Below are 66,997 nucleotides of genomic sequence, written 5' to 3' on the forward strand. Positions count from 1 at the left end.
GATAAAGATCTAATTCTTGTAAAACTGTGGGGCATACCTTCCTCTGTGCTGAGCAAACACAAAGAGGAAGAATACAGCTACACAGCAACCGCTTCTGCAGGTGTAGCTCCTGCGTCATTCTCAAAAGTGGGGCAAAACCTGGAAGCAGGACAGCGATCCAGTGTGACCCGGTTGGCCTGAAAACAGTGCAATGTAGGACACAAAACCCTTCCGAGTTGTGTCTGCTGTGAGCAGCCCTCATTGCCAGCACAGGCTACGTGAACCCACTGCGGCACTGTCAGTGGCACCTGGTGGCGATGCCGGCCACGCTGGAAGCCAGGCACGGAGACACGCAGGGCCTGTCCTCCTCTGTCGCGTACATCTTATTTATTTAATGCAAATGAGTATATGGCATCTGTCACTTTGGGATCCAAAATGAAGCTGTATGTTTCAAACTTAATTTCAGAGCAAAGTCCATCAATGCCTTGCTGTCTACTCCTGCAGCTTGAAAGGAAAAGCCTCTGAAACGCACACGTTTTCCAAAGTTGACATTGGTTTGGAGCATCTCCTGCCCGTGACTTCTGCAGTTATCTCCCTACGGGCGTTGCCGTTACTCTTGCTCTGACAGACCGTTTTGTTGAAACGCGAAGCACAAGGCCACGGCAATGTAAGCGTAAAACCGTTTCAGATCTGTAGCTCAGAGTAAAGGGAGGAATGCATCAGAAAAACCCGCCTGGGCGCACGGGGCGCCTGCAGGCGGTGAGGGGAAGGGGCTCCCTGGCCTTGCGCTGCCGGGAACACAATGGACCGGGCCTCGGGGAAAAGAAAAAAAAACAAAAAGCCAAACCAAAACAAAACAAAAAAACACAAACAAAAAACAAAACAAACCAAAACAAACCACGTTTCCCCGCCGCGGAAGGTGGAGGTTTCCCCGGGAAGCCGCCTGCAGGCCGGCGGGGCGGGGGGCTGCAGCGGGGAGAGGCGCTGAGGGAGAGGAGCTTCGCCGCCGGGCGCCCCCGCCCGGCCCTTCGCCGCCCCCGCGGCCCTCCCGGGCTCTCCATCCACGCAAGCCGTCACCGGGGATGACCGAGCCCGGCCGCCCCCGCTGCCCTCGGGCGCCGCCGCCGCCGCCGCCGCCGCCGGGGACCCCCTCCGCCCGCCGCGGAGCGCCGCTCCCGCCCACCGCCCGCAGCCGCCGGGGCGGGGCCGGGGCGGGGCCAGGCGAAGTGCCCGCCCCCGGGCTTCCCCGTACGGCCTCGGGGTGGGGGGCGCTGGCCCCGCCCCTATCCCCGCCCCTAGCCCCGCCCCGGCAGCCCCGCCGGGGAGCGGGAGGGGGAGCGCGCGCGGCGGGGCCGTTAAAAGCCTTCCCGCCCTGCCACGCGGTCAGTCAGCGCAGCCGCCGCGCCGAGGAGCTGGGGGGGGGCAGCGGCCGGTCGACGCCAGGTAGGCGGCCGGAGCGCAGCGGAGGGCGCTGGGGCTGGGTATCAGCGATGCTGGAGAATGGCTCCCTGAGGAACTGCTGCGACCCGGGCGGGCGAGGCCGCTTCGGCTTGGCGGAGCGGGAGGCGGCGGGTGCCCCGCGGCCCGCCTGGGTGGTGACGGTGCTCTCCAGCGTCCTGATCTTCACCACCGTGGTGGACATCTTGGGCAACCTGCTGGTCATCGTCTCCGTCTTCAAGAACCGCAAGCTCAGGAACGCAGGTAAGGGCTCGAGCCCCGGCACCCGTCCCGGCGGGTGCCCGCCTCTAGCTGCCCCGAGGAGGCCGGCCCGCTTCTGGAGCCCGGGCGGGCCCCCTGCTGAAGGCAGGGGACCGAGGAGTCCCCCTCTGTCGGTGCTTGCCCTTGAATGTGTGCAGGGACCTCCGGACGCTCAGTCCTGTGGCAGTCCTGCCCCTGCGCTCCCCTTAGCCTCTGCTCTGTCCTGCCCGAGCCCTTAAGGGGGGGACGCAGGTCATTAAGTGGCTCTTAATGAGGCATTGTGCAGTCTCTATGGAGCTCCTGATGAGGGGAACTGGTGCCATACGATTAAAATACCGGAGACAAAGAGCGTGCCCAAAACGGTCGGAGGAAGAAAGAAGGAACTTTAAAACTTGCTTACGAGTGCTTCTGAAGATGGGGGTGCCGTGCCTCTGTGGGAAGGCGGCTCAGCCCACGCTCCGCAGGCTTCATCGGAGTTCGCAAAAAGGGTCTTTCACGAAATCGTCTTTCTTCTTGTCTCCTCACCAAACATCCTTCAACCAGAAAGCAACAAATAAAGTGGGGTGTTTTTCTTGAATCGTGTCTTTCTTTTCTTTTCAAACAAAAGTTTTTCTTTGTGTGTGCTAAAATGTGGCCCTGCGTGTTTTATTTGCTAAACTTACTTGCTTTCTCTTCCCGTCTTTGCTGGGCTGGTTACACGTGTCTCCAACTACAAAACTCTGCAGTAGGCACCAACTTCTCGGATTTGCCTCCCTCCGACCAACTCCTTACCTGATCCACGTACGTCCCGCCGCCGGCGGATGCTCTCTGCCCCCACCCTGTTGATGCTGCTGGTTGTTACGATGCGCAGGGCTGGGCTGCTGCTCCCCTACCTGCACCCGGCTGGCTGTTGGGTGTCGGTGCCGCCCCCGAAATAGCGGTGTATCTGCTAAAATCCTCATAGGACCCAGCGCTTCCCCAAACTGCTCGCTGCTTTGGGTCTCGCATGCCGCCGTTTTGCGATGCGCTCGCAGGTCGAGGTAACAAAACTTCGGGGGAGCCGGGCGCGCAGCACCCCCGCGCTCTCGGGGCCACGGGCCCTGCCGCACCGGTCCAGCTGCGCAGCCGGGAGGCAGCGGGGTGCTGCCTCGCCACGGGGAAGGAGGGAGAAGGGCTGGCTTGTTTCTCCCGTGTGGTGTGTGCTTGTTTGCGGGGGTTTTAAGGGTTGTCGCAGCCCGAGCGCTATGTTTCACGTGTAGTGACTAGAGCTCCCGCTAACTGGAAGTAGGCACTCGTTCACCCTAGTTCTAAATGAAATGATGCTTAGGAACAGAAGAGGTTTACAGAGGGACGAGACTTCCCCTCCCCAGTCGTTACACGTCTGACTGCATACGAGGGATGCTGGCGGGTCCCATTTGCGTGGGGCTGAGCGATCGCGCCAAACTTGAGGACGCCTGAAAGTGTGGTTCGGGGGAGCCCCTCGGGGCGCCGGGCGCGGTCCCTCGGCTTGTGCTTGGGCTCTACGTTTACGGGAACCGAGCCGCTACTGAGAGCAGCGGAGCTGTGCCGAGGTCGGTGAAGCCTTAGCCGCTGCCGCGCCGGGGAAGGCGGCACCCCCCGGCAGGCAGCAGTGCCGGGAGCCGGAGCCCCCCCCTTCCCCGAGCCAGGGCCGCGGCCGCCGGGCCGGAGCGGAGCGGCTCCCTCGGGAGCCCCCGTGAGTCACCAGCGCCCTCCCGGCCCCCGCGGCGCCGGGGGGAGGCGGCTTCCCGCGGGGATTCGCGCCTGGGCTCCGGGGAGGCGAGCGCCCGGGGAAGCGGCTCTCGCTGGAGAGCGCGGCCCGCCCCAGGCATCGGATCCCGGCCGAGGGGGGAGCAAGAGAGGGGCTCTCTTCTGAACCATTCCCTTCGTTCAAACGGCAGCAGAAGGGAGGGTTTGCACTGGACGAGAGTGATGCCTGGAAGAATAAGTTTCAAGATACTGATCAAAGTGCTCTGTGGCGTCCTAAGCCTGTTGAAATAAGATGTGGTCTTCTTATCTAATTCAAATACCTACTAATTGATCTCCTTCTAGGATTATCCTTAATGTGATGCCACTGACACTGTCCCAAGGATCTCCATCTTTGATAAGTACCATGAAGAATAGCAGGGAGTTCCTTCTGCATAATCTCCATAAAGTTAAACATATTTCAAATTGCCAGTTCTTACTTTTCCATCAGGGAGAGATGGCTCTTAGGGATGAAGTTGAAAGAGGATAGCCTGGTAAATGTCCACGGAGGTCTTTCCAGAGAAAATTTATTAAGGAGGGAGCAGAGTGGAAGAGGATTGCAAACTGATGTGGGTGGAGTGATGGAGGGAACAGCGAGGTGCTGGACAGCTAAGGCTTGGGAGCCCTTAGCCTCCGACCAGGAAATAAGATGGACAAGCAGGTGGACTTACAGGTTTTCCTTTCTGAGCAAACCAGAAACAACATGTTCATACTCTCAAGGGGAGCAGATGTGGTGGAAAGTGAAATGGTGAGGAAAAATGGCATGAAAGAAGTTAGACTTCTAATAAGGAATGTCAGAGAGAGACAAGATGAAGCTAGTGGAATGGTTGTGACAACAGACAGGGGGTCTGGATGACGGAAGAAAAAAGGAAGAGCTATAGCACCACGAACACTCAATTCTCTTTGAAGAAACTAATGAGAGATTTTCTTGCATAGGGATGAGAGCTGAGGACTTCAAATAAGGCACAGGTGTATGAGGAATAAATTAAGCAGCTCTGCCCACTTCTCTAGTACAAATAGTAATCTTTCCTTCAGAAAGCAAAACAGGGCTTTAGCATATTTCCAGGATTTATCAACACTATCCTGTCCTAGCCTTTACAGAGAAATCTGATAATTGCAAACAAAGTAATTATGCATCACTCTCCTTAAAATTAAAGTGTGATCAAAACCAAATCTATTTTAATGCTATTATATAATACGAGGCACAAGAATGGAGTGAAATAAAATGACCTGTTAGCCTTTGTGTTGATAAGTAGTATGCTCAGGAGGAGAGAAATGGAGAATGGGTAGGATCGGTGCTTTTAGAGATTGATCATTCACTCCTTAAACAGTGGGAATTTCGCCAGCCTTACAACAGAAGGATTGTTTCATAGCATACAGAAGCCTCTTTCCCATGTTTAAATTTGTTTTTAGAGGGGGAGGGGAAAATTTATGAAGGCTCTTCTAAGTAATGCATAGCATAATTGGTATGAATCAACATGCTTGTCTTCTTACATAACTGCGCCCCTTCTTTTTGTGAGAGGCTGAGCAACTTCTGATCTCGAAAAGTGATTTAATTTACAGAAATTAATGCTTTTGTAATTTCTAATTTGCAGGGGGAGTAACTTTGTCCAACACACTACAAAATTAAATAAAACTTTGTATATAGGAATAATAAAATAAATTAGCCTGTCTTTCTATTTGAAATGTCAAATGTGTTCTGAATTTTCAGAAGTGACTATTGATTTTGCGTGTCTTCAATTAAGCATGCCTAGTTGAAGCCAGCTTTTAAAGTGCTAAACTTTTGAAGTGCTATAGTTTACATGTGCTCAACAACCACTGCTGGATGGCCAAGTATCCTGAAGGTGCATCAAGTCAATCAAAACCACTAGATGCTTTTAAGAATTTCAGGACACATTTGTATACCCATAGCTATAACCGTAACATTATGCGCTGGGGTAAGAACCCAGTAGGAAGCACTTCAGTAGGTGGGAACCGGCAAGGCATCTCCCACAGGAGGGAGATAAAGCAAACAATTTGTACTTCATTGGCCTTAAAGCCAGCATAAAATCAGCGAGAGGTGAGAATTAGGCACATTAACTCAATATTATTTCAAAGAGCAGTGAGGACTTGGGACCCTTTGACTTTTGGCAGAAGGCCTAATATTAACCTTGGTGCACTTCCAAAGAATACATTAGCAGAATGTGATATTTCTAGTGCATTGTGTCAACCCTCTCTCCACTATTTTCCTTTCTATATATAACAGCTAACACAGCACAATGAGACCCTGATTTCCATTCGAATGGCAAGGTGCTGTTGCTACACAAATTAAATCAAAAATCATGTTTCTTTTACCTGTAAGAACATGAGTGTATTTGCATGTTTAGTTCTATCTAATGTGTGTGTGGCTGCAGAGATGGATAGTACTTCTCATATGTACATCCACAAAAAAACCACATTCCTGCGTATAGAATTGTAATTTTCGTACTTGCCTGTCTACTAAATAAAAATGTTCAGCGATATAACCAAGTCTTGTACTCTTTTTCCATGCTATTTCCCTTTCCATAGCCTTCACTCCACATCTCTGTAATATAGCTGAGGGTATGTTTTCTCCATTGTTATATTCTGGTTTCAGTTATTATTCATCACTTTGGTCACACCAGTTCTCTTTCTCTCCTTTATTCCTCCCCTATTATTATTCCTGTCCACTGGGATAGAGGACAGTTTTCTCCTGGGGTGGAATTCATCTCTTAGAAGGCAACAGTGGAGATAGATACCTGTTTCTGAACTTCTTCCCTTGGGCTCCCTTTATAATCAATGGAGAAAAATAAGTATTTTTAGGGCATAGTTAATCTCACTTATTTTTGACATCTACATGAGGATGACATGATTCAGCTCATAAAAGTGTTTTATTTCTCTCCACTAAAACCAAAGAGAATCAAGAGGGACGATCTCAGTGTAGTCACCTATATTTAGGTCAGAAGAAATCAACGTATGAAGTCAGAAGTCATCATGTAATAACTCTTCTAGTAACTTGTCAAGTCCCATTTTCAAATTTGCACATTTTCCTCCTCCTCACTGCCTGTCCTCCAAGAGGTCATATTGACCCACCTAAGACTGACATAAAAAATAATAATTAAAAAAAAAAATTATACAACTGAAATGTTCAATATGCTTCCTGGGTCCTGAAACTGCTTGGCAAAATAGTCTTTTAATATCAGCAGTGATGCTGACAAGCATATATTTTGATGAGCAGAGCATGAGATCCCACTTTTTATGGTTTCAGCTAGGACTATGCTTAGCAGCAATTTTGTTCTCTTGACTTCTTCAACCCTGGATCCATGGACGACTTAGCCCTGGGATTGTGTGTATTTGGCCTTCACACCCTCTCTCACGTTCAGGATCTCTAGCCTTGAAGCTGCCCAATACTAACAAATTCATGGGAATATAACTTCAACATTCACAAAGGTTCATTGAACCCAACACTTAAAATATAGCTCTTCTGTCTCTTTGTAATAATACTATGGTTCAAACATTTTTTTTTTATTTTAACTTTGTGCTTATTACTTGCTAATTATAGTGGATATTTTTATTTGTAAAACTATAATTGTCATTTAACTTGGATGGATCCTTTCTCTACCTGGTGAGAGCTCTTGTGCAGTATTAATGGAGAATAAACACATATTTACCTCTCAACCTTTGTTTTTCCATGGTAAACAAGCCAAATGCTTTTAGTTTCCTCTAATTAACCAGGCTCTTAATTTCCCTGATTGTTTTAAGCCTTTCAGTTCACCTACCCCAGCTGAATTAATCTCTCTTGAACAAGAGAAAACTGAACTGTTCACAGTAATGCAGGTGAAGTACCACCAATAACGTCAAAATATTGACATTCGATTCTGTTCTGTCCTTCCCTGGATGGACAAAATGGACCTGATATGCCTTGGAGCCACATTTTCCTTGTATGTGATAGCATCATATAGATGAGTCTTCTTGGTACAGTCACTTGCTAATGCAGCTATTCTTTTTCTTCTGTCTTTTCAGACCACACAATTATTATTCTTTCAGTACCTGACCTCATACCTCATACTATTATACTCTATCCACTTTCTGCTCCTTTAGTCCTCAAAGAAAAAAAGATCTTGACGTTTCCCTGTATCAATGTGGGATCTCAACTTTGTATTATCACAAAATTTCATTAGTTCTCTTTGTGTTTTGTAGCATAATACTTCTGAATCAGACAAATTAGTTCAAGGTAGGTTATCTCCCTCTGGTCCAACAATTTTCTTTCATCACCATGCAGGCAGTGGTAACAACAGACCGTGTGTGGTACCCTAGTATATGTGTGTCCAAGGCTAGATCAGTTTAGAGCAACCTCCGAGGTACAGAAAGTCCAAGTCCAGTTTTTATTAAATAAAGATGATCGGATTAGTTGGTACAGCCACTTTGTATAAGTTCACATTGAATTTTATTCTGTTTGTCTTTACCTGCATCTTTAATTTTCCTTTCCTTCCAAATTTGTTTCTGCAGCCTTGCCTACAATTAAGATGAGATTAAGAAGCCCAAAGATTTCTTGATTCACTCTTCCTTTGCAGTTGATTCCCCACCTTTTTCTGACTTATTGCTAGCACCATTCCTGCAAAAAGAAACAGCAGTTCTGCCAGCACCATAGCAAGGGAGGAGGAAATGGGTACTAAAGTGTGGGAGCACCACAGGTGCAGGCGAGTCATGGCAAAACTGCTCTTCAAGATGTATGTGGGAGCCAAGCTCTGAGCCACAGCCTGAGAGAAATCAGCACTTCCCTACTGGCAGTGAGGACCAGAGAACATATTTGGCCCCTTTTTACAGGTCCCACACATAGCTCTCTGTCCTTTCAGAATCTATAACACCATCTCTGAGATAACAGATGTTAAAAAATTCCTGCTATCAAGTGTATTCAATCTCTCTGACATTTTTGCTTTATTGTAGATATGTTAATTCCTCACCTGCCGGCCTGTCTTGTTCCCAAGCCGACCATTATTGTCCTTACTAAAAACTGTAGCAAAATCTTTCTTCAGACCAGCAGCTCTTTTAAGTTAATTTTCAGATTCCCCTTCCCCCAGTAACTCCTCTTTCCTCTTTCCTTTTGTTAATGTGGTGAAAGGGCATTTTATTCGTTTTAGAAGTCTTTGAAAATTCAGTTAAGTTTAGGTTTTTGCCATTTCCCATTTGATCCATTTTTGCTCTCCCTAGCAGTTTTCTTTGGTGGACGTATCTTTTCCTGTTCCTTCTAGCCTCATTTCTTGCCCCTGGTATCCTTGCTGAGGCAGCTTTTCCTCCAGCTAGATCTGGAACTTTTTCTTATATCTTTTTCCCTCTTTTGGATGCAAGTTCCAGAGAATATTTTTGTATCTTTAATATGAAGAAATGCCAAGCTTCCTCCACATTCAAGTCCCTAAGCTCCTCAATACAGCTGACTTCACTTTCCTAATTAGCTTCTTTTATTTATCAAAATGTGCAAAACCCCTTCTTAGTTATGTCTGTTTTGTTTATTCTTCCATTTAATTTAAACAAAATAATCTCCTCTGCTTTCAATACAACCTTGTTTTCTATGACAGACTCTTCAGGGATGTCTTTGTTCTTTATCAAAACAAAGGCTGGGGTATATTGGCAAATAGACTCTGTATTGAAGAAATCTACTGGGTGTATGTTCAGAATGCAACAGCCATTAGTATGTTTATTATCTTATTTATATGAGGAGCTGCCGTGTCCCATTGTTAAATTGTTTCCATTAGTATTTCCCTACTAAAACAGAGGTGATGTCATCCTACTGCAGATTTCTGTGTCCTTCCCTGGACATTGTCTTTATAACTCTTCCTCAGTGTAATTTTGGCTTTTACCAGGATACCATCCTCCTCTTTTTTTTTTTTTTTTCCTTTTTTTTTCTTTTATGAAGACTATACACCTTTCAGTTAATATTTCTCTTCTCTGATCATTGGTGCAATTCCATTCTAACAAACAGAATTATTTCCATAAAGTTTGATTTTAATTTCTTACTGGTTTCGGATCCTCTGTTTTGTTGCATAGGTTCCTGGCAGTCTTTTACTGACTCTACTGCTTTTCTTATTACCACTCCAGTCGAACTCCTCAGTCTTTGAGCTCCTATTTTCTATGTTTGTTGCCACCACCTTCCTGAAGCCAAAATTCCCCCTGCCCTGGGTGTTAAATGAAGAAACTATATGATTCCTTCTCAGGCTCTCTTCCCATCTCTCAGTTTCAAGTTCTCTTTATTCATTCTGCCAGCTTGGGTTGCAAGCTGGTATCCCATATGCTTAGGTGAAGTCTGTCTACGAAGATATGAAACCTTTTCTCAGAGAATACCTCCAAATGATCAATACTGCAAGTCTTTCTACATCACTTCTAGAATTATTCAGTCATGTGCCCATGACTCATCTCATACTTCTAATTACACTTCTCTTCTTGGAGAGGAAACAGAATAAGTTCATCATCAATTCCATCCTCTTTCCTGTGAGACTTGATTTAAACAGTAACCAGCTGAGAAAATAAATCTTCAAAGTTACTTATAAAATAATACCTTTAAACTTTGTTAAGCTGTTAATTATTCCAAAAGTAGAAGAGCAAAGTGAAAAGCCAGTGTTGTTCATTTGCGAATTAGGAAAATTACTTTAACAAAGGAAGTGTCCTTCAGCGAAGGGAAGTAAACCTTGCAAGTAAATTTGGAAAAAGTGAAAATCAGAGACCTAAGAATGTTCTAGTTAAGAAGAAATCTAAAGTATATAGAATTCTAAAATATTTTGGAAGTAGAAAGTTTGTAAGGAAATTATCTGCCTAAGGGGATTGAAAGAAGCATTTAGGAGTTCAGAAACTTCATAAAGGAGAAAAATAACTTCTGTATCATCAGTCTGCCTCACAGGGAAACCTGAGGAGATAAACAGTTTCTTCAAAAGCAATAGCAGACACCTTTATGTGACACTGTATATAAAATAATGGGTAGCCTCAGAGAAGATGGACTAGAATCATCTTTTTTTCATCATCTAGAGAATCATGACACAAGACCAAGGACATGTTCAGCATAATCTGGAGATGGAGAATACTAAAATGGAAGTCACTTTCTCAAACTCTAACAGTGCAAGTCAGGAATTTGGTAAATTTAAAGAACTACTGGCTGTTCTGTGAATAGTTGGAGTGTTTGAAACCATAATAGTTAATGCTCCCAAAAATTAGAGAAAGTATGGAAAGTGTTGGTGACAGGCGTAAACCAAATTCTAGCAGCTAAGGATTAGGGTAAAATTATAATCTGAGGCAGGTTATTCTACAGCTATAGGGTACTTTGTATCCTCCTTTGAAGCACCTGGCAATACCTTATTGGATGATAGCTCTAAATAATAATTTTCTTTTATCCTGTAGAGGAAGTGAACAATTTATTGATAAGTGAATAGGAAGTATATCGCCTAGATCAGCTCCAACACACTTGTATTTTAGAATAAAATGTTAAGTTGTATTCCAGTTGGTAAATGGAGCTATTGGTGTGCTTATCTTTAGAGGAAATAATAAAATTATAAGCATTTAATTGAACTGGAGAAATATAAGTGTTTTCTTGAACCTGTAACGGAAGAATCTAAGGGTATATTTACATTGTGTATTTCATTTGACACAAGTCCACTCTACCCATGTTCTGAGCAAAAGGAAAACCAAAGGATGATGTTAGTGTGATGCTTTGCCTGCAACACCGTATCCAGGCTCTCCATAGGTCCAAGTCTAACACAGTCACACAGCTTTTTTTTTTTTTCAACTCAGAGTTTCCTTTTGCTCCTTTCATCTTCCTGAAATAATCAATGCAAACATACCCGCAGAGACAGGTAATTCAAAGGACCTCTTGGCAGCTGTAATATGGCAATTCCAATGTGTTTTAGCAGCACTCGCTTTGCTGCCAGCTGTCTCCTGGACTCTGGATTGGTGTTTCTTTTGGAAGACTCACTGACTGCATGAGGCGTGACCTCTCTGCAGTAAAGCTCTATTCGTGGATGGACCAGCAGAAGCAATTCAAGGATTCATGGTGCGCTTTTTGACACAATCAGCCAAAGAGCTAAAAGACCAAATCTACTCACAGAGAGCCAGGACAGCTCATTTTAAAAGACTAATTTTTTCAACTCTTCTTAGCAAATATAAATTCACCACGTGACTTGAACCATTCTATTTAGGATGTTATAGGAGACTACATTCATCTCATTAAATCAATGATAATGTTTTCTTTGCCTCTAGGGGTAAATTTTATTCCTACTCCAATTCAGACCTATTCTGAGTACCAGTATCTTCAGATATGCTCCAGATTTTAGCTTCTTATAAGTTGTCCTTTACAAGCACATGTTGGTACCTTGACACAGACTGTCAAGTACATTGCCTCGTTCCCAAGAATACCTATGAAAACAGCTATGTTATCCTGAGCTGATAAAACAAAACAATTTTTTTCCTTTGCAGAAAGGAAGAAATGCTATGATAATTTCAGCTTCCTAAAAATCAATCTGAGAAGTTGTTCTAATTTTTAAACTCCCACTTTGATATGGCCATGAAACAGATTTCCTGACAGCAAAAGCTAACTGAAATATGTCTAAATCATTGTGAGTGCAACTCCATTGTCCTCGTTAACAACAGTGGCTGCTTTGGAATCTTCTGGTTTACTTTTGGTCTCAATACTGATAAGGACATAGTCAACATTTTCCTGACATTTCAGCTGCATATGGGACAGTCACGTCTTGACATGACAACAGATAACAACAGCCTAAACACATTCACATTCATCAAATGACTAGGATCTTGATTGCTGGGATTCTTCTTTAAATTATTTATTAATTATAGAGATATTTGATTACACTTTAATAAATGCTGCTTACATTATGTCTGAAGAAAAAACATAACCCTTCTCACAAAGTTAGTAATTTTGTTCAGCTGCTTTTTATGGACTTGGCTCATTTTCAATGTTTAAATACCTGTGTGAAGATTGTAATAATATTACATGACACTTCCACAAACATTGTCATCTTTCTGCTATAGAACAACATCTGTTCATCTGTTGGTTTAGATTGCTATATTTGCATAACAAGGGCAACAATTGTTATCAGAAAATACCAATAAAGCCACTAGAGCTAGCAGTCAGACTAACAGGAAAAATATCTGCTTAATACATCAGCCTTGTAAATATAATTATATGTTAACTAATTACAAGTTCAGTGCTAGCATCGAGTTGTAAAATATATCGCTGCAAAAAAGACAGGGACCTATAAAGGACATCCTCATGTCCCGAAGATTTGCTCAAATCCTGCCTGAAATTCTGTGTCCTCTCATACTAAAGCCAGTGCAATTTTTCCAATTACCTCAGTATACACAGCGTTTCATTTGAGTTCAAACAGGGAAAAGGACTTTATGTCAGATGGCTATCGCCTATGAATATGTGCAATCTAATCAGTCTAGGTATTTTTATTTCCTACTTTTCATTCAAGTAAAAATATTCTACTTAGTGAATATTATCTGCATAGTTTTTTAAAAAGTGTGTCTATTCAATCTACTCATGCTGTGCAGATCCTGCCCATGGTGAAGTTCATCAGCATTATAGTCTTCAGGGCTTTTTAAAGATGTTCTTAGAAGCAGACAACTCTACTCAGCTTTCCTACTGACAAGTAAAAGGATGTTATATTAAAACATGCTGCTTCACTTCAAGACAAGTAAAGACATGCAGGTGGCGTAGTCACTACGTGCCAACTGGGAGCTGTCCCATCCCTCCTTGCTGTGAACTACAACTTATGGTTCTTAAGACTCTTGGGAACCTATATTCAAGAGACTGAGCACTCCAGCGAACTCATTTGAAATCAACCCTCACTCACTGGAATGCACAAGGTGTAATCTTTGGATTGTTACAGAAGAAAAGTTTCACACAACACCTTAGCTGGAATTTCCATCTTCACTCAGACAAACTTTCTGGTCTGCAAACTCAAGACAGCATGCAACTTTAACACACCTTTGTACTTTCTTCCATGTTGTCCTTTAAAAACAAAAGTCCATCCTTTTTAGCCTCTCAGGTAGAAGTTAATTCCTCTATTTTCTTATAAGCACCTCAGCAAACCCCTTCTGATGTAGTAAACTACACAGTAACTGCTACTGTACTACTCTGAAGTGAAGCCACTCGTTGCTGAGGGTATTTTAACCTCATTCATTGAGGCTGTTAACAATTCTGAGTTCAGGCTTAAGGACTGCATCCTTCATGTATCCAAGAGCTGCTAAGAATGGTGGGTGTTACCCACTGTACTGAATACAGAGATATGCAGAAAGAGTCAGCGTACCGTTACTTCTACATAAGCATGAAATTGAAATAACAGATTTCCCAAAGTGTTCACAGGCCTAGGAACTTATCGGGCATCAAGCTGTTCAGAAACAGTCCCCACTTTACACCTATGTGCAAAATTGCTTAATTCCATTATCTACAGAGTTAGAATTCACAAAAAGCAGGTGTGAATCACTTTACACAAGGAATACTTGTGTACATTTTGCAGAAAAAAGATTACCTTTCCCGAGGCTTTCCTACAGGAACCAGCTAACTACGCTATTAAAGTGTAGCTAACTACTAGATAAAATTAGTAACTACACTGAAGTACACCAAACTTCACTGGTAGCTACACTAAACCAGGTAACTAACCAGGTAACTAACTGCTAACTACACTAAACCAGCTAACTATACTATTCAAAGCTCCACCAAAGCTGACCATGCATTCTGTTCTGAGTAAAATGCTATACTCTTTCCCCTGTGCTTCATTCATGAAATGTAAATAAAAGTCATCTGCAAAAAGTACTTTGGAAACTATAAGAGATGCAGCTATGTATTCTTTCTTTTACCCCCAAACACTGCCAGTGCCACTGAGGCCAAAATAACTTATTTGAAAAATTGAAATGCCTTCCACAACACTTCCAGAAATTTCATGTATAATTTATTTTCAAGACAGGATTACAGGCCTATGGGTAGCCTCAGCCTATGAGAATATGTGACATGTTTCCAATTAGTGTCTCATTCTCAGCTATTGCTTTTTAGTTTAATTACATCATAACCTAAGCAAAGTCTAACTTAATGAATGGTTGGAAGACAAGCAGTCAATAAAATTGTAGGATGCTATAAGAAGGTACCACTTCTGATTCATTAATACGGTAATGAATAGTTGATGGAGTAACTAATCCTGGAAATCATTTCAAAAAACATGAAGGACAAGAAGGTGATTGGTAGTAATCAGCATGGATTTAAAAATGGAAAATCATGCTTAACCAACCTGATAGCCTTCTACAATGACGTGATTAGCTTGGTGGATGAGGGGAGAGCACTGGATGGTGTCTACCTTGACTTTAGTACAGCTTGTGACACCATTTCCCACAACATCCTCATAGACTAGCTGACAAAGTAGGGGTTAGATAAGTGGACAGTGAGGTAGATTGAAAATGGGCTGACCGACCAGGCCTGAGGGGTTCTGATCAGTGGCACAAAGTCCAGCAGGAAGGCAAGCCACTAGCGGTGTGCGTCAGGGGTCAGTACTGGGACCAATACTGCTTAACTTCTTCATTAATGACCTGGATGATGCAGCAGAGTGTACCCTCAGCAAGTTCACAGATGATACAAAACTGAGAGGAGTGGCCAATAGGCCAGAAGGTCATGCTGCCATTCAGAGGGATGGGGACAGGCTGGAGAAATGGGCTGACAGGAACCTCATGAAGTTCAACAAGAAAAGTGTGAAGTCCTGTACCTGGAGAGAAACAACCCCAGGCACCAATATATGCTGGGGGACACCCAGCTGGAAAGCAGCTTGACAGAAGAGGACCTGGGGTCCTGATGGACAACAAGCTGATCATGAGCTAGCAATGCACCCTTGCAGCAAAGAAGGCTAACAGCCTCCTGGACTGCATGAGAGCGTTTCCAGCAAGACAAGGAAGGTGATCCTTCCCCTCAGCACTGATAAGGCCACACCTGGAGTGCTGTGTCCAGTTCTGGGCTCCCCAGTGCAAGAAAGATATGGACTTACTGGAGTGAAGTCCACTACAGAGCCACTAAGGTGTTAGGGGCTTGGAGCATCTCCCATACGAGGAGAGGCTGAGAGAGCTGTGACAGTTCAGCCTGGAGAAGAGAAAGCTCGGGGGATCTTATCAATGTGCATAAATAGCTAGTGGGAGGGAATGAAGAAGAGGCAACCAGATTCTTCTCAGTAGTGCCCACTGAGAAGACAAGAGCTAATGGGTACAAATTAAAACCCATGAAATTTCATTTGAACACAAAAAAACTTTTTTCACTGTGTGGGTGGTTAAACACGGGAACAGGTTGCCCAGAGAGGTTGTGGAGTCTCCATCTCTGGAGATACTGAAAACCCGACTGGACACAGTCCTGGGCAACCTGTTCTCACTGACCCTGCTTGAGCAGGAGGGGTTGGACTAGATGATCTTAGGAGGTCCATTCCGACCTAAAAGGGTCTGTGATATGGTGATTCTGTAAGGCTCCAGCATGACATCATAATTTGCTGTAAAAAACTTGTATTTTAACCTAAGTACTTGTGGAAAGATTTTCATTTGACATAATTGACAGAACTCTACTAACAGCACTGGCTTACTGACGCATAGGTAGGCTTTGACTCATCCTGACGTCTGAGATCCCTGATTTCTGAAAAGCTTGCTTTTTTTTTTCAGTGCACATATGTTTAAAGGTAGTAAATTTTCTGTGCCTTTAGTGTGGTCTTTCATTGCTTACTGCCACTATTTTTCCACCCTTTATTGCTCCAGTTTGGAAAAGACCAAACAGAAAAAGAAAGTGAATAGAAATATGTTTGCAGTGGTATTAGTGCCTTTGGTTGCATGTCATCTGTTTAGCAAGGCATAGCCTTTTGATAAGTAATAGGAAGAGAATACTTTGTGTTGGCAGAACTCTGTATTTGCAGTATACAGTGATACTGAAAGCAGCTGGGAGGTAAACTCTCATGAATCTTCTGCATCAGTAGGTCCAACAGTTAACTGAAACATAAAAATAATTTTCTAAAAGAGAAAACAAAGCAGCACACCTTCTCGCACTTTTAATTACACCAGCACAGTCACCTGACAGAAAATGCTATATTTAAAGAACTTCTATTAAATAGAAAGGCCTAATTCTTAGATAATGCAACAATTATTAGATTAATAGGGAACTGGTATCCTTATATGCCTTTGTCTTGTTACGTTAGAGGTCATGGTAGAAAGAAAATTTAAAATTCAAAGTCCCCTGCCAAAAGGCAGGTAGTACACTGGCATATTCCAGGTAATTTACTAGCATAAAATATAGTGGTAGAAAGAGACCATTGTGGTGTGGATATATAGAGCAGTTCTACTCAAGAACACAGAGCCTATCTATAAGACCTCTAAAGTGACTGCAAAAATACTTGTTGTGAGATTCAAAGGTGGGGCTAGAGCCCAAGAACAACAGATTGTTTTTGGAATCAGTTTTCACGTTAAGCAAGATGTTCCTTTCTTTTTTTACGCTTTTTTTTGCAGTCATTAGAAGCAAAATGTGTATAAGGTTAATCATATGTTGAAGCAGGCCTTGTAAAAAGATGATTTAACCATAGTGATTTGCCTAGAAAAAAACGATCTACTGGTAAGCAGGTTGAAATAGTTTAAAAGATTTTACCTATGATGATGGTTCCAGGTATGAAACATTAACTACACAATCCAGAGTCTAATTTCAGTGCTCGACATTTGTTGCTTCAAAGTTGAGCAAAAATTAACTAATTTGAGATCCTTTAATTATGCCTTTAATTAGATAATCTCAAAACAATGTAATCGTCTTTAGTCATTCTTATAAAACACCTGGTAGGCTAGGACCATAAAGATTGTAAAACTTGCTATACAGTCAGCTTCCTGGTTAAATATGAAGCAAGAATATCTGGTCTGCTTATGGAGAGCAAACAAAATAGTGAAGTACATGACCTTCAAACACAGCTTACTCATGGAATAAAATTGGGAGGAGCTGTTGACACTCTCGAGGGCAGAGAGGCCCTGCAGAGAGATCTGGACAAATTAGAGAGCTGGGTAATCACCAACTGTATGAAGTTTAACATGGGCAAGTGCCGGATTTTGCACCTGCGACAGGGCAACCCCGGATGTACATACAGACTGGGGAACAAGAGGCTGGAGAGCAGCCCCGCGGAGAGGGATCTGGGGGTTCTGGTCGACGGCAAGTTGAACACATGCCAACAGTGTGCCCTGACAGCCAAGAGGGCCAACCGTGTCCTGGGGTGCATCAAGCACTCCATTGCCAGCTGGTCGAGGGAGGTGATTGTCCCGCTCTACTCTGCACTGGTGCGGCCTCATCTTGAGTGCTGTGTGCAGTTTTGCGCACCACAGTACAAAAAGGATACGAAGCTACTAGAGAGTGTCCAGAGGAGAGCCACAAAGATGGTGAAGGGTTTAGAGGAGAAGCCGTATAACGAGCAGCTGAAGTCACTTGGTTTGTTCAGCCTGGAGAAGAGGAGACTGAAGGGAGACCTCATCGTGGTCTACAGCTTCCTCACAAGGGGAAGAGGAGGGGCAGGCGCTGATCTCTTCTCCTTGATGACCAATGATAGAACCCGAGGGAACGGCAGGAAGATACACCAGGGGAGGTTTAGGCTGGAGATTAGGAAAAGGTTCTTTACCCAGAGGGTGGTGGAGCACTGGAACAGGCTCCCCTGGGAAGGAGTCACAGCACAAAGCCTGACAATATTTAAAAAGCATTTGGACAAAACCCTCAGACATATGGTGTGAATTTTGGGGTTGTCCTATGCAGGGACAGGAGTTGGACTCGATGATCCTTGTGGGTCCCTTCCAACTCAGGACATTCTATGATAATATATACAAAAGCGATTTCCACTTGAGCCTGATTTAGTAAAAATGACATTAGTTTGTCCCAGTTTGCAGGTGTATTCACCCAGTAAAAGAGGTGTGACTCAGTACTTCATGCAGACAGAAGTCACCCACTGCTGTTTCTGGACCACAGGCCACCGGGTCGCTCACTTGGGTTACAGCTAGGATTCCCACAAGGAGTTAGTCTGAATGGCTAGTTGCAGTTCACAGTGCTCAAAGATCATCAAAGTAGCATGTGGAAAAGGACTCTGCAAACCTGGGTAAGCTGAACCTAGTATTTGAGTATCTAGATAAGGAGGGAAATTCTGGCCTTGCTAAAGCCAGAGGGAATTGGTTTCCAAAAATATTTTTGCTAGGATCTGGTGCCTTTTCCCTCTTTCTGTGCAGCTGTCACCACACTCCATGCTCCACCCCCCGGGTCTGTAAACGTTGGTTGGTCCAGATTCTCTGTTCGGCTCAGGCCATTATGTCCAGTCAGAGACTGTCCACATTCTGCTGCCACAAGGAATCTGAAGACACAAGCATAAACAAAAGAAATCCCCACCTGCTCTAATCTGCACTGGGACCTGTTCTTCTGACCAAGCAACTCTAGCTCGCTGTTAATGACCACGTCTTTTGTCTACCTACATAGTAGCAGGTATGATCTTAGATGGCCTCTGCTATTTAGTAGATCAAGTAGAGCCCTCATCTGGTGCAAAATCAACAGCATCTTCCCCCCTGTTCCCTAATGAAAATGGTAAATATCTTGTGTACTCATTCCTTACTAGAACAGGTCACCCAGAGAGCCTGTTGAGTCTCCATGGCTAGAGATAGTCAAAACCTGACTGGACATAGCCCTGAACAACCTGCTGTAGCTGAGCCCTCTTCAAACAGGAGGCTTGGACTAGATGATCTCCAGAGATCCATTCCAACGTAAATGATTCTGTGGTTATATGTCTATGCCTATCACCCTTCATTTAACTATCTCACCAATATCATGACTCACAGGCCCAGCCAGAACAGAGTTTTTGTCTAGTCATTTTGCAAGGCTTTTACTGGCTGTCAGAAAAGACCTTAATTCAGGAAATTATCATTACAGACTTTGCCTGTATTGAGTTGAAACACAAACCAGCCAATGCTTTAGAAGAGAATACACCATCCCTTTCTGTAAATGCATTTTATTTTCTCATCTGTTTACATGCTGTTTACAAACTCATGAGTATCATTATAAGATGAATCATATCAGTGTACTTTGCTTTAAGCCCTTGTTTCCAAAAGAAGCAGATGGCACAGACTGACAACAGCTTCCGAAGACATTCATCTCCCTATGCATGTACAGTGATGAGGCCTTCCAAAAGCTCAGAACAAAAAGGGTAAGACTTCCTCACTGAAAGGTTATAATGGCCATTTTGATCAAGTGTCATCTATTTTCTTCCTTGGCAAAACAGAAAACAAGAGAAGGGAAAAGAAGATCATAATGAAGGGATTCCAGAGAATGTTAGAAGCATTGGCAACTTGTCAGTGTAAGTGTTCTCCATATTAGGTGTTACCATATTTACTGCAGTATATCAGATCCCATTCCATAGAATTCCAGGACTGTCTCAGGATCCCCCACTGTGTCTGGGAGCTGAACATAGGAACCCTTAAAAGTACATAGCAGCAATAAGGGGCTTAGATTTGATTTCTTTTTGCAGCTGTAACTAGTTTGCATGTACATGCTTTGCATGTACTTGTTTCTGGTTGTGTAGCTGTCACATGCTGTGAGTCCTTCATCTGGAGACCTGCAGAGCAGTTGAGTAAATCACTGTGGAAATTATCACATGCATTTCTTAATTTCCATGAGGAGATCCCAACATTTGTACTGGTCAAAATGCTCTGTTCTGTTTAAATGGGTCTACAAGGCAAAGCTCCAAGATGCACCTTATCATAGCTGACCAAATCCTTTGGCTAACTGGTGCTGAGTATGTCCCATAGTCTGCAATAGTCCCAATTTTATTCACTTGGTGTATCTGCAGGATATTTTTATTACCTTCTGTAATATCTTGAGCCTTATATTTCAAAATAGAATTATTTTATGTTCTGGAGTTGGGTTTGTTTTGTTTTAATTCAACTAATTTGCTAGTGAATATTGAAAAACCCGCAAACCAACCAGCTTAACAAAACAAAACATGTTTTTTGTTTGCACAAAATTATTTTCATTCTTCAATTTCCTGCCCTTCTTTCTAAAAGAAGGTGGAAGATAAGTTATTCTACGGATCTGAATGTTGTTTTGTTGCTGTAAGAGAGAAAAAAAACCCAACATAATTTCCTTTGACCCAAATTCAGGCTAAAGACAGTAGCAAAGGTGAAGGTAATAGAAGGTAATAGTGAAGGTAATAGAAGATGAGCTAGCCTTTCACACAATATAAATTAATATCTGCCAGGACACAATAAAGTTTTGTCCAGAGTTTTCAGCAGTGTAATGTCCTTGCTGTGTTTGCTTCCACATTTCAGTCTTTTATAGTTGATCTGAACCAAGTTTTAGGTTTTCTTTTTTTTTTTTTTTAAACAAAATAGCATCCTACAAAATGCTACATATTACACTTTTTTCTGTGGAATGCAATATAGTGTTGGGAGACTGAAAGAAAAATATGTTATTAACAATAATAGGTTGCCTAGCTATTTATAGGATCTGACTAGATTGCACCTATTGTGTTTTACAGCTTTTCATATTAGTACCTTTGTCAGCAGTAAATGAGTTTTCATACTTGCAGTTGTTCATGTAGGTTTCCTATTCTTCCTGGGTTGAAGCAATCAACAGCTGTGATTACTTCAGGTGAAGAAAATTAAGCTGATAGGTTCTGACAGATACAGGAAACACAACTTCTTCCATGAATTAGTGAAAAAACAGTCTGGTTTTGTTGTTATTCAGTGATTGTGCTTAGCAACTGAAGGTTCTGAAGCTGGGCCGTCAGTGGTGCCCACAGGAGTAAGCACTCAGAGTAAATGTCTTGGCTTCATTCCCCGCATGAAAAGCCATAGTACCCTAGATAGAGACATTCTCTCGGCAACAACAAGGGCCTTTCACCATCCTAGACTAGATGGCAAGATCCTGACTTCAGTGTGAGGGCATTGGTATAAGGTGTCTTCACGCCTGAGCCTGCTGCAAAATGTAGACATACAGAACAAGGTTATTGCATCCTCAAATATTTTGTCAACAAAAATGGGCTGGTTGTGTAGAGTGGCTCGCAAAGACCTGAATGAGAATGTCACATCCTATCACTCAGACCAGCACAACAGGAGAGCCCAAGAAGGAGCTCACTGAAACTTACTGTCCTCATCATAAAAGCAGTTGTAACAGTACAGACCAAGGGCATAGCTAGCCGCATGCTCTGTCTTTAATTGTAGACATAAGCAGACACAAGCAGGCACTCAGGAAAAAAAAGAGACCAGAGCAACCCTATGTGATACTTCTGTGTTCTCTCAACTTGTGATTCCTTCCAGCTCAGAGGATTTCCTGAACCTAGTGTATTCTGTCTATTTAGTAACCTTCAACTGATGTCTCTTTCAAGTACTTTTCCAGTCTTCCCTTGAATACAGGTAAAACTTTGCATCTGCAAGATCTGTTAAGGAGTTCCACAAGTTTACTAGCTATTGCAGCAACCACCCCCTTTTGTTTGCTTTGAATCCCATTAGTTTCACTTAATAGGGTCTAGCTCTTCTATTGGCTCCATCCCTCGGTACCAGTATGCCACTACAGTGACATTTTGGAGCAGTGAGCTGGACAAGCACTGGCATTTTTTCCAAGGTGTATCTAATAGAGGTGGTATTATCTAATAGAGAAGAGCAAGGCTCATGAACCTTGAGTATTCTTTCTAATCTGTGTCTTGGGAGAGTCCCTGCACCCATCTATCTCAGTTTCCCACCTGTTCAATCATGAGAAGGATTTTTAATTTTTTTTTTTTTTTCCTGCTTTGAGACAGACTGATGAGGAGCACTTACAGTACAAGTGATAACCTGTGTGTTCTGGTTATAGGGTGAAATTCTTGAACATAACCTAGAAAGAGACAAGCAGGCTAACCCCAGAAGAGCAGCAGGGCTGGTTAGTAGGACACTTGTTTGCAACTATATAGTTGCAATAACAGCAACTATGGGAGACTTAGGCTCGAGTCCTTTTCCGAAGAAAGGCTCTTCTACCATGGAAGTGTCCGAACAACTAGGCAATAAGGAATTCTCTAGAAGAGCCTGTCTGCCTCTTCTGCTTCCCCTTTTCTTTCTGAAAACACCCAGTACCAGGAAAGTTCCTGCAATCTCAGAAAGTATCAGAAGCCCAGAAAAGTATTTATCACGCCATAAATGTAGTATCTGATTAGCGATCAGATTTTTGCTCTGGAAGAGCAAGCCACTTGCTTTTGCCTTCTGCCCTGCCAGAGGGTGCGATGTGTTGTCTCTGTTGTGGCTGGTGCACTAGGTGGCAATAGAGAGTCACCACTGTCCCTACTCGCACCTGAGGAAGCCACAGGCGAGCAAATTTATACACCTAGGGGTTACAAATCTCAAGCCTTTAGTAAGTTTTTAACAGCAGAGCATTAGAAATATTTTTTTCCACCTGCAGTCTATTACGAAACTCATGGCAGCAAACTCACAGCAAGTACTGGTGCTCCCATATTAAACCACAGGGAGAAGAAGCCTGAGTGCACAGAAAAAACGGCAGCTTTGCTGACTGGGTTATATTGATACCTAGCTGCCAAGCATGCCAAAATCATGATCTCAAAAACATATTAATCAAGAGTGCAACTTAGGTGCCTCTTTTCAGCAAGACTATGTTGACACCTGAGAGCTGCAGCTTATAAGCCTAAAATTCAGCTCCTGCAAATGTAGCTTCCAGCATCAACTCATTGTTGCAGTATTAAACAGTAATTAGTCTGGATTTCACTTTTCTGTGAAAACACAGGCATATACCTTTCAGGGTGTCTAGGCCTGGATTTCCTCTGAACAGAAAGCTCTCCCAAAGCCTTTGGGTATCTGCACAGTAAAAGGATAACTGCCACAGTAAATACTCTCCTCCTGCTCTGTGTATAGTACAGTCCTGAAGGGCAAAGGAGTCCAGGAAGGCTGGACATTCTTCAAGAAGGAACTCTTAAAGGTGTGGGAGCAGGCCATCCCCATGTGCCGAAAGACGAGCTGGTGGGCAAGAAGACCGGCCTGGAGGAACAGAGAACTTTGGCTGGAACTCAGGAAAAAAAAGAGAGTTTATGACCTTTGGAAGAAGGGGCAGGCAACTCAGGAGGACTACAAGGATGTTGTGACGTTATGCAGGGAGAAAACTAGAAGGGCCAAAGCCCAACTAGAACTTAATCTGGCTACTGCTGTAAAAGACAACAAAAAATGTTTCTATAAATACATTAGCAACAAAAGGAGGGCTAAGAAGAATCTCCATCCTTTATTGGATGCAGGGGGAAACATAGTGACAAAGGATGAGGAAAAGGATGAGCAGGCAGACCAGTTGCTCTCAGGGTACCCAGCCCCCTGAGCTGGAAGACAGGGAAGGGGAGCAGATTGAAGCCCCCATAATCCAAGGGGAAACGGTTAGCGACCTGCTACACCATGTAGACACGCACAAGTCTATGGGGCTAGATGGGATCCACCCAAAGGTACTGAGGGAGCTGGCGGAGGAGCTCACCAAGCCACTTGCCATCATCTCTCAGCAGTCCTGGCTAACCAGAGAGGTCCCAGTAGACTGGAGGTTAGCAAATGTGACACTCATCTACAAGAAGGGCCGGAAGGAGGATCTGGGGAACTACAGGCCTGTCAGCCTGACCTCGGTGCCAGGGAAGCTTATGGAGTGGATCATCTTGAGTGTCGTCACATGGTACATACAGGACAAACAGACAATCAGGGCCAGTCAGCATGGGTTTATGAAATGCAGGTCCTGCTTGACTAACCTGATCTTCTTCTATGACAAGGTGACCTGCTTAGTGGACGAGGGAAAGGCTGTGGATGTTGTCTACCTATACCTTAGTAAAGCCTTTGACACTGTTTCTCATAGCATTCTCTTGGAGAAACTGGCTGCTCATGGCTTGGACAGGCATACTCTTCACTGGGTGAAAAACTGGCAGGATGGCTGGGCCCAAAGAGTTGTGGTGAATGGAGTCAAATCCAGTTGGCAGCCAGTCACAAGTGGTGTTCCCCAGGGCTCAGTGTTGGGGCCACTTCTGTTTAATAACTTCATCAGTGACCTGGACAAGGGGATCAAGTGCACCCTCAGTAAGTTTGCAGATGACACCAAACTGGGTGGAAGTGTCCATCTGCTGGAGGGTAGGAAGGCCCTGCAGAGGGACCTGGACAGGCTGGATCATTGGGCCGGGGACAACTGTATGAGGTTCAACAAGGCTCAGTGCCGGGTCCTGCACTTGGGTCACAACAACTCCATGCAATGCTACAGGCTGGGGGAAGAGTATGTGGAAAGCTGCCCGGCGGAAAAGGATCCAGGGAGCTGGTTGACAGCCAGCTGAATATGAGCCAGCAGTGTGCCCAGGTGGCCAAGAAGGCCAAGGGCATCCTGGCTCATATAGGAATAGTGTGGCCAGCAGGAGCAGGGAGGTGATAGTGCCCCTGTACTCAGCACTGGTGAGGCTGCACCTCGAGTCCTGTGTTCAGTTTTGGGCCCCTCACTACAAGAAGGACATTGAGGTGCTGGAGCGTGTCCAGAGGAGGGCAATGAAGCTGGGGAAGGGTCTAGAGCACAAGTCTTACGAGGAGCAGCTGATGGAGCTGGGGTTGTTTAGCCTGGAGAAGAGGAGGCTGAGGGGAGTCCTTATTGCTCTCTACAACTACCTGAAAGGAGGCTGTAGTGAGGTGGGGGTCGGTCTCTTCTCCCAAGTAACAAGCGATAGGACAAGAGGAAATGGCTCAAGTTGTGCTAGGGAAGGTTTTGATTGGATATTAGGAAAAATTTCTTCACTGCAAGGGTGGTCAGGCATTGGAACAGGCTGCCCAGGGAAGTGTTTGAGTCCCCATCCCTGGAGGTATTTAAAAGAGGTATAGATGCGGTGCTTGAGGACACGGTTTAGTGGTGGACTTGGCAGTGCTGGGTTAACGGTTGGACTTAATGATCTTAAAGGTCTTTTCCAGTCTAAATGATTCTATGATTCTACTCCCAGTGATGGTAGAGAATTTTCCTTATACAGACCATACGATAATTATACTCACCAAATATTTTAAACAGTTTCATAGAACATACGTTTCCTAAAAAGAAATAAACTGAACATTCCATAGATCAAAGACCAGCCTTGATTCATTGTCTATGTTGTATTTTTTGCTAGAGTTTCTAAAATACTGTGGTGCTAGTGAAAATGTATTCCCTGTCCCTCTCCATTACATGAGTCTGTAGCATATCCCACTAATATCGGAAATCATGCAACATAACTACAAAGGAGCGTATCACCACTGTCATATTCAAAGAAAATAAAAACCCATCTGGCACTTGTTTGGAGCATTATGTTAAACCTTCTGTTAGTAATACACTACTGAACATTATACTATATTAATATGTCTTGTTAAATCAAAGATTACCCTAGGTCTTGGCTTGTAGTGTCACAGGGAACTCAAATGTCAGTGTGTGAAAGACTTAATTCTCTGCTCCACCTGCTGCCGTTGTCCACTTCTGGTGGCTTCATTCCTGCTGACATGAATGGAGTTTCATCTGAATTAGGCTAGCAGGTTTTATTTGTTCTGATGGATTGTGAGAAAAAAAAGATTTGACACGGGTGATTTTAAACAGATTCAAAAGTTACCTATTTAAAAAAATCAAGAACTACAAGAGCTTAAATACTGTAAAAAAATACTAATCAAGGAAGTCAAAACTAGAGACAAAAATTAGTAGTGAGGAAGTAAGAAGCATCAGCCTTTCTCCAGGAGCAGCTAACGTCTTCCTGCATGCCATTTGAGCCGTATTTGCTGAGCCACTCTGGAAAGAGAAACAAAACCCTACCCAGTCCTTAGTTCCACCTGCCTACCTGGTGCCAGTTCTTCAGTCCCTCCAGAGTCATGTTTTTCTTTACGCATTAAAGAGCAAACCTTAAGAAGAACCCCCACAACCAAGCCTGAAATGAGCTGCAAGAATTATAGGAATTGAAGCCCAGTGGAAAATATGATAGGTCAGAAAAAGTAGGTGTCCCTAGCAGCATCAAGAACCAGCAATAAGGTGGCCAGGGCTTCCATTTAAAAGCCACCGCTTGAAAGTTTAGCAGAAGTCCTGGGTCAGAAAGCATAACCTGCAATCTTGCTATGCAATTCTTCCATAAAATATGCCAAAACTAACTAAAATTTTGGGAAGATAATCAGTGAATAAGTAGTAAGTATCCATGGACATACATATAATGAAGAAGCTCCAGAAGTGGGACCAGGTACACATCTCCATCACAGTTATCATCTGTTTTGCCAAAATCCAGAACTCTGAGCTGGAAAACCACTCATACCTTGCTAAAGTTTGCACTCAGACTGGCACTTGGAATAATCTGCTGCTTAAGTGGTTTGGCTGAGCAGATTGGTCCTTAGTTTCAGTCTCAGGGCTATTCTTATGCAACCAGGAGCAGAGACATAGATGTCAATTTTATTAGAGGTCAATTTTATACCAGTTTGCTCTTAGTTGAGTATGCTCCTGTTTTATCTAGTCCAGACCTTGAGACTCACTTTAATGAGGATTCAGTAGGGTCTAGAGCCTGGAAATTATATTTAAGCCTGGTTCTCAAAAGGTGACATTGCACAAGAAAGTTCAAAACAATACTTCATCAGAGCTGCATAGTTTCTACTACTAATTAGTTATTAGAGACAAGGGGAGATTAAAGAGGGACAGGCTTCTTGACTGAAGGACTGACTGCTTTCTTCAAGCTGTTATATATGCCTCTTCAATCTTCATGTTGGTCTAGACTCAAACAATAGACCCAATAAGCCACTTGCTGTAGCGAATCACGGCTAACATGCCTTGGGATTAACGCACTGCTATTTCTCTTTGTCTGAAGGTAAGATCTACTCTTTTAAAAGTGGTAGGAACTATGAAAGTGGTTTAGGCTTTGATTTTTGTTCTTTTACATCCAAATATAATTCAAGTATTTCATTTTTTTTCATTTTTGTTGCTTTCAGTATTTCATGTTCTTATTAATAAGACGTCTTTATTTTCTTATATCTGATTAATGTCTCCTTTAAGTCTATGGTAATTCTCCCATTACCTTCAGCAGTCATTAAAGAGGCCTAAAAGGCAGGTAATTTACACTAATATAATATAATATAATATAATATAATATAATATAATATAATATAATATAATATAATATAATATAATATAACATAATATAATATAAGCCAATAACATTAAGATTAAAACTATAAAAATAACATTTTGTTTCCACAAATTGCTGGTAGTCAGAAACAAAAATTATAGGCCACCAGCAAGTTCCATACCAAGCCTAGTATCAGGATTAAGGTTACCTTTATTAGAGAGAGGTGATGTCACAGCTGAGGAAGGATTTTGTATGCAAGCAGCATATCACTTATGAATTATGATCGAGACTGTAAAACTTTTTTTTCCTTTAATGACTTACAGGAAAGAACTAAGAGACTAGACTCACCTTGTGTATTTTGTGAACATTTTAAAAATAGAGCAAAAAATAATTTTGTATGCTTAGTGTTAGGAACTTACAGAATGGATGACACCATGCATCCCTGAAGTGAATATCTTGTGTCTTTGGCTAGAAGACTGTCTACAAACTGAGCCCAGATTCTGTCTTTATACATCAGCCACAACAAGAAAGCTATCGGAAGCCTTCCAGAACTCTCTTTTTTAAGTTTGAGTACAGGGGCTACAGGAGTCTGGCAGAGGAATAAAAAAGGGTGTCAAAGAGTGAGCTAGCACTAGAGAAATGCCTAGTGTCTATGGACAGACAGTCTGTCAGTCTAACTTCTTTTTGACGATATCTATTACTGTGAACTCTGCAGAAGATGATTGGCTTCATTTTATAGAATGATAGGACTCTTATTTACTTCATTGAAGTCAAGATCTTGCTCCTCCTTTAGTACAGGTAAATACCTACAGGTAGTTGTCAGAGTGATATCATAGAAAAACCCTAGTTCTTATCATTCTCAGCCAGTATAAAAGGCTATTTAAATGTAAACAGTACTGATTATTGGAGGGGTTTTTAAACCTTAAGCCCAAACAAAGAGCTTTCCCACTTATATTCCAACTGAAGATATAATGAAGTAAGAAATCTGCAAGAGTAAGGTTAGGATATCGAAATTGAAGAATACAATAACTATCCTGAGTCATCAATCCTTGGTATTTAAAAAAATCTACCAATGCATTATAGTCATTCACTTTCTGCCTTGCCTGTCCCTACTCCTGACATTTGTTGCTACACAGCGACCCAAGTTCGACAGTAGGAGAGGAGGGGCAGAGCGAAATGCAACAGTCTGCACGATAGGCTATGTAGAAACAATTTTCCTGTCTTGAAGCTAGGCCTTTGTATGCTAAAGAAGACAAGAGTAATGGATGCAGAAGAAGAGTACACAAGTATGAACATTACTGTAGCCAGGGGGAAATAGAGCTAAGAGTGTGATGTCTGTATGCAATGTGTAACAACTTGTTAAACAAGTATGTAACAACTAAAACACCATCTGATAAAAAATAAAATGCCATGATATATAATCATTTTAGCCAGATTGAAACCAAAGAAAGAAGCAAAACCTTTAAAAAATCGTTGGTGATTGCAATTGCTTCTGGTTTTGATAGAGACATTAGAACTCAATTGTCTTTTCAGAAGGCAGATGCTTAGCCCTTAGGCATCCTGGCCTCACCAAAAAGTTTGTTGTGTGATTAAATTCCTACAATATCAAGTCATACCAAGGCTGCAAGAAAGTGTGAAAGTTCTCTTTTTTCTGGTAATTGGGGTAACAAAACCAATATGCGAGACTGCTTCATGAAATATCAATCTCATTCCATTGCACCCAAAGTCAACATCAGCTAAACCCAGCTATCAATGTTTAAAACAGTGCAGATGTGTATCTTTTTGAGTCCCTGGCTAGATATTTGGCTTTTAGTAGCTACTGCTTGTAATTAAGGGGTCTTTAGATTCCAGTGAGCAAATGTGTTTCTTATAAATTAGTATAATCTTCTGTCTGATGAAACTGAAATCTAGGAACAAAGTCCATTGGGTAAATTATGGAAATAATGATAATAATTCCAACTAGATGAGCTTCCTGTGGTTTCTATTTTGTTACAGATAGCAAAAAGTTACCTCTTTGGTTATCTTACAAATGTAATTAAAGCCACTCCAGATGCTGTGTCTTAGGTGTATCGAGGAACATTTACTTTCTCCAAGCACTTAAAAGACATCTAAGATCTTTGATTTCTCAAAATGTTGATTATGTATTTTTTATGAATTAGAAAAGTTTCTCTCTACTTTTGTAGATTATTCATTGCAGTAATATAAAACTTCATCCTGCAGTCAGCCAAATAGAAAGAAAAAACATTGGACCTTACTTTTCAGTGCACAGTGTGAACACCCAACCCTGTAAACAGCCATAAAAGTGACAAATCGCTTGAGGTCTTTATAGATATTGCACCATTTTTCTTCTACGTTGTAAAGTGGTATATTATGTTTTTGACAAGTTCATTGCTAACTGTCCTTATTCATTGCAGCTGGAATTTTCAAGAAGTCCTAAATTACACTCAGAATTTTGAAATTCTCCTGACAAATGTACTTTACAGCAAATTTCCAAATATGATTGAAAGAGCTGAATGCCCACTTGATTTTAACTGAACAATTACATTTTGTGTATAAACTGACTCTGGGAGGCCTTACAGATTAGATTAATCTTAACACACACCTTGGCCTAAACTCTGTCTTTCTCCAAAAGGCATTCTAAAGCAGAAAAAAGTATTTTTTTCTTTCTTTCTTCTGACTTTTCTATCTTCTAATGTCAGATACAGTGATGAAAAAATGTAAGAGAAATTCTTGTTGCCATGATGTAAATACATTCTGACAAAGATGCCTCTGCTCCTTTGTTAGTCTTGTCTTTTATCCTACTTATCATATGGCTAGAAAAGGCCTTCAAAGTCATCTCGTCCTTCCTATGCTCAAAACAGGGATCAGCTGTATCTAGGCCAGTATTGATGAATGTTTATTTAACTTTTTTTCAGCTTCCAATGGCAGACTCAAAGCAAGGTGTTCCAGCACTTCCTTCTTCTTGCCATAAAGTGTTTTTCTCAATGTCTAATCTGAAACTTCCTTGTTGTGACTGAAGCTTGTTTGTGTTCGCCACAGTCATGGGAATGGATTATATCCTTCCTGCTTCACTTATTTGAGGTTATCACGTCCCCCTCAATCCTCTCCCTAGTTTGTTCAATCTTTCCTCACAGATCGTAAAACTAGTAGACATTTGCTTTGCTCTAGATTAGCTCTAATTAGGGTTTACTTCTTTCTTGAAGTGCGAAGCCCCAAACTGGAGGCATTTTTCTAATGCCTTAGCAGTCTTCAATATCCCCATAAGTGATCTGGATAATGGGATCAAGTGTAGTCTGATGAAGTTTGCCAATGATACCAAACTAAGTGGGGAAGTAGACACCCTGGAAGGAAGAGACACCCTGCAGGAAGATCTGGATAGGCTGGAAGAGTGGGCTAACAAGAACCTTATGAAGTTCAACAAGGACAAGTGTAAGGTCTTGTACCTGGGAAAACATATTCCAGGAGCGCAGCACAGACTGGGATCTACCCAGCCGGGTAGCAGCTCTGTGGAAAGGGACCTGGCGGTCCTGGTGGACAGGAAGCTCAACATGAGTGAACAGGGTGCTGCTGCGGCCAAGAAGGCCAATAGGATGCTGGGTTGCATCAAAAAGGGCATCACCAGCAGAGATAAAGAAGTCATTATCCCACTCTACTCAGCGCTTGTCAGGTCACACCTGGAATACTGTGTACAGTTCTGGTCCCTGCTATACAAAAAAGATGTGGACAGGCTGGAGAGGGTCCAGAGAAGGGCCACCAAGATGATCAAAGGACTGGGAAGCCTTCCATATGAGGAAAGGCTGAGAGAGCTGGGTTTCTTCAGCCTTGAGAAAAGGAGGCTTAGACATGATCTCATCACCATGTCCCAGTACTTAAAGGGTAGTTACAAAGAAGATGGAGACTCCCTTTTTAGAAGGAGTCACACAGTGAGGGCAAGGGGTAACAGGTACAAGTTACTCTTAAGGAGATTCTGATTGGACATTAGAGGACAATTTTTCACAATGAGAACAGTCAGCCATTGGAATAATCTCCCCAGGGAAGTGGTTGACTCCAATACACTGGACACTTTTAAGACTCAGCTGGACATGGTGCTGGGCCATCTCCTCTAGACTGTGCTCTTGCCTAGAAAGGTTGGACCAGATGATCCTTGAGATCCCTTCCAACCTGGTATTCTATGATTCAATCCTGAGTAAGACAGAAAAATTACTTTATATGTTTTCAAAGAGTTATGGGTATGCATCTGAAAATTATGTTTGCCTTTTCACACCAGCATAACATTACTGAATTGTATTCAGTATAGCACATATAAAGCCAGCAGGAAATGCCTCCTTGTGCAGGTCCAACAATATACTCAAATAGACCCCCTCAACCCTAAAGCAGGGAGTGACTATGACTTGGGAGGACAGAAAAAGCAACAGTGCTATTGGTTTTACATCCTACTTCTGAGACAAATAGCATGGAATTGCTGCAGTGAACTGTAGCTATGATTGATAACACTTGTTTTGGCCTTTGATGCATAAAGAGAGTGTGAGACAGTCTGCTAAATGTATAACAAGAAACTATGTAAAATAAGTTGTACACCACTCTTGAGATGAGCCATATTTCTGTAGCTACAGATGGATCATCCTGCTTTCTAAGTTCACTAGCTGTTGTGCAAATTCCGATGAGCATGGTCTTCCCCTGGGAGAAAGAGTGCTCCCCATTCCTTAATTCAGGTTAAGCAAGCTATAGATACAGAGCAGGTGGAACAGTTTAATCCTACAGGGTTGTTGGTTTTCTGGATCCCAGCTAATGACGTCCTTATCCACAGCATTATTTCTGTGCTTAAAATTAAATGGAGCACGTCTTTCCTAGATAAGGGTTAGAAAGCTCAGAATTTGTAGAATTGAGTATCTATTTGCTCTTTTAAAAAAATAATTAGGTTCTACACACAATTTTAAAAGCTACTTGGGTCTTTTGCACATCTGTTCACTTTGTGAAGGACTTAAAGCAAAAAAGTGAGTATGCAAACCAGAAATGTGTTTTATGCTACGTAAATGCCAAGAATCTAAAGTTAGTACCTCTATTTTCTGTCTCCTGGGGAGTTCCTAGAGAAGGATTTCACATTTTTCTTAAAAAGCAAGGAAGGCACTACTTACCATGGTAAGAATCTCATCTTTTCAGGAATATGGTTTACTATCTCACTATTTTATTAAAGTATCCTTCGATACAATGCCCAGAAATTTCAAACTGATGAAAAGGACACTGTTTAAAGAGAGATGGTAAGTCTTAAACATATCACCAAAACTTCTTTAAACATCATCATCAGAAAAGGATCTAAAGGCTCATCCCATGAATTTCATAGAATCATAGAATCATTTAGCTTGGAAAAGACCTTTAAGATCATCGAGTCCAACTGTTAACGTATCACTGCCAAGTCCACCACTAAACTGTGTCCCTAAGCACCACATCTGCATGTCTTTTAAATATCTCCAGGGATGAGGACTCAACCACTTCCCTGGGCAGCCTGTGCCAGTGCTTGGTAACCCTTTGGGGGAAAATATTTTTCCTAATTTGAATACTTTCTCTTGCATTCATGCATTTTTCCTTTGTAAAATTAAATATGCCTTTCTACAGAGGGTGGTCAAGGCAATTCACTCTTTCTTAGTCAATCCAATGGGAAAATAACTGCAGGATGGGCAGGCCATTCATACAGAAAATATCTGTACTACAGACTACTGTGTAGCAATTTAGCCATAAACTAACACATCCTTCTAATCCTTACAGACCTAGTCCTTGCATATCCCTTCCCTTGATACCTGTCAAGCCTGTTGTATTCCAGTGATAGGTTAGAATGACATAATAGCCTGCCTACCTGGCACAATTTAGACTTTTTTTTTCTTTTTCATCTTATTCAATCCAGCTGTGGAGTTAGCTACACTGAAACAACTCAACACATGCTTATGTAATGGATGGCTGATGATTATGGTTATTAAAGATTAAAATAGAAAGGAGGATATAATCAAGTCACCAACAGATTTGAAACATCATGTTGCTGCAGGTATTTCCATGGTGTTCTAAGTTGAATTGTAAAATAATTTCCCATACAGACCTAGTCATCCTATATACCTGCTGCTTGCTGACATCAACAATAATTTAGCATTGCAGATATCCAAAATGATATATCATATTTTCTTCTTGTTCACAACTATGCTAGCTTTCAGACTTATGTCTATGTATTTTTCTTTTTCCCTAGGTAATGCATTTGTGGTAAGCCTGGCTTTGGCTGATCTGGTGGTGGCCTTGTATCCATACCCACTGGTGCTCTTAGCTATTTTCCACAATGGATGGACTTTGGGTGAAATGCACTGTAAAGTGAGTGGCTTTGTGATGGGACTAAGTGTAATAGGCTCTATTTTCAACATCACTGCAATTGCAATAAACCGATATTGCTATATATGTCATAGTTTTGCCTATGACAAAGTGTACAGCTGTTGGAACACAATGCTGTACGTCTCCTTAGTCTGGGTATTAACAGTAATTGCAACTGTGCCAAATTTTTTTGTTGGCTCTTTAAAGTATGATCCACGCATCTATTCATGCACATTTGTTCAGACTGCAAGCTCCTACTACACGATAGCTGTTGTGGTAATTCACTTCATCGTCCCTATCACCATTGTGAGCTTCTGCTACCTTCGAATTTGGGTTTTAGTGCTTCAAGTTAGAAGACGAGTCAAGTCAGAAACAAAGCCAAGACTGAAGCCAAGTGACTTCAGAAACTTTCTTACCATGTTTGTGGTTTTTGTGATTTTTGCCTTTTGCTGGGCACCTCTAAACTTCATTGGACTGGCTGTAGCCATTGATCCTACAGAAATGGCACCAAAAGTTCCTGAATGGTTATTCATTATAAGCTACTTCATGGCCTATTTCAACAGCTGCCTTAATGCAATAATATACGGACTTCTTAACCAGAATTTTCGGAATGAATACAAACGAATTTTAATGTCGCTGTGGATGCCAAGGCTTTTCTTCCAGGACACATCCAAAGGAGGAACTGATGGTCAGAAGAGCAAGCCTTCTCCTGCTTTAAACAACAATGACCAAATGAAAACTGATACCGTGTAAATGTGTGATAATCAATGCAAGAGTCTGTCATGGAGAACTCCAAGATATAGTTGTAATGTTCTGGTAATTTTTGTTTACTTTTGGGGGCTTTCCATTTGGATGGCACTTTGTGACTGGAATACTGTCTTCTTGATAAAGCACATTGCTCTCAATTCATGATTTATACAAGACATCAATTGAAAATGCATTTCAGAATTAAAGCAGCAGGTGAGTGCAAGCTGGTTTAGTTCTGAGAGCTGAATTCTGCTCCCAAACATATGAATGAGGCATTTTTTTTTACTTCAGTGCGAGTTTTGCATTCTTTATACAAGGTCAGGATTCATTTCTTAGAAGAGGTAGTGATGGTACTTGTCTATGGGCACAGCAGCTCATCAAGGCTGCAGAGTGATATTTTCCTCCCTCCTGTATCTGAACAAAGAGGGTGAAGCAGATGCTCTGTTTTCCACATAAGCACAATCACATTTCTGTGCATGTACTGGTGGCAGTAGTAGTATCTTTGAATCAAACTTGTAAATTGGAGAGAAGAATGCTTGTGTAAAAGCAAATATTAACATTAGAGCCTTTCCTCACAGGTTTTTCATACTTAAATACATTGAGATTAGGAATACAGTGTATTTACTCTGTTCATCTTCTGTGGTCGATTCTATGGTAGATAACATAATACAAATGGTTGATTTCTTACACATTAACTTTACACAACATTCTTCCTTTAGAAGGGATTGAATTTTCATTGTGCTCCATTTATTCACCTAAATATCTACATCCAATAACATTTGATGCACTTTAGCACACCTTACACATTTGCAACAGGCTGGAAATTATGGCATATGACCTGTAGTCGTCTGGAGTGGCAACTGGACACGGGGCAGGATATCCTAGATCATCTCAAATAACGCTAGACCAAAAGAAGCAGCCCTTTTGACTATAATGGTAGCTGAGATACTTGCCTCACATGTCTACATCTAATCTTGAACAAAATCCACTGCTGGTGTCTAATCTAAGACAACCTTCAAGGTTCCCTGTAGTGGAGATATGTTTCCTTCCATCTGATATAAACACGAATCCAAGGATAGGATTAATTGCTTTGTGGAGGTGCTGATCTCCTTTCACTGACTTTAGGAGATTTGATTACTGGTTCAAACATCTCACTTTGAATAGCTAGTCTGGGATTTCTCTTGCCTAATTTGGGATGTCTCCAGTGTAGGTGTTTGCACACGATTTATTTTCTAAATTCTCACTGTAGTCCATGGAGTTTTAGGAAATGATTAATTTTATCTTGAAATAGGCATCTTTATTGGTCAGGGGAACTGACTGACAGAACTCGCTGACTTCATTGACTCTAACGGAGATGAAGCAGCTCATGTAGACACATTTCAGGCAAAGACAGATGATCTATTATGACTATTCAGGTCATCAAGGATGACTTTCCATTTTCTTTTCAAACTCAGCTCAAATTCAAACTAGATTTCTTCTTTTTCAGGTAGCATATTGTAACAGTGACTGTACGGATCAGATTACAATCTGGGTTATACCCCACAGCATCATACTAATTTAAACAATGTGGTTTTCATTATCTCTAAATCAGATCAGGGATCTGTGTGCAAACACACAGTCAATGAAGTTATTTTATCATTAGACCTGAAATGCACATTACTCAGCAGCGCTGTTCAGGGGAGAGGTAAATCCATGTCAGGTGTTGAAATAGGAGAAGGAGGAATTCAGGTTGCTGTTACTTTCCAGTTTGGGTTTCCTGACCTGGCTATTATAAAAAATATTTCTGTAGTAATGTTAATTTGTACAGCCAATATACTGCTCCCAAAGCCATAAAGACGTATTAAACATCACTCTTATGTTGCTATACTTCTAGAAAAACATCAAAGAACCACAGTATTTTAAATTTTTTATTTGCTTGCCAAGTCTGTGTAAAGTACAGCAAAGTAACAAATGTGATGATTCTTCTAGCTTCTTTCATATTCTTCAGATAAATTCTGATAATCTCTGAAGTTCAGTACCCCAGGACTCATAGAGTAGTAGCCTGATGAAAGCTGAAAACTTTGTGAATAGGGGTAAGAAAGAGATGGGACAAATTTAACCTGGTGGTAGATAATAAAAATATTGTAGCTAAAAGTAGCAATTGTCAATATGTAGGTTCTACTTGGAACATAATTTTGTAAGTAAGTCTGACAGTTTTGATACGTATTGTCTTTCCTCATGACTTCCACACCAAGGTACTGAACACTGAACTAATACACATGTATGTCTACATGTGAAACTTCCCCCAGAGTAAATAAGGAGTTTCAAGAGTCTGGGAAACTTGCAGGAAAGGACATCAAGTTTGCTTCATTGACAATCCTGCTTTTTCTGACTTCTATGAGTACTCAAAATTGTGACTTGAAAGTCAAAATTTGTTGCCTGACTTGTAGATGAACTAGTATTAGAAGTAAATTGATTGACTTTGGTTTATTACTTGCTGACATGAGTCAGAATAGAGTCCAGAATTTGGATCAAATTCCCATTATTGTTTTAGCTCCATAAAACAAATCTAAACATTGTTACCACTTGCTTGGCCATAAAAGTGAGCAGCTATTATTCTGCATACTCATGGGAAGAAGATTTGAAATTTTTATGAAGTCATTTTACAAATTATCTCTGCACTTTAAAAATTAAAGATTACTTTTAAAAATCCTTGTGCTGGTACCTCCTCAACTATCCTAAATGAAGCTCACATGAGTAATAGAGTAGAAACGTAGAATCATAGAATGGTTTGGGTTGGAAGGGACCTTAAAAATCATCTAATTCCAACCCCCACTGTCATGGGCAGGGACACCTTCCACTAGACCAGGTTGCGCAAAGTCCCATCCAACCTGGCCTTGAGCACTTCCAGGGATGGGGCATCCACAACTTCTCTGGGCAACCTGTGCCAGTGTATCACCGCCCTCACAGTAACGAATTTCTTCCTAATGTCTAATCTAAATCTACCCTCTTTCAGTTTAAAGCCATTACCCCTTGTTCTGTCACTGCACTCCCTGATAAAGAGTCCCTCCCCATCTTTTCTGTAGGCCCCCTTTAAGTACTGGGAGGCTGCTATAAGGTCTCCCTGGAGCCTTCTCTTCTCCAGGCTGAACAAGCCCAATTCTCTCAACCTGCCCTCATAGAGGAGGTGCTCCATCCCTCTGGTCATCTTTGTAGCCCTCCTCTGGACCTGCTCCAACAGGTCCATGTCTTTCTTATGCTGGGGACCCCAGAGCTGAACACAGTACTTGAACACAGTAGTGCATTGTTCAAAGAAAGAAGTGTTTCAAAATGTGATCCTTCCTCAAAAATGATGGAAAATTTTTGGAACAGTGCTAAATTATTAGGTGTGGATTCTACCACCACCACATTTTCTGAACGGGATTCTGCTCTGCATGGTGTCTGCAAAGCCAATGGAGCTAGTTAGTGTGCCAGGTACTGTTACTTATTGAGTCCTGATGTACGGACAATAATTCATGTCTGTTAAAGCAAGTTTTTATACCAAGTATTATTACAAACCATTGCATTTGTGTTGACCTGGAAATCAATCAAATTCATAGAATTCATATTAATTTACATGACTAAATGCAGCTCTTGCATGGTGAAACTTCTTTATGTAGCAATATTTTATTTTTCCACAAAGTAATGTATCCATCTACCTACATCAAAAGCCTTAAATTAATTTTCTCCCTCTCTTATTACAATTCAAAATCCATTTTCCCTCAATTTAAATTTGAAGAAAAAATTATAAGTGCAATTTAAAATGTAACTAACCATCAAGATAGGTGATATGGTTATAACTTGATTTGAAAGTATACTCAGGAAGAACATATGAGCTCCGTACAGATTTATGCATCTTTGAGGAAATTACTATTTCTGTTATATAAAAGTATTTATACCAGCATATAAGATATAGACACTTTAAGAAAAAGGAGGAAGAAAGTCAAGTAGACTCTGTGTTCTGCACAAGGTAACGAGTGAAGGCAAAACTAGGGCCTCCGGGACAAAGTCTGTTTCCAGAAAATTTGGAGTGTTTTCAAGCATTTAATGTTATCTTGATTAAAAAGTGTTGTGTTTTCTGTTTATTAAAAGAAATGAATGTATTCTAGAGATGTTCTTAGAATAGAACTCTGATTAGAAAAAAGCTTACACTTATGTAGATGGGCGAAGACGATCTGTAAAGTCTGTTTCAGTAAAGAGGGAAGTGGCGGTATGGTAAAGTCTAAATGAGACTGAAGCAATGCATTAGCCTTATCCTGTCTCTCCGTGCAAGTGAAAATTTCACTCTCAAGGAAGAATTAAAACTAAGGATTCAATCCTATTACTGTTGACTTCAGTGAGATCAGGTTTTTACACCAAATTATTGGCTGAATAGAATAATTCTATCTGGCTCATTCTCAGGGGCAGAAATGCACTTCTGTCTCTTCACTTCTTCCTTTAAGAACACATTTAGATAAAAGATGGTTACTTTTATTTCACAATTGTATTTTTAACTGCACAAGTCTAGGAATTTCACAATGAATAAATATCTATGGAAGATTGTATATATTTCTTATTATGTATATAACACAATTTTGGTCATCTGAAAAATTTCTTGCATTTAAAGGCATTTACAGATTCAATGGAAAATGTGGAAGACAATTTATTTTCAGTCATCTATTGATATGTTGCTATTTTAACTGGATCTTGCACACCTGGTCTATAATAATAAATCAATACTTTGCCTCAAGTTATAATGAGCATGCAAAGAGACCGCTATGGATGTCAGTTGTAGAACACATAACTGATTCCTGTTCATCCTCTTGTTAGTAGCACCTCAAGCTGTAGTAAGAAAAAAATGGCTAAAAACATTTTTTACGTCTGTATTTTCAGAAATATTTTTGTGGCATAAATTTACTCTGGGATAAAAACCACATTAAATAATACTCTGAATTTAACAACTGGAGTTGGAGGTTGAAACCGGAAAGAACATGACCCACTGTTTCTCCCACTGGACCTGGTCACAGAGGTGGGACTGTCACATTGACTAACCATAGAGACTCTTGTGTTCAGCCCTGAAGGCTTTAGTCCTTGGGGACAGCTGGGAAGGTCCTATGGAATATTGTTGGTGTCCACTCACAGAACAAGTTAATCTCACGTCATTGTGCAGGCAAAACTTCAAATAATTCAATGGATGCAGAATGAAGCCTTGAAATTGCTGTATAAAGAATCATTGTTTGGGAGAATAAAGAAGAGCTGGCCATGGTAACAGCATTTTAAAAATCGTATTTTATGTCTGAAATACATACCAACTAATTTTACTCTTCTGCAAACTTAATGAGGTTCCCTTCTACCTACAGTCATGTGATAAAATCAACTAAATGCATGCCAACTGAAATTATAGGCAATGACATTATAGGCAGGTCCATTGATGCCAGCTGTGTTTTTTTAATTACAAATTAATGAACAGTGAGGTTTTGTCCTTAGAAAAGAAAAAAGAACAACAACAACAACAAGCCTGTGAAAGCAAGCCATGTGACCATAATTTTAAATTGCTTCACAGAGAAACCTTGCGACAGATCACCTATTTGCATGTGTATAGTGTAAATGTAACCATTTCATTCTGGAAAAAAATCCAAAAGGCTTTGCAAAATTCAAAAAAATAAAATAATATTATCCTGTTCCAAGGCAAAAAATACTCTTCTGTAGAAATGTGCACTTTGCAATTCCTAATTTTCAGCAGTCCCCATAAGACACTGAAGACACACATGGAATAACATGTGAGCAAAATGTGGAAGATCGCACAACGATCTCCAGACATGGAGAATTTCAGTGCTTCTTATTTTGTCCACAAAACAGAGCTTACCTGATTACTGTGAACACAAAAGAAGTACATTAATATGCCAGGCTCAGGAAGGACTCTGGAAATCCAAGCTTTTGCTGCAGCTGCTGCTGTCCAGGCTGGTTTATGATAAGACCACAGCTGTTGCTAATATGTTTTCTAGCAGATACTGTCACTGTCTCCTCCTTCTCATCCTCTGCTGACAGCAAATTTCCAGGGCTCTGTTTTTTGGCTCTTCACTGCATTGCATTTGTACCTCTTTCTCGTGCTGCTCCCTTTTTCATGTCAGGAGCATGTCCAACCTTGTTTCCCCAGCCTTAAGAACAATTTGCTTACATGGCTGAGGAGCCTTAAGCTGTCTCTACAACTGACAAAAAAAGCTTTACCAGGAAGAAAAACCTCTCTCACAGCCTGTTGCTTTCAATGTCAGTACTTTTTCTGGTTTTGAACAATTATTACCAAAAAGGAAAAAAACTCTCTCAGTCATTTTTAAGAGATTTTAAAATAAAGACTACCTCTGGCTTGAAATGTTCACATCTGTGAACAGATGTTCACATCTGTGTGGTAATCAGTATATGAGTAGCTGTAAATTTTCCCTCACAATCTCAGTAATACTCTCAGAATCCCAGAATCATAGCTTAGGCTGGGAGGGACCTCCAGAGGTCATCTTGTCCAATCCCCTGCTCAAAACAGATCTAAATAGATCAGCTTGTTCAGGACCATGCTCAGTTAAATTTGAATATCTCCAAGGATGGAGACTACACAACCTCTCTGGACATCCTACACCACTATTTGATTACCCTCGTGGCATTTTTTTTTCCCCTAATATGTATTTGGAATTTCCCATATTGCAAGGTGCTCCCATTGCCTCCCATTCTATCACTATGCACCTTCAAGAAGACTCTAGCTCTACCATCTTCTGATCAGGTACTTGTACACAGCAGTAAGGTCTGCCTTTAGCTTCTCTTCTCCAAGCTGAACAAATCCAGCTTTCTCAGCCTTTCCTCATATGGCCTGTGTTCCAGGCCCTTGACCAGCTTGGTGGCCTCTGCTGGACTCACTCCAGTATATCAATACTTATCTTGCACTGGTGAGCCCAGAACAGGACACAGTACTCCAGATATGGTCTTAAAAGCACTGAATAAAGTGGAAGGATCACTTCCCTTGACCTGCTGGTGGCTCTTTTCCTAATGCAGTCCTCTACTGCAAGCACCTGCTGCTGGCTCATGGTCAACTTCTTGGCCACAAGGACCCTCATGTCCTTTTCTGCAGAGCTGCCTGCTAGATGGGTGGGCCACAGCCTGTAGTGTTACATGATGTTATTCTATCCTACATGCAATATCTTGCTCTTACTGAACTTCATGATGTTCCTTGCAACCCATTTCTTCAGCCCGTCCAGGTCCTCCTGAGTAGCAATCCTGCCCTTCAGGATATTGACTGTTTTCTCCAATTTGCTGTTGTCCACAAACTTGCTAAGGATGCACTCTGTCCCATCATCTGAGTTGTTACTAACGACTTCAAGCAGCATTCGTCCCATTATTGACCCCTGAGGGACCCCATTAGTTACTGACCATTAGCTGGACTTTGCACCACTGATCACAGCTGCTCAGGTCCACCAGCTGAGCCAATTCTTCACCCATCTTTCTGTCCTTATGTTACAAATTCAGTGATAAGGAGATTATGGGAGATTGTGTCAAAGGCCTAGCTAAAATCAAGGTGTACAACATCTACTGCCCTCCCTTGGCCACAGCACCAGTCACCTCATCATAGAAAGCAATGAGGATGGTCAGGCATGATTTCCACTTGGTAAACCTTGCTGCTCTCAGTTATATTCTTGTCTCTCTTGAGTTTAGAAATTACTTCTGAGTGAATTTGCCCCATCACCTTCCTGGAGACTGAGGTGAGACTGACCAGCCTATTGCCCTGGATCCCCCTTCTTGCCCTTCGTAAAGATGGTGCGATGTTTGCCTTTTTCCAGTTGTGAGGAGCTTCCCCAGTGGTCATGACATTTCAAAAAAGATGCAGTGTGGCATCACAATGTCATTAGCGAGCTCCCCCAACATCCTTAGGTGCATCCCCTCTGGTCCCATAGACTTGTGTATGCACAAGAGGATTAAGTGATCCCTAACTCTTTCTTCTTTTACTGTGGGTACTGGTTTACTCCCACTCATCCTGCTAGAAGGCTCAGGGACCTGGGATGCCTGAGGACAAGCCTTACCATTGAAAACTGAGACAAAAACCGCATTGAGTACCTCAGTCTTTTCCTTGTAACTTCTCACTAGGTTCCATGCCTCACTGACAAATGGGCCCCCACGCTCCTTACCCTTCCTTTTAATACCAATATATTTATAGAGATCTTCCTTGTTGCCCTTCACCTTGCACCCTCCTGGACTACGTACCATGTGAAGGAGATTATTGCACAGATTCAATTCGAATCTCTGTGCTGCAGAGTCTAAAGAAGCCTTTCCCTTCCCATTCCATTTGCAGCAGCCTGACATTGTGATGGGGAGAAGCAGGCGCTATTTTGTATGACTTCCTGTAGTGAGAAGGGTTAGGTGGCACAGGATATTCTTGATGATCCAAACTGAATGCATAGCCCAGTAGGAGAAAGACTGTATTGGCCAGTCATCTAACGTTCTTTGACAATGACGTTTTGATCAAATGCTAGAGCATGTTGAGAAGTAAATCTTTCTGTGAACAAAGCAATCAATCAAAAAGAAAGATCAGGCTTTGGGGTGTTTTCCTTTTATATTTCAGTACCAATCTATGGACTTCTAAAAGACATTTTTGACATTGAAAATGTTACTATCATATCCTGCACTTTTCATCACTCTCAAGCAGAACTTCACCGAAAGCCCGTTGCATCAGCCTGGTTCAAGCAGTTGTGTGTCTCTTAATGTTCAAGCATCCTTGTCAAAAGTTGCTCTTAGCCAGAGTAACTGCTGCAAACCTTTTTTTATTTCCTTTATCATTCACTTTGCTTAAAAGGTAAGGAACCGGAAATATTCATATGAAGTATATGCAATATATATAATTTTAAAAATACAAGATAGATTTTCTGTGTTGTAATGTATTCAGCAATCCCACATGCCTTAGTTTATATATGATAATTTATAAAGCCAAGAGCTAGTGATCCCAATGCTTTTTGAATAGTAAGTCCTAATTCAGTCTTTAATCAACTGCAGCCTTTTTGTCATGCTTTAATTGCTATGTCATTGGAAATCAATGCAAATTTTGTGTTCATAGGCTAGATTCCTGCAAGGGTTAATTAGACTTAGTCCAGCACTTTACACAATAGAACAGCAGGAAATAGGAATTTCAAGCAACATTACATCATCAAATATAGTGCATCAGAAGATTTTTTCCCTTTGCTCTGAAGTGGCACTAGTCTTAAATTGGTTGTCACTGCAACACCATGAAAGCCTGTTCTGCTGCTAAATTTCAAACAGACATTTAGTATTTTAGGGTGTTTTATATAATTAGCAGATATGAACTATCAAAAAGCTACTGTAGTGATTGATCTGGATACTCTTGGGCCATTGGTTACAATACCCAGCTTTCAGCTGGCAATACAAAAAGTGAATACAATGCCTCTAATAGCCTTCTCTGGTGCATATCATAAATTGATAGGGCTTTCAAGTCATCTGTATTAAAGCATATTCTGCATATGGTTTTTTTTCCCAGATTTGTCTGTGTGTAGAACAAATAAAAAAAAAAAAAAACAAACACAACATGACAATGTCTCATATATAGAGACCATCCTTTAAATGCATTACGTGCAAGGAACTAAGTGGCCTCAGGTACCTTTCATTTGGGGAAAAAGTATACAGATCCTGGAGTTTTATGCTCCATCTCATTCTCTAGCTGTTTTTCAGAAAGATACATTTGCTCGTTGAACAACTTCTGCCATTATCTTGGAGTCTCTATGAACTTCTCACACCCTCCTCTGGGAGACAAGCAGATGTCTACAAAACCAGGTTACTCAGAAAATAGTTAAGCAGGCTCAGAATTCTTCAGTGACTATGTCAGCAATACTTACCGTCCTCCTGCTCTAGTGCTGCCACTGACATTCTTATCATGAGACTGGACACTAAAGAGAACACCTAACTATCATGAGATCAGTAATAAAACCAGAAGTGTTAGGAACAATCAGAATAAAATGGGAGTATTTTGTTTCTTTTTTTTTTCTAGATTGTATTTCTTGTAAGTAGTTTGAATGGGATGCCTTATAGCTTAATGACGCAAAGCTAAAACATGCAGTGTTTTTCTTGGCTCCACGGAAAACTCAAAGTAGAGAGTATTGGTTCGATGTCTTACAAGTGATAATATTCCTAGCTTAGACAAGGCCTCCTCATGACCAAGGTAAGGGCAAGAAGTTAACGCTTCGGCCAGCTTTCAATTCTGGCTTCCTAGATTTGCTTCACTGAGGTCCTGTGCTCTGCTCCCACCAAAACCCTAAAGGCACTCTGTAACCTCAGGCATTTATGGGCCACGCTGAAGCAGCCAAAGAGAGGACGGCTCCACAACGTGTGGTTCCTTGTTCCACGTGATTCAAAGAAACTTGAATCTTTTGGGGAGTTGTGTTCCCCAACTTGGTCCTGTACTGCCCATACGCGTGGGTGAAGGAAGATATAGCATACAGAGCTGCTGCAAGAGTTTGGTATGGTGGCAGCGTATGCATAAAGATAGCTAATAAATATCAGCTACAGATATATGTGGATATATAATAGCATACATAGAAATACAAGCTCCTTGGAGTTGTTATGTCGTAAAAGACTCAGCACAAGCAAGATGGGATTAAACTGTTATTTATCCAGTTGCAAAACCACCGTGAGCCTTTAGGAGGGATACAATTAAGAAATCAAGTCATTCTAGCTGTGTTGGAAGGCCTGACATTAGATCTTCAACTTGTCCCATACCATGGAAAAATCTCACTTGAAATTTCCCACTCCATTCCGTAATCTTTTTTTCTCGAATTTAGGATAAAAAGATCACTTACACTGGCAGAAATGGGATAAAGGGATAAACAGTTCTGTAACACAAATGACATTTTACCCTATTTTATCTCTCAACAAAAGCATGTGGAAAGAATCTTTTTTTTTTTTTTCCAACTAGAAACACAAGGACACTGAAGTACATTTGCAGTCATGAAGGTAAAAAACAAAGTTTATTTTATTCTTCCTCTAAACATCACTGCCTGTTTATATTTTAGAAAACATTATAGGTATTAACAATATGTACCTTAAATTTTATAGGGCTTTTTGTATTAAGAACTTAGTTATTTCTTGACAAGTTCTGTATTATAAAAGGTGTGTGTGCTTTTGGAGGGTACGCATAATCCTCTCTTATTAGGCCATAAGTAGTTAACACATTCTTTGTTTCCAAGTGGCTGACAGCTCACTTGTCTGTTGCATTTAAGCATTTCTTCATAATGTTAATTTGATAAATTGTAACACATAGTATTTATAAATGAAGAAAAATTATTTTTTAAAATCCCCTAAAAGAAAACACTCAGCAAGCAGGTTTTTTATCACCTCATGCTTAATGTATGGCTTCTTTTGCCTTTAGACATGCTGATAGACCTCTTAATGTGCAGTGTCAAGCACCATAAAAAGAAGCAGCAGGCACCCAAGTGGTGTTTAGGAAAGCAGGATAAAATATTGTTCATAACGTTCATATTTCTCCTCTGCTATACGAGATCTGACAGCAATAAGGGCTGAATAATTTCCTATGGTTCTTCAGAGACATTAGCTGCTGGAAGGATAATAGCTATCTCCATGCAGAGACAAATGCTTCAGGTTTGGCTGAGGATCCTCTGGTAACTCAAGTGTTAACTATCTTATTTTGAAAGAACAAGTAAACTAAGCCTAAGAGACCTTTTTCAGGTGCCCTCATTCAAGGTCACTATTGCATAGCTTGTTATGGAGCCCCTGTAATTCTTCACCATAGCCCTTTTCATTTACATTTACTGAATTGTCATAGGCTGCAAGATTTACCTTATGAGTTTCAAAAGCCCACAATTCTTTCTTTGAAGATGCAAGTGCCCTTTGTAAAAAATTCACATCCTCAACTTCGAACTTCAGCCACAGTCTATTATTTTTACACTTCATTTAAATGTTAATGTGTTATTTTCTAAACTTCAAACTTCTAAACTGTTGCGTGATTTCCAGACTTCATGATGAAAGTTTTCATGTCGGAACGACATTTCCTCTAGATGATACACACAGAAGTCTCCATAGTTGCATACAGAAAAGAGGAAGACAAGGCTTTCAGCAGAAGAAAATATACCTGTGGTCACCGCTGAGTTGTTAACTGATTAGCTACACTGAAATAGAGGCCAGCTGTTCTCAGGTTGCATTTAGTGTTTATGAAAGGCACCTGGCAAAGACCATTTAAATCCCCCATGCGGCTACCAAACAAGCTAGAAGCCTCATCCTATGCTGTATAAGTAATTGCAACCTATTGGTACAGTTGGTGTATTTATGCAAGATATGTGTCCAGACCCAGGTAAGTCCAAACTGCTAATGATACAGGTAATAGTGATGCTGCCTTTTGATGTAGGAGGGAGTCTCCACACTACAGATTTCATTTTTCAGTAGGGTAGCAGTAATCATACATGGCTACTATATGGCATCTGTTCTGCTGCAAGTATATGTGTTAAGTAAATAAAAGGCAAGCAAAACCATCTGAGGATTTCATCCTGTCATGGTAAAAAGGGAAGGAGGTCTTCTGACCAGAGTGGAATCAAGTAAAAATCTTCAGGAGCTCAAAGACAATATGAAAAAAATCAGCTGCCACTTCCTTCTGTTATTTACCATTTCCTTCAATCAGTGCATCCACAAAATTTCATCTGTTTCCCTGAAACAGAAACAAACAGTAGGAGATGTATGGAAGATTTAGCTACACTCTGCACTTCTCCCCATATTCAGGACTCAGCTACAAGGGCACAATGGTTATGCTTACTACACATACTTCATCCAAAAGACTGGATTCTGGAGCATCCATGAGCACAAGGTGCTTTTAGATTTGCTTAGTTCCTGTGTATAAGGCTGTTACATGATTGTCCACCAGACAGCATGTTAATGTCTTTTTGCTAGTGGATTAAGCCACCTATCAGGTATATTAAGCTACCAAGCACACCAAAGCATGTAGAGTCCTACAGGTTTCCTAGTGGCACCTCATAGTTGCTACAGGACCACATTTGTAAGCTGCATGATGAGTTTCTAGACAGTCCTCAAGATGCAGTGAGTAGGTTCACTGGTTTTAGCTTGATTTTGGTTCACCTACGCTCCTCCATCATAACAGGCTCCTGGTATGAAATATCAGGTCCAGTCTTCCTCCACAGATGAGTAGAAACCCCAGGGAAATAGAGAATTCTAGAATCATGTTGGTCGAAATCCATAACAAATAAACACTACAAATCCAGTAGGACCAAACCTATTTCTTCTTTTCTTTCATCCTAATTTTCAGTTTTTAAACTCATAGACACATATAATCATCTTTAATCTTAAACTGAAGGTATTTCACAGGCTAAATGATATATCAGTTTCATGAAGGTGACTGGGTCTCCTTTCAGATTAAAGTACTGTTTACTATGATCAGGAAAGAGAGCTGAACCCATCGTTACCAAAACACCTACTTAGTCACTCATAGGTTTCTTCATCTCTGCTAAACATAGGTGCAGTTTGCTACAGGCCATGCTCTCCTGCCCTTTACAATTAGTGCCATAAAAATCCTTTTTAGGGGAGGGGGACTGCACTCGCACCATCTGGGAGAGAAATCTTCTCTACAAGCCCCTGTGAAGCCCAAAGGGTGACTCCCAAGTGCTCAGCGCTGAAGCCAACTTGCTCCAATACCACAAGACTTGGAAATCACCCTCTATGCGGCACAGCCTCTGTCACCACACACGCTCACCTGGAGATACACCAGCAGACAACGGTTAGGGTGATTATTCAAAGCAATACTGGCATTTTTCAGCCACTCACATGCTGATGGACAAGTCCAACTGCAATAAGCTAAAACCACATATAACCTGACTTGCTTCTCATACCAGTTTCATAGCATAGGTCCTTTCTAGCTACAAAGGCCTGAAGCAAAATTATTACTCTCTATGGAAAGGGAAAGATATCTTAAGACACCTCAGTTTAGGGGGGTTTATGTAGATATCTGCATGTCATCTAGGTGTCCGGGGTCTTATCACACAGAGGAATCTGTACAGCAGTTTAGCTCACCCTACAGTAGATAACCAAGATATCATCCAGTTGCCTAAAAATAGGTATTTAATGTTGTTTTGAATAACCCGAGATATCTGAGGCTATATTCTAAAACATGTATGGCAAAGGACCTGTGGGAAATGTGTACATTTCTGGAGAAACCCTAGGGCATTTCAGGTCATTTAAAATGCCTTTGCATAGGTTGGGCAATTGGGCCCCTCATGTCTGGTCAGCCAATTTGCTTTCAGTGCTCCGTGGGTTTATGAGTCGATCTCGCATAGATGTGAGCTTAGACACTTGGCTCATATATGAAAATTTTCATTCTGATACCTTAATTTGGAACTGAACCCTATTGCTAGTGACTTCAGCTGATGTCAGATCTGATCCCACCAAAGTGTCAGCACCATACCCAGCCCTGAAAACAAGGAGCAAAGCAACAGCAAATTTTTCTGGTGGGCAAGAGGGACTGATGGACAGGCAGTAGGACCTCTCCTAGAGCTGTTTGTTTCCTTTAATCAAAAACAGCAGCAAAACAAAAACAAAAACTTATCAGAGGGGTAATTTTTGCACAGGAGTAATAGGGAGGTGTAGTCATCATAAGCAGAATTACAGAGCCCTCTGCAGGGTAATTAAATGTTTTCTGACATGCTGTGTAGTTGTAATTGAAGTCTGCTGGGGCAAAAAGGCTTTGAGCAATTATTATTTACTCACTAATTCAGAAAGGTCCTTTTTATTTACAGCCATTTGCATTTATTAAGTAACTACACAGAATATTTATAGTATCTGCAGTCTGTTCATTATTCGTTTGGAAACAAATACAGCACATCCACAGTAGGTAAGATAAAACCCTGTATTATGTCATCAGGATGGAGGCAAGAGCCTTTTACACAGCATTTAGAGACACTCCCACACAGATCTGAATCATACTGCACGCGAAGATGCGAGCAGCTCTCCCTGTTGCCTCTCCCTGGCTGACTCAGAGGGGCTGCTCGCCCCCAGAACGAGGAGGATTTTCTGCAGGGAATCTAGCAAGGAATCAAGCTAAATCAGGTAGGCAGTTGACATGTAAAAATTAATGGAAATGTTTAGGGTTTTAAAGCTTTGCAACATTAATAATGAAAGAATGACTTTCATTAACTAGCAACATTCTGTAGCTTTGAAAGACTGACACGGAAGAGCACCTTGAATTTACCCTGCTGTCTTGTAGTGGGCTGTGGAGATTTGGAAAGAAATGGATAACTCCACAGGCCACAGATCATTTAGTTCTGAGCACAGTCTCTACGTCCTTCAAAACTGGGTCTGTTTGATATGGTGTTTTCAAATTTCTCTGTATTCCTAAATCACCACTTTTCTTGGAGAAAGCAGTTCAGATAATGAGTTGTTTGTCAGCTTCATGTCACACAAACATCTTTAATACAAACACGTAGCAGTACAACAAGTACATTTAATAAGTGAATGACTTAAAGTGATTAAATACATTTATTAAAATTAATTAAAAATAATTGACAATCATAATTATGTCTAATGTAATTTAAAGCATGTCAGTGGGTTTTCTATCGTTTTCTTATGAAAGAACCTCAAACCTCTAAAACATTTTCCAGCAAAATCATGGACCCTTACAAAACCGATTAAGTTAACTGAGAACTGGCTTGCTTTTGCAGACCATTTAGAAGTCTGTAGTCTCCAGTGATGTAGAGACCTCAGGCTGAAAAATCACATCCGAAAGAAATAATTCCCAAGGTTGAGAAACAAAACACAGGCTAAAAGCTTAATAAATTTAACTCAGGTGTCAGTGGTGGGTAGAGCTGATCTGTGGAGGACTTGACACATAATTCAATAAAATGTCAGCTCTCTAAGGAAGAAAAAAGAATGGTTTCCAAAATAACCAAAGGAAATACCTCCACTCTTATCAAGGGAACTATCTTAAAGTTGGGCATGAGGTTTATATCACCCATTTTGTCCCTTTATACTACCTGTTAGGCTAGATTAGATCTCAACAGCCACTCGATCCTGACTTTTCAGTAATTTATAGCTCAAAGTTAATTTGAAACCTTGCTATGCATTCAATACTAGGCTCTTTCCCCCAAAGGTCTGTATATATATTACCTGTATGCAAAATACCACAAGATTAGTGTTACACATCCTGTCTTTGGCTGTGGCTGACTGATGAAAATTTTTCTGTTCCTGGCCTATGCCCAACGGCTGGTCACTGCTCTTCACATCCATTGGCATAACTGTCTATGTAATTGCTTCCTAGCAGAATTCATTCAATACGATTAGGACTACAACAGATCTACTTTAAACTGTTTAAGAGAAGGTAGATCATGTCTAATGAATTGGATTAAACAGCAGTTCCACAAGCGCTTTTGCTGGCAGATCAAAGGTTCAGAGTCAGCCTCAGTAGCTCAGTGAAGAATGATGCAAGTGAAGCTCTACAAAGCTCTGAAGACATCTGACCTCAGATGGCAGACAACATGGGAGAATCTTTCTTTGTATACAGGTAACTAATGTGATATGAAATCACACAGGACAACCTGCTTTTAGTCTCCTTCTTCATGAGTAAGAACTTGAAGAAGAAGAATTGGAGTTTGGAATCACAGCAAGAAGAACCAACATCCTTCCAGGTGCCTTCCAGGCAGACTGGAGTGCTTGGGCTTGGTGGCAACCTGTCCTGCAGCCAGGCACCTCTGCCTGAGAGTATGAAGTGCAGAAGCCGGTAAGCATAAAATATTATTACATGCTGTTGAAACGTTTTCACAGTTGCCAAATGGACTGGCTCGGACTCAACCTTGGGTAAAAGTATGAGTTGAATTCCCATTTTATTTCAAGGATTTGAGGAAAAGAAAGAAAAAAAAATGTTGATGAAAGTTTAGGAAAACTCAGTTTAGAGTTCAGCCCACAGCTCTGATAGCATTTATTCTTCTCAGGAATTTGTCTGCTGTCTACTTAGAAAAGCCAGGAGGGACCAGAATATGTCTTCAGACTCCTGTTCTTCTCCTTTACTTCGGAGATATCCAAGCAAGAACAAGTTCTGCTAGTAAGCAGTAGGTGGTATATGTTTTCTGACAGAGTAAAGCTAAATCTTGCAACACTAAGTAGGTAGACTTCAGAAGTCTAATAGTAACAGTTTCAAGAGACAAGAATCCAGCCACAAGCTCAGGACTGAAAAGGTGATGTTACTACATCAACGTTTGAGAACTGAAATGTGCACTCTTATAGTTCAGCCTGTCCACTCAAATACCAACACAGAGGCAGAGTTCCTGCTATTTATCTGTCTGTCTTTTAAGAAGTTAGTTATTGCTGTATAAGTGCCTAGCTACAACGATGAAATGTACACAGGGATTCTTGGGGATGGTCTTGCCAGATCATTGTCTCATAGATGATTCTCAAATCAGAGCAATGCTGATGAAGTGATAAAAAACAATAGAACTTCCTACCACATCATTTGTTAGAAAGAGATGTGAAACTGATAAGCTCTGAGGAATGACTGGCCAGATCACCCTTTACACTCTTTGCGGGGAGCTAAGATCTACCTACCTGAAGACTTTACACTCAGTCCACACTGACAAAAGCCATTTGTAATTTTTATATAGGGTCTGAAAGAAAATCAGATCAAAGGAAGGATTGGGACTGGAAGTAAATTGCATTCAGGCTAAGAAGATTAAAATTACCTGCCAGCAACAGAGCTCAGATGTTGGTGTTCACTCACCAGCCAATACTGAACGTAGACCAGAGAAGGGGAGTAAGGCAGAAGGAATTACAGTGGTCACCCCATGGATTTATCATGGTGTTAAGAAGTACTCTGCAAATTCCCAGCTCAGCTTTGCTTCTTGCCTGGGTGGCTAACTGGAGCGAAAATATGCTCTACTGGCTTTCATTTCCATGTCCTCTTCACTGCTCATCATGGGTTGGGGCAGCTCATTTTCAAATGCTCTTGACTCTGTTAAGGGTTAGGCTCTACGAGCTGAACTCCATCCCTCCACAGTGTATGCAGCACTTTGTCAAACAAAATACTTGCCCAAAGCCACTGATGGGCATAATGAACAAAAGCATCTATGTGGTGACACAGACAGGTCTCTGTTAAGTATAGAATTCCAATCTGCTGTGATGTTCTTCACCAGGCAAAAGGATGGTTTATTAAACTACTTCTTTGTTTGAATAAATTTTACAGTTTAAATGAATTTTAATAATCATTCTTACTTTTTCTCATCTCTTCTCTTTTTAAGGAAGATGATTCTCACCCTCAACTTCATTGTTGTGAGCTCACCTGGAGTACTGCAACCAGCTCTGGAGTCCTCAACACAGGAAAGACATGGACTTGTTAGAGCAGGTACAGAGGAGGGCCATGAAAATGATCAGAGGGATGGAGCACCTCTCCTGTGAGGACAGGTTGAGAGAGTTGGGTTTGTTCAGCTGGGAGAAGAGAAGGCTCTGGCGAGACCTTATTGCAGCTTTTCAGTATTTAAAGGGGGCTTATAAGAAAGAGGGAGAAGAGACTTTTTACCAGGGCCTGTAAGTGATAAGACAAGGGGTGGCAGTTTTAAACTAAAAGAGGGTAGATTCAGATTAGATATAAGGAAGAAATTATTTACAATGAGGAGGGTGAGGCATTGGAACAGGTTTTCCAGAGCAGTTATGGATGCCCCATCATTGGAAGTGTTCAAGGTCAGGTTAGACAGGGCTTTGAACAACTCGATATAGTGAAAGGTGTCCCTGCCCATGGCATGGGGGTTGAACTAGATGATCTTTAAAGGTCCCTTCCAACCCAAACTATTCCATGGTTCTGTGATTCTTTTCCCTATTTAGGGATAAATTTACCAGATGTTGACAACCCAGGAACACTGTCTGTTAGACTCCAAAGTGACAATTCTGAGTTTCATTACTCTGGAATGATTTCTTCTCATCGGACCAGAAACGCTCTCAACATGAAACAGCTCTTATCATCCCAGCCAATGGCTCACTGACTAATATTGCTCTCACCCTACATAAGAGGACTGCAATAATTTTTTGAAGAATAACAGCACAGCTTTAAAACTACCACATAAGTTTCCAAACCATGGAGATCTTCATGCAGATCTTACTTTTATAATCACTCAATTAATAGTTGTGGAAGGGAGCTTGCAGACCACTTGTCAACCGCTGGAGAACATAAGCACTACATTTTTGCAGAGATTCAAAATGAAGCATGTCCTATGAGTGACTTCTGGTGTTGTCATTCCCAACTCAGAAGCCTTCACAGTGCTGGACAGCGGTCAACACTGTTGGATGATTATCAGCCCCTTAGCCAAATTTATCTCTTGCCTCTACTTTTTACTACTTGGCTAAAGCAAAATGAAAATAAAAGCTTGCCATTATAAATGGCAAACTGTAGGGAAGGAATCATGAATATCTTCAGTTGACTTGTCTGTCTGTGGAAAACATTCATAAAGCTATACCTGTCTAAAACAACACAAAAACGTCACATGCCATTGCATCCTAAAGCTCTCCAAATCTCCTTTTCCCTTGTACTACACATGGGATCCAAATAAAACTTTCTGCAGATCAATCTGCTTGCTAGGCCTTCCCATGGGGATATCCCACCTCCCAACCAAACTATTGTCATACTTTTAATGTTCTTTAGACTATCAGAGATCTTATACATCAGCCCATCCAAAAGTGCCATTTCAAGTCATCTCTGCAATGGGATGCAATTAGATATTGGGATGTGCAGTAAAAAACCCCTGCTGTGAGATAAGAGACTGAAAATAGAGTTGTATATTATCAGGTGTTGATTTAGAAACAGAGAATGGACCATCAGATAGTGTGAGAGGAAGGAAAAAATAAAGGCTGTTATTTCAAGTGCTCTATGCCAGGGCACATACAAAGGCGTCTGTACAGTTCAGAGACATCAATCTCTTTCAAGAATCAGGCTCTCTGCCTTTTCCAAAAAAACCTCACGACCACACTGTTGGATCAAACCATGTTCTTTATACAACATTTTCCCTGTTGACCATCTCATGGGTTTCCATGTCTTTTTTTTTTTTTTTCATGTCTTTTTATGATATGAGCAATATAATTTCTTGGTTTTCATTCAAAAATCTTCCGGCATTGCAATAAAATACAGCCAATTTCAATCCACAACAGAAAGCTGTTGACATACTATCTAATGCTGCAGTTACTGAACTTAGGTAAAGACAAATTTGCTCCATGATGCATCTGACGCAACAAAATTCTTGTTTGATGGAGCTCTGCTTGTGTGCTTCTGTCCTGTCTTGTTTAGCTGCTAGATATTCAATATCAGACAGAGTTTCAAACTACCTTCCAGGGTAAAAAGTTTCATTTTGCTCTGACCATCGAGAGGTGCTCCCAGTAGGGAACTAACAACTCACCAGCAGTGAAGCAAATTTGGTCAAATCAACTTCTCACTTGCTGCTATTCACCAGTGAGAAAGGTATGGGCTGAGATTTTCCAGCTGCACTGAATACTTCTCTTTTTCATTCTTCATCTTGATATGGGAGGGATTGGGTTGTAAATCATCATTGTTATCATTTGGTCCAGACCAGACTGTACACAAAGCTTCCAAAACATAGTAAGGCAAGTCTTTGCTCACAAATGAGCACACTGGATACAAAGGAGGTTTATAGACAAAAGGATATAATCAAATTATGTGCTTTCAGGCTGAAGTGTTAGTGGTATAATTCAAAAGAAAAGAGGCACAGCTGTCGTTTGCCTCTTTGGCACCAAGCTAAAGACAGAGCTCAGGTCTTGAATCAAGCTCAAAGAGTAAATGTGTGTTTGGTCTGAAGGTCAGCTCTGGCTGAGAGATGGAGACACTGGCCTGAAAAGCTGCAAGATGCTAATGGCTCTGAGCTTTGTAACCTCTCAAGGACAGCACACGTAAGCTGGATACACTTGCTAAACAGAGCAACAGCAGAGAAGCTGCAGACCTATATGGGACAATGACTGCTCTTCTTTCCCTGTTCTGATGCAGAGGTAATAAGTGGCTGTAAGTTTTTACAGCAAAACAAAGCACAAAAATAAATTACACTTTTAGCCCAGCATTTACATCCTTCTGTTAGGACCATCCTGACAAGCTTTGAAACCTGTCTTATTTTTCTGACTGCTCAGCCTTTACGAGGTTTTGTTCTTCAGTTGTCATGGCACTCATGGGGTCTAGTCACATCCAGAGACAGTGAGGTGCTGTAGTACAAACACACAGCAAAAAGATCTTGTTCTACAGAGCTCCCTGTTAAAAAAATTTCTGAGTAAAGGAGCTCATAATCACTTACTATGCCTACATTTTTTCTTCTTTGGGCTTTTTCATTATTAAAACAGGATAGTGGCTTTATTCGTTATAGTAAGTAATCAGAAAAATACATTAACCTAAAATTAACCTGAAAGCCCATGACAACTGGGTGGAAAAGCCTTCCACAATGCAACAAAATCAATGCTGGAACAGAAGGTAACAGTGACTACAGCAATTTGACTGGAACCAAGAGTCATGCAAAGGGCAGGAGATATAGCCAGGGAGCTGTGGCTGTCTATAGCTGGAAACATCAGAAACGGTCACATCATCTTGATAAACATCTTACTGTTTAATAAAGTGCCAGTTCAATTTTAGAAACCTAAGTTTCTCTCCTGTTATCATTCAGCATGCAACAAAAATAGTCCTTACTTCACTGTACATGGCATTATAAATTTATCAGTGTTTTTATATGACATGTCCGGTACTTGTTTACACCCCTGATTTCAGAGCCGTTCCTTTACCTTACTTTTTATGTCTGATCACATTCCTAGACTGCCAACAATGAATGCTGTTGCTAGTCACTGTAAAAACAGTTGTGATCATCCAAAGAATGCTCTTTTCACTCCTAACTATTAAAAAATTGAGAGGCGTGATTGAAATTTGGAGAATAATCATTTTATGAAATTTCCAGCAGCTTTGAGCAGGTTGAGGCAGCATAAGAACATCTCCCTTCACAAGCACCCATACTGCTAAAACCAGTGTTTTCCTACCCAGTCTGAATGATTCTGTGTTGAGAAAAGGGGAGATTTTTCAGACTCCACAATTTAGGAATCTCAGTACTTGAGGACAAAGGGAGTAAATGTTGTTCGTTATGTCTCATAACTGGGACAGTTATGTGTACATCATATTCTTAGAGGCTCGATTCTCAGCAACCTCTCAAAGGACTTAGGGAACATATGTCTGAAAGACATAAGCCTGGGCCTCTAAATCCAGTCCTTTGTTATCCCACGTGCCTTCTCATATGCCTTTCATAGTGACATATGTGGGAGTTTGCCCCTGTGACTCATATTTGAAGGCTTTTGTAGAACTGGTGGTGAGAAGTCCTCCCATGCATGACCATGTCATGACTATGACACTCACTAGTTTCTAACAATTTATTTTGTTTTGTGGCATCGTTCAGTCACCAGCAGAACTACCAAAAGAGTCTTCAGATCATTTTGATTTTTGAAATGCTAAGATGTTTTAGTCTATTGCTGATTTGGATTAAGTCAGTGGAAAACTCCTCTTACTCCAGCTGAAGCAAGCTGGGGAAGTCTTTCTGAAAATTCCAGCTTTGAACTTTAAAAATCTGATTATAAATGCATAGCAGGCTGACTGTCCTGAAGGGGTCAAATCGTGTAGCAAACTATTAAGAAAACTTAATAACCTTCATTCCTTTAGGCACATATATTAAAGATCTTTTCTGGTTGTATAAGCTCAGCATCACTCTGTGGTAGCTTTTTGCCTATTAGTTGTGGAGCCAGAGTTTTTCTGCTCTACCTTGCACACTTATTCCTCAGTAATGGCATTGTGTTGAAAAGGCAAAACTAGAAAATGCTATATCCACTTTTAAAAACTAAGGCATTGGGAATTAAGCAGTTTAAGAAAGTCAGGTAGAAAAAAAGACTAGAACAGAAGAGTCTTGATTCCTTTGTATAGGAGAAAGCATCCCCGGTGCTTTCAGATTAACCAAGGCCACACTGCAAGTGTTGTACATTTACAGACCTGCACAGCCTTTCATTTTTAATTAACTCACAGCTTGTGTTGCTCAGAGGCTAGTGACTGTGAGGGGGCTCACAACCCCGTTGTGCTCAGACACTATCCACACACAGCACTGTCTGACCTGCAAAATTCATGTCTAAAGGCTGACAGCAGGTGGAAGAAAAACAAGATTATAATTCCTCTTTCATAAATGGGAACCAGGCTTTGGGAAAGAGCAACTGTTTTGCTCAAAGTGCTGCAAAGTTGTTCCAAAACTAGGAAGTGAACATGGATTGCTGAAGCTATAGGCTACCATCTGAGAGCTGGTTGCACCCCCTCTTGTGAAGGGGAATCTAACCGCTGAAAAGCAAATCCCAGTCATTTAGTTAGGTCCCTTGTTACTGAGTAATATGAAATAGTTGTGATACTTTATATAATGGTACAAACTGTACCAACCTTGAAATGTTAGATATCAGAGCTTGGCATTGTCAGAAATATGGAGGTTTTAGTATTCTTCTTTAGAGACACATCCATACTGCAGTCAATGTATAGGCCACAGAGTTCCCATATGGATAAGAGAGACAGTTTCACACTAGGTGCTGCAGGCACTGGGATTTTAAGGCCCACATTTATTCACAGAATCATAGAATCATAGTATGTCCTAAGTTGGAAGGGACCCACAAGGATCAAGACCAACTCCTGTCCCTGCGTAGGACAACCTCAGAATTCACGCCATATGTCTGAGGGTTTTGTCCAAATGCTTCTTAAATATTGTCAGGCTTTGTGCTGTGACTGCCTCCCAGGGGAGCCTGTTCCAGTGCTCCAGCACCCTCTGGGTAAAGAACCTTTTCCTAATCTCCAGCCTAAACCTTCCCTGGTGTATCTTCCTGCCGTTCCCTCGGGTTCTATCATTGGTCGTCAAGGAGAAGGGATCAGTGCCTGCCCCTCCTCTTCCCCTTGTGAGGAAGCTGTAGACCACGATGAGGTCTCCCCTCAGTCTCCTCTTCTCCAGGCTGAACAAACCAAGTGACTTCAGCTGCTCCTTGTACAGCTTCTCCTCTAAACCCTTCACCATCTTTGTGGCTCTCCTCTGGACACTCTCTAGTAGCTTCGTATCCTTTTTGTACTGTGGTGCCCAAAACTGCACACAGCACTCAAGATGAGGCCGCACCAGTGCAGAGTAGAGTGGGACAATCACCTCCCTCAACCGGCTGGCAGTGGAGTGCTTGATGCACCCCAGGACACGGTTGGCCCTCTTGGCTGCCAGGGTGCACTGTTGGCATGTGTTCGACTTGCCGTCGACCAGAACCCCCAGATCCCTCTCCGCGGGGCTGCTCTCCAGCCTCTCGTTCCCCAGTCTGTATGTACATCCGGGGTTGCCCTGTCGCAGGTGCAAAATCTGGCACTTGCCCTTGTTAAACTTCATACGGCTAGTGATTGCCCAGCTCTCTAATTTGTCCAGATCTCTCTGCAGGGCCTCTCTGCCCTCGAGAGTGTCAATGGCTCGTCCCAATTTTGTGTCATCAGCAAACTTTGATAGCAAACCTTCAAGTCCTCCTTCTAAGTCATTTATGAAGATATTGAAGAGCACAGGCCCCAAGATGGATCTCTGTGGAGCCCTGGTAGTGACTGGTCACCAGCCCAATGTAACCCCATTTACATGTAAAAAAAAAAAAGAAAACCAACAAAAAAACCCCATGTAACCCCTTGGAACCCAACCCATCAGCCAATTGCTCACCCATTGCATTATGTCTTTATCCAGCTGTATGCTGGACATTTTGTCCAGGAGGATACTGTGAGAGACAGTATCAAAGCTTTACTGAAATCCAAAAAGATTACATTGCCTGGCTTCCCTTGGTCAATTAAGTGGGTAACCTTGTCATAGAAAGAAATTAAGTTTGTTAAGCAGGACTTTCCCCTCGTGAACCCATGCTGGCTGGGACCAATGACTGCATTGTCTTTCAAGTGTTTTTCAATAAATCCCAGAATAATCTTTTCCATAATTTTGCTAGGCACAGAGGTGAGACTGATAGGCCTGTAGTTACCGACGTCATCCCTGTTGCCCTTCTTGAAGATTGGGACAATGTTTGCCAGCTTCCAGTCAACTGGGACCTCTCCAGACTCCCAAGAGCATTGAAAAATCATTGAGAGAGGTCTCTCTATGACATCAGCCAGCTCTTTAAGTACCCTCGGATGAATCCCATCAGGCCCCATTGACTTACAGGGATCCAGCTGGAGCAGCAAATCCTGCACAAGTTTGGGGTTGGTTGGGGGTTTATCATTCTCACAGTCATGGTTCTCTAGCCCAGGGCCCTGGGGGTCCCAGAGCCCATCATCGGTGTTGAAGACCAAGGTGAAGAAAGTATTAAACATCTCTGCTTTGTCTGTGTATGGTGGAACCAAAATCCCCCGGACCCTGAGGGACCGAGGTTGGGACTCTGCCAGTCCAAATTAGCCAGCTGCAGCTTGCAAAGCCAGGGTCTGCTCACTGCCAATAAGATCATGAAGTTTTACAAGGAAAGAAAGCTAAAAAAAAAAAAAAATCTTTGCATTCTGCTCTGTTGTCCCTGTGGGCAAATGTTAAATCAATATCTTAATTAGCTGTAATATGGCACTTGCTCTTACTTCCGTTCAAAACAATTGCTTAATTTCCTTATCACAGGCAGTGAGGGAGGAGGGCTGGCAGAGCCAGCTCTTTGTATAAGGATGGGTAACTTACACTGTGAGCAAAGATAGTTCTTGATTACTTTGACCTTTCATGATTATAACTTTGCTTAATATTGTAATTAGAATATGTGCTTCATTTAACTGAGCATGTGATAAAAAGTAATTCCTTCAGGGGTATTTTTATACACCAGAGAAGACTGAGAATTCAGTGAACTAGTGATTTTCCATTTTCTTTCCCGTATCCTCTTTTTTCAATGTATTTTAATTTCAACTTGTGAGAACTATAAAGTTAGGCCAAACCTCAAATTATTCCATTCTTTTGCTTGGCAGATTGAAAGATATCACTGGCATCGTTTAGCCTAACTCCCTGGGATCATCATTTGGGACAGATAAGCCACTAACACCTAAAAAAGGTGTGAAGGAAGAGGACAAATAGGAGCATGAGAAAAGTGCTCCATTGGTTGAATAAGGGAGGCAAATAACAATAACTGAAGGAGCCTGAGATATGCCAAAGTAAATTTATGAGTATCTTGGCCACTTGTCTAAAAATTAAAAAATCACCTTCTGAAATAGTCTTTTAACCAGTGCTGGGGATTTGCTTTTCAGTACATTCATCAGGGTAAAGATCTGGCTGAATGTTCAGAAAGTCTCTTGATTCCCCATCCAATATATTACATTACCTCATGTGTGCAAAAAACTAAAGTAAGGAACCCACTGTCAGCTGCTTGTCCCAAGCCTTCTTTCCTACGTATATACTTCCACAAAATTGTCTAGGGATGTGGAAATGCAAATTGGGGACTTTTCTCTGTTCCTTTCTTATAGCCTTTTTTTTTTCCCAAAAAAAACCCATCATTTTTTGTCTTTGCAGGCAGCAAGTTCCACAAAGAAATGACTTTATCTTTTTTTGAAGCAGGTGAGCAGGAGCAGTAATCACTGTATGCAAATGATGAGTTGAGCATAAGATCAAGCATTCTTATTCTTCATCTAAAAAGAACTATACAATTTTTTTGAGTTTACTTTAAAGTATTGTGTAAGCATGGCCCCACAAAGGAAAACCCTGTTAAAGCAAGAGACTAAAAAGCAGTAGTTTTATCTGAAATGACCAGGCACAAACAGAAATCATTTATGAAGCTATGTAGAGAGACATGGAATGGTAAATTACCCTCCTTGTGCCACCCTGCTCTTTTTATTTAGAATGTGGCAAGTTTAAGTGTCTCAATTCTGAAACTGTGTTATAAAGCAGAGGCACCACACTTAGGAGCTTGTGAAGTTTATCAGCAAAGCATAAAGCGTTACCTAATCCCCAAGGAGAGCATGCATGTCTTCTCTAATTATATTGCTTTAAATACATACATGTCAAGTGTGTGCTTTGTTTTGCAAGAGGCATTTTTCTTGGCAGCAGACAGGAGTGCCCCAGCCTTTATTCTGGAACCTCCACTCCTTTGCACTAAGACCTTCCAACTAATTTTGTGCTGCAAAACTCTGCTTGCTATTTCTAGTAAATCACTGCATTTTCATTCTCCTTTTCCAAAGCAGAGCAGTGTGAGTAAATCAGTACTTCTCACTACTAGAAGCACGATGTATCTAACACCAAATATTCATCAAATATTAAACCCTGTGGAAAGAAGGTCCCTAAAGCAAATTGATTCTTAAAAATGGGTCTGTTTATCTTAGCGGGACCAGACAAAATTTTTCAACCAGCAACCCTCAGCAAGATGTTTGTCAAGTATGAAGCCTCTTGACAATACTCACCCTCATGAGTGGTGAAATAAAGTTATTTTTCATAGAATAGAATCATAGAATGCTTTGGGACGGAAGGGACCTTTAAAGGCCATCTAGTCCATCCCCCCTGCAATTGCCAGGGACATCTACAACCAGATCAGGTTGCTCAGAGCCCCATCCAGCCTGGCCTTGAATGTTTCCAAGGATGGGGCATCTACCACCTCTCTGGGCAACCTGGTCCAGTGTTTCATCACCCTCATTGTAAAAAATTGCTTCCCTATATCTAGTCTGAATCTACTCTCTTTTAGTTTAAAACCATTACCCATATCTCCCTCATCAAAAAGAGAGATGATGACTGCGTACAAGACTGATTAGCAGGAGGGAGAAGAAAGAGAGGCAATATATCTTTTGGAGGGAATTGTTTCATTCATTTTTCCTTGATCTTTTTGAAGGAGGGTTTGTTTCCTTTATTGGTCATATATCCCATTGGAAGCCAATGGGAATCTGTGCTTCCACCCTTTCCCCTTTTCCCACATACACTGCATACACTGCACAGCTATGGGTGTAACTTAACTGTTGTGCACAGACTGTAAATCTTCTCCAAAGAAGAGGGATTATTTTGCAAATGTAGAATTAAAGACTCAGGAATTAATGACTCTCTTTGATAGTCAAAGAAGTGCAACTGGATACAGGAGGGGACTGATCCTTGTAAGGTTACAGGGTCCATCGGCAAATGTAATCTCTAGAAGAGTTGCAGAAGAACAGGAGTTATGGATCAGACACCTAGCAGTAAGCTTCACTCCATTGCTTGGATTCTGGCGCCTTCTGGAGCAAAGCAGGTTGTTTTTCGAAGTTGCACGATATAGCATTAATAAGAGCAACCCATGGTTCAGCCATTTTTAATGGCAATAAATTATTTTTTAATGGAAGAAAATTGCAAATAATCTTTTCTTCAGACAATTTCAATATAGTGCAGAGCTACTGGCCATGGAGTACAATGAAAACTACTATTTTCAATCAGTCTCTTGCCAAGACAGGAAAGGAGTGACTGCTTATTTGTATTAGCCTCGCTGCAAGGCTAGCAGGAATCTCACCTGGACCCAGTTTGTAAAGTGGGGAAAAGCATGTTATGCCATGGTCTGAGTTAGCTGTACACATTTTCCAAAATAAAGTCAGACAGTCAAGCTAGTGCTGGCTTCAGAAATCCTGTGGAGTTGAATAGATATAAGACTGCCTGCTTTCTAAGAGAAGTCTTTCCTGCAGAGCCTTGAACTGAGAGTGATGTCCCATAAGTAGCACAGGTTTTCTTGAAGACCAAGCCATTTAGTAAGAAATTAGATGCCTGTAATGAAGGCAGACACCAGACCCTACAGTCATGACAACTGCATGGTCTCGGGGTGCTCATAGGCTGCTTTGTAGGGTGAGCAATACCTGCAGACCATGAGAGGAGCATGCTGACTGACACAGTGGTCCCAGTCCTCTTCTGGCACACAACAGCCACACAGAGGCTGAGGGATGGCCCTAAAGTAGGTGGGTCAGTAAGAGTCACGCTCTTACAGAAACGGATATTGCCTAGGGCGAGGGCGGTGGGAAATTTCTTCCTCTGAATGAAGCATTAGTGTGATCCAAGGAGCATTAGTGGGAGCCAAGCCAATTTACATTTATTTGAAATGAAGGTGGTTGATAGTTTACTTTGGAATTACCTATAGGACTACCTGTAGGTGCATAACAGTACTGTGCAGTATGATTGCATAAGCCTCTAGGGTTTTGATCATACCTCAGTTTTCCTCAGTAGCTAAATCCAAAATCCCCTCTGGTTTTCTTGGTTCCTTTATTTAGTTAGTTTTTTTATTTGTTCAAATTTACAGACAAATAATAAAGCTGCCTTGCTGGTGCTCTAGAGACTTTGACTGTACATTAAAAATAGAAAACATGAATGCAGCAAACAGACACAACAACCTCCCAAAACACAGACTGATATCCCAAGTCCTGATAACTATTCTCTTCCCAAAAGCCAGAAAAAGATATAGATTTTTCATATGTCTTGTTTCAAATCAGGAGTTGAAGTGATTTTCTAAGTTTTCAGACCTAACTCAGAAAATGCAAGTGTACAAAGCCCAGAAGGAATCTGTAGAACATCAGCTATAGAAAAAGAGCACAAAAGGTAAACTTTGAAGTGGGAAAGTATGAGACCTCCACATTTTAGGGACATTCATACCGTCATATTATTTGGGACTTTCTGACCAACATAGTTTCCCACAGAAAATTATTTACCCAATATTTTTTGTAGGAAAACACCTTTTTTTTCATTTTGAAATTTGTCACTGGGAAACACTGAAATGGCTTTTTACATTTCTTATTTAAAACATTCTTTTCAAAATTCCTAGTTTTATTTTTATTTATTTTTTAAATTTTCTTTTCCCCTGTTCTTTTCTTGCCAGTAAATCAAGGAATTTCAGGAAAACAGGGCTTAAGAAGCCACCTGGGTTTTACTCCTCTTCCAAAAGAAAAAACACTTAACCTAAACCCCACCTGACAGATGACTACATAAACTGTTTTTTGAAGGCCTCCACATTCATGTTACCCCCAGGGTAAGCAGCCTGTGCTCTCAGTTTCACGCTATGAAAGCACCAGCCTGGTGAGCTATAACACAGCCCTTGCGTTATTTCAGACACATTGAATTGCAAAGGAAGATGTCATATAAGATTATGATTATGCCTTGGGCCGCAAGGGATCAGAGTAGACTGAGGACCAAGTGTTGTGAAGTGCAGACAGTGTCCATCTGCTCTAAACAAGGTTTGTCCTCAACAGTAAGGAAGCAAGCCAGTGTGCATGCTTGTCCTCAGACCCAGAGATTGGCCCTTGTCTCCTGTTTACAGAACAGGTATAAACTCTATGTTCCTGTGTGCCTTTCCCAGCTAGTGAAGATTCCCCACTATCATAAGATTTGTGGTTTTGTTGATTGTGCTTGTTTCTCACAAAGTCTTATCCACATTCTTCATTTGGTGGCCTGCTCTTGTGTCATATGTATTTTTTTCCTTTTCATCCCTACCCAGAGATTTTCAGCGCTACTCACCTCCTACTACATTCAAGTCCTCAGATATAGCCTATGTCTTTGAAATGCAAGGAACGTTTCCTTCCTTTTTTCCATGCACAGACTATACCTTTTTATATTGATATGTCAATTATGTGAATTTTCTAACCAAGTCTATTCTATAAATTAAATCACGTTGTGATCATCTGCCTGAATAATTTCAGGTTCTCAGATGTATTTCCTGTGGTTTTTATCTTATATACAGAAATCTAAAACGTTTGGCAGCCTACGCTACAATCCCCTTTGGTACTCCTACAACCGTATAGTGAGTACATATCTTTTCTAGTTTCTTGGCCTTTGTCCAAGTCAGCAAGTCAGCATTGTTTGTACTCATTTGTAGTCCATTGCCCCACACTAGTCTTGGTCTTGAATTAAAACACTCCTCAGTAGATTTGCAAAACAATCTTCAAAGTTTCTCTTCCTCTTTTATGTATTTTGGACTCTGTCATCAGTCAATGAATGACTCCTGAAATATTCTTGGATGAAGCAGTGAGAACCCTCCTGACTGCACCATCTGCTCAGCCATACATTTGTCTACTGGATACATCTTTGTCCCTTTACTGGAGGGACAGATGGGAGTCCCCGGTCCTTCACTTTTCTTTCCAGTATCTTGCAGTCACTTTGGATCAGTGTAGGATCATTAGCAGGGCTCACATGACCGAGCAGAACCATGCCTTGGCTGGCGGTCTGGATGTGCCTCAGCAACCTTCAGCAATATTTCACCTCCCAGGTACTCTGGCACATCTCAAGGATTCTCTGCGCCTCTGGGCAGAGGCTGTCCCCTGCCATCCTCACATGGGATTTTGTGGTCATCACAGCTTTTTGTTTTTCCCTGGAAATGTTGACAACTCGGAATCTCCTGTCCTTTGCGGTTCTGCTCCACCACGAGTGGAGATGGATACACATTTCAGAGCTGTACTTGTGCACGCTCTCAGTGGGTATCTGGAGCAGGTTCCCTTTCCCTGCAGCGTATAATTCTTCCTCTGCTGCCAGCCCTGCTGCAGAGCCCACAGCTGCCCACTTCTCTGTCCTTGAAGACCTAGAATTCATGCTGTGCAGCATGCGGCCCCAACTGCACCAGCAGGGGATGTCGAATTCACTATTGATACACAGCCCATTCAGATCCTTGCTGATTCCCATTGAATTCCCATCTTTAAACTCCAGGATCCCCTCCTGCTTAGTTTCCTGTTCTCTGGGCTGCTGGCTTTCAGTCCATCTTGCCCTGCAGAGTCCCAGTCCCTTGCTTAGTGGTGTAAGTAAATTAAAGATCTTTGATCCCAAATTCACAAGCTGTAAACATACTCAGTTATGTCTCTGCCCCTTCGGGAGTGTGGGCTACCCAGCTGAGCTCACTTTCAACCTGCCCTAGAAGCTGTCCCTGAGTATTCAGTGGAACAAATAACATATAAAGAGATATTTTCTCCTTTTCTTCTTTATTTTACTACCATGTTATTTTTGAAATTTGTCAATTTTGGAAAAAAAAAAAAAAGATTCTGGCCAAAAAATAAAATTAAGCAGGTTTTTGGCATTTTGTAACTTTGCAAAATCTGGAAAGTTTTGAAAGCTGAAAGTGGAACAGAAAACAAAGAAAGAAAATAAAACGTGATAATTGTGATTTTTTTGCTTTCCTATACCTGTTCTACCTGTTCCATACATCCTTTTTTTTTTTTTTTTACTGTTGCTTTTCTTTTCCACAATTGGCCATGTAAATGAACAATCTACATTTTAAGAATAGAATAGAGCTAGACCATCACACTTCAGTATCCATAAAATGAACATTAGAAAGAAACATGATCATTTTATGCTACATCATCTTTTTTTCAGTTCTCATCAATACTAATATCTTCCTGACTTCTCAGTAACCAGCATCAGCCA

At 41.4% G+C, this 66,997-nt stretch overlaps 1 protein-coding gene across 1 annotated transcript; it reads left to right on the forward strand.

Moving 5' to 3' along the window:
• Positions 1 to 1,469: 1,469 nt before the first annotated feature.
• Positions 1,470 to 34,628, forward strand: MTNR1B (melatonin receptor 1B; the record flags this gene model as incomplete). The annotated part of the gene is made up of 2 exons (XM_082305033.1): positions 1,470 to 1,680; positions 33,760 to 34,628. 2 exons carry the CDS (start codon positions 1,470 to 1,472, stop codon positions 34,626 to 34,628), a joined length of 1,080 nt encoding a protein of 359 aa, XP_082161159.1.
• Positions 34,629 to 66,997: the final 32,369 nt, after the last annotated feature.

Source organism: Platalea leucorodia, assembly GCF_965183815.1.
Source record: "Platalea leucorodia genome assembly, chromosome: 2".
Classification (NCBI taxonomy): domain Eukaryota; kingdom Metazoa; phylum Chordata; class Aves; order Pelecaniformes; family Threskiornithidae; genus Platalea; species Platalea leucorodia.